This window comes from Neopelma chrysocephalum, unplaced genomic scaffold, assembly GCF_003984885.1.
Source record: "Neopelma chrysocephalum unplaced genomic scaffold, ASM398488v2 Primary Assembly neopelma1_97, whole genome shotgun sequence".
In the NCBI taxonomy this organism is placed as follows: Eukaryota; Metazoa; Chordata; class Aves; order Passeriformes; family Pipridae; genus Neopelma; species Neopelma chrysocephalum.
The window spans coordinates 5,489,172-5,561,260 of NW_020897760.1; the positions used below are offsets into that span (position 1 = coordinate 5,489,172).

At 39.8% G+C, this 72,089-nt stretch overlaps 1 protein-coding gene and 2 long non-coding RNA genes across 10 annotated transcripts; 1 reads left to right on the forward strand and 2 right to left on the reverse strand.

Moving 5' to 3' along the window:
* Nucleotides 1–10,423: 10,423 nt before the first annotated feature.
* Nucleotides 10,424–12,260, reverse strand: LOC113972911. Its single transcript, XR_003536066.1, has 2 exons — nucleotides 11,753–12,260; nucleotides 10,424–10,673 (listed from the first exon to the last, which is right to left on the reverse strand). It is a non-coding gene; the product is annotated as an uncharacterized LOC113972911 (long non-coding RNA).
* Nucleotides 12,261–12,358: 98 nt separating this feature from the next.
* On the forward strand, nucleotides 12,359–28,685 carry CDC7 (cell division cycle 7). Of its 8 annotated transcripts, XR_003536064.1 has the most exons (13): nucleotides 12,852–12,942; nucleotides 13,994–14,142; nucleotides 16,038–16,121; nucleotides 18,004–18,139; nucleotides 18,779–18,872; nucleotides 18,981–19,123; nucleotides 20,968–21,217; nucleotides 21,777–21,878; nucleotides 22,853–23,025; nucleotides 24,242–24,324; nucleotides 25,732–25,862; nucleotides 27,172–27,321; nucleotides 28,306–28,417. XR_003536064.1 is itself a non-coding variant. In XM_027694431.1 (12 exons), exons 2-12 carry the CDS (start codon nucleotides 14,049–14,051, stop codon nucleotides 28,680–28,682), a joined length of 1,686 nt encoding a protein of 561 aa, XP_027550232.1. In that variant the 5' UTR covers nucleotides 12,359–12,445; nucleotides 13,994–14,048; the 3' UTR covers nucleotides 28,683–28,685. The 8 variants fall into 8 exon arrangements, 7 of the variants coding, with proteins under 7 accessions (XP_027550232.1, XP_027550235.1, XP_027550233.1 ...); XM_027694431.1 differs by lacking the exons at nucleotides 12,852–12,942; nucleotides 25,732–25,862 and adding an exon at nucleotides 12,359–12,445 and having other exon boundaries at nucleotides 28,306–28,685; XM_027694434.1 differs by lacking the exons at nucleotides 12,852–12,942; nucleotides 25,732–25,862 and adding an exon at nucleotides 12,655–12,715 and having other exon boundaries at nucleotides 28,306–28,685.
* Nucleotides 18,268–28,377, reverse strand: LOC113972912. Its single transcript, XR_003536067.1, has 3 exons — nucleotides 28,285–28,377; nucleotides 20,489–20,599; nucleotides 18,268–18,384 (listed from the first exon to the last, which is right to left on the reverse strand). It is a non-coding gene; the product is annotated as an uncharacterized LOC113972912 (long non-coding RNA).
* Nucleotides 28,686–72,089: the final 43,404 nt, after the last annotated feature.

A 72,089-nucleotide genomic window follows, 5' to 3' on the forward strand; every position in this document is an offset into this window, starting at 1 on the left:
ATCAGTTAACACCAGAGAGATTTTTGCCCCTTTGCAATGCTCTACAGTTCTGAAGCACTAGCTGGAAATAGGACTTCAAGGCAGTGGAGGAGAGCATAAGATGACTTCAGGAGCTTTCTGTGATTCTATATCCATTGAATCATTAGTAGTTCTGAAACTCAAGAAAACTGGGTATTGTGTAAAATAGCTTGAGGGAACAGCTTCAGAACATTAAAATACAGTCCACAGGCAATTTTCTAAAAGAACTCTCCTTACTATAGTTCTGTCCTCCTTTTAAATATTTTAAGCTAGATGCCTTAAGTTATATATGTATTGCTATCCTTTCAGTATAAAATTTCTCTTTGACAGACGGCTTTGGTGTGAGGGCCCCAGCACTACTGCCTCCTGGGGGCTCCAAACCACTTCCCTCATCCCGCCAGGATCCCAGCACAGCTTCACCAGGGATGCCGCCGTGCCGGCACAGTACAGCTTGCTTTGTATGTATTGCTTTCTTCTTCTGCATGTGGGTATGGAACACTTTTCTTATGAACTGTGGTTCTTTGTTCTTGTGTTGGTGGCTCTTTGGACCAAAAGTGTGGTAGGTGCAGGGAAACACCAGACAATACCTCTGCTGCTCTGCACTAGTCAGTGAGCTGAGGGTTAATTAATGCTCTGTTGTATTGATGTACACAAGCAGTAAATAGTCCTCTCTAATGGTAATCTAAGATAAAGTATACACAAATAAGATTAGCTAAAACCTGGGGTTTTAGGGCAGGGAGTTGGTGGCTTTTAGATATTTACAATTTTTTAAATTTTTATTATAAACTGTAGAAGTTAGAGGCAAAGTTGCCTGTGGGTCATGAGTGGGGGCAAAGACTGGAACAAGACTTTATTGTGGGAGAAGTGGGCTTAGAAAGCTTGCTGCTTTTGTTTGTTTGAAAAATCACCTATAGGGATTTTTTTCCAAAGAAGACTGAAAGAGCTAGAGTTTAAAAAGCTAGAGTTCAAAAACATAAATACCTGTAGTTTCTTCTGGGTTTAGAATAGTAAAGCCTTGTGTGCATGCATACATGCAGATAAGTGGGCACAGTTTTACTTGTATCCAAAACCAGGTGTTAAATCAAAATAACTGTTCCCACATCAGTGACAACTTTCAAAATAATATAAATGCTACAAGTGTAAAAGATATGACAAGAAAGGTCTTTCAAACAAAATCAGTTTTCCTGCTTATTAATCCTGGGAGCTCATTCTCCTCTTCACCACTCCTTTTTACACCACTGATGCCAAAATATGGAAAACATGAATACTAACACTGTTAAAAAAAAAAAATCCTCATTTAAAAAAATTTAGGTTCAATGGGTAGAATGCACACAGAATTCAGTTTTAAAATGTGAATAAATTACTATTAATTACTGTTCAAGCAGTAGTGTACAATATTGTGCTTTCCTAAAATGGTATTTTAATTTGAAGAATTTAATCTTGCTAAAACAGAAGACAGATATTAAACAGGTGAATGTTTACTCATGGAAAATACACGAAACAAGAAATTCAGTAATATCTAAGACCATAATAGTAATAGCAGTGGAACAATGAAGTAACAATTGCCTAGAAACAGCATAAGAGAAAATATAGCCTTGTGCACTGATTTAAATAAAAGCCTGCATATATGTTGTTAGATCATATTGGAAGTGACATTGTGTTAAGAGGATTCAGCTATTGAAGTTGTACTGATGTAAGCTCAGGCAGGATTTGGCCATGCCTATCACATATATTATACATGTGCTGCTCACTCTCTTTTGCTTTTCTCTGTTCTGACCTGTTGGCTGTGATGCTGACTTCATTCTTGACCCTGGCTTTCTTCCACACCCCGTATCTCCTCTGGCTGCGCATTACTGCTCTCATTGCTTTAGCCATATATTTTTCTACCATAATTTCATCCTTACTGAAGTCTCCCATTAAGAAATCTGATTATTTCAAGCTATCATTGAAGTTGTTTGCTTTCCTAGTTTAAAATGCTTGTATTTTGACCTTAATGCTTCTCAGTATAAGCACCCTACAGAAACATTAAAATTAATCCACTTGCGGCCAATTTTAATGTAAAAATATGACCATTTTAATCTTCAGCTATCCCTACCAGCTCTTCATTGATTTCAGGATCTGTTAAAAAATGACTCTTCTTGTTTTCCTCCATGGATTTTCTCCAGAATACATCTTCATCTACAGGCTTGACTTTTCATTCCACCTCTCCTTAGGAAGTAACTTTCATCAGAGCTGTGTGGATGCCAAATGCTATCAAATAAAACTGTTACGGACAGCTTTGTTTGCATCGTATATATGCAAATATAGATAAAGTCAATAGAGGATAATGTTCCATTGGTCAGTGCTATGCAAGAGTGCTCTGGGATACAGACTATCTATGATACGAAATACACCTAACTGTGTCCAAAGGGTGTATTTTGGACAAAAATTAGGAAATTGAGTTTTCAGAGTTGAGAGGCAGTGGTTAGGACACAAAGCCTGTGGCTACAAGAATATTGAATATAATAGGGATCATGATGGCATAGCCTCTCATGCTTTCTTCTGGCATGAAAGGCAGTGTTTGTAGCAGAGGGGGGCATTACAGTTGCCTCGTTTCTTTTCCCTTACTCATAAATCTCTGAAGGAAGACACCCTGCTAAGTCGTATGCTTCCACAACAGCTTCATGGTCCTGGTAATTAGAACAAATATGAAGACTTTTCAGCTTTCCCCAGCAACTCCAAATGAGCACTGTAGTGTTCCTGTGAGGTTTTTCCCCCCGGTTTAGCACTGCTGTCACCATTCAGTTCTGTCCTTTGTTACAGTTTTACCAACATTGCTTATGAAACTGCTCCTGAGCTGCTTCTGCTATCTGAAAAAACCCAGCTTTTCTCAATCCTTCCATCCTGCTGCTTTTCCATTTGTTTTCAAACTTCCTATGATAATACCTCTTTCTGAGTGACTCCTTTCACTTTGCTACAAATTTCACTTAACAGAGAGACTAGAGAATACAAGAGATTTCTGACAGTGAGTAACACCTGAAAAATGCCATGGATTTGCACAAATGTCAGTTTACTTCCACATTTGTACCAAAACCAGGTACATTTCAACACCTCATGTTTGCTGAATACATGCACTAGTCACTAGGAAGCTGACAAATCCCACGGAAAAAGTATGAACAGCCACCATTGCATCCCTCATTCCCTTTTCAGGGATGCTACTAGGAAATCCATTTTCAGTGAGGCAAAAGAATGGAGTACCTCCCTGTGTTACTTGTGAATTAAATTAATTTTCAGTTGTCTTCTTTGCATTAGTTATTTTAGAAATACCTATTGGACAACAATATTTCTGTTTTCATGGATGATTTGGGCTTGCTGCTTTCTTGAACTGTGACATTACTTTTGATCCATTTAATTCATCATTTCCAAATTTGTAGCTATAATAGGAAGCAGTTCCCTACTAAGTTGGCATATCTCTGCAGCTGTACCATATGGTCCTATGGCTTGCATACCACAGAGTGAAGAACAAAAATAAAAATCAGAAGGTAGCCATCAGAAGTCTGCCCTGGAAAGCTCATGTGCAGCCAAACCCTCTACTTGGAGCATGCTCACACCAAATTACAGCACTAAAATATTTCCTCACAGAGGATATGAAAGGATCCACAAACTCCAAAAGTGGTCTTGTGTAGGAGGACTTTTGGAAAAAAACTAATGTCCTACATGACTCCCTGCAGAAAAAAACAAAACAGAAACACTACGGCAGAAAGCAGGCAACCAGATAATAGGTGAGGTGGTGTGATATAATTTTCTAGATGAGTTTCTATGCTTAGAGGAACATCAGAAGATTATGACACTTGAGGCCTCAAAAATGTTCATCTTTAAATGATTGTCCTACCTATTTCAGATGCAGCCATATGTGCCACTTGATCCTGTTCCTCACCTGTCTGGAGGGGGCTTGTCTGATACACCCAAACATGTAATTTGATAACAAGGAGAGCACAGCTCCCACTTATTTGCCAGAGGTCCCAGTAGACTAGAAACATGGCATGCCTTCCCATGCAGGGAGGAGGAGAAACAGAACAGCCTTCCCACACCATCACACCCCTGCCCTCCTTGTGCCCAAACCTGAGAAGGCTCTGCTGTATCCTGATGCAGAGCTGTGCCTGGGACATGGAGCTGAAGCCACAGTAAGCTTCAACATGTTCCTCTGTCAGCCCACAGCAGTTACCACCTTTTCCTGTCATTAGGAAAGTCTGCTCATTGTAGTTTTTCATATAATAACAATGAAGCTAGTTTTCATTTCATTACCTGTAGCTAAGAGTAATGAAAAAGGAAAAAAACCCAAACAAACAGAACAGACGATTCTCTTTAAAAATAAGTGAATCAGTCAAGTCACAGCAAACTACTCACAAGAGAATTCATCCTTGGAACTTAATACAGAACAAGTTCTGCAGTGCACCAATACACACTTAATATAATGCCTTTCCAAAGCATGTTATCCTCTCTTCTTAGTGAAAGAAAAAAAAATCCAAAGCAAAAAACCAAAAAAGGTTCTATATCCAAGTTCAGTACTATTATCCCTACAGTAGCTGGTACCTACTGCAGTAGCATTGGAGGCAGCTGATTTGGAGGTATGACTACTTTCAGTATAAGAGATTGCAAGAAATTAATTGTTTTACTCAGATTTTAATATTGTTATCCCAAGGAAAAACTGAAGTGGAAACAGGAGCAAGCTACAAGTATATCACAGTCCAGAGTGAGGAATTCTTCTGATTTACTGTTGGGCTGGGAGAACCTAAAAATTAGGTTACTTGGTTGCCCAGACTAAGATACATGGTGCCTGATTTAAATTTCTATACTTGCTTATTTTGGCCAAAGAACCTAAGAGTTTTAACCACGGACATACAGTTACATGCGAAGAGAGCTGCCAGGCTGGAAACATGTGGATCAAAACATTACCTGTCAGGAAGGCTTTCACGGAGTCTCTGCTATACATCTCTGCAATGGAGGAGAGAAGTAAAGGAAAACTGAGCTGAGTGCTGCATTTCTTCCTCAGTGAAATCCAGGTGTAATAATGGTCTTGACAGGGCATATCAAGGGCTGGTAGCTCTTGCAGTGCTTGGAGGGACCACCTGGGCAGGCAGGGTCTCACCAGCCGGGGCTCATCCTGCCCCCCATCCAGGAAGGTGAGCAGGGCAGGGAGGGGACAGTCCCCACACCCATCTGTCACCTCCCTAGGCACAGGGACAGCCCAGGATATCAGCCCACAATCAGGCAGGGCTGTAGGGAGCAAGAGACCAGCACTCTTACAGCATCACCAAAACCCAGGCTAATGACCCCAGGCTGGGCTGAAATAGGGTCCTTGGCAGGGTGGGGAGTGTCCCCAGGTGGGGCTGACCAGGCCCATCAGTACCCCCGGGGCTCTGGCAAGTCTGGATGTATGTAACCACTTCCAAAAAAAGGGGGGAAAACAATCATATTCTTATACTAGGTTTTCCTCCTTTTGCAGAGCTAGGACTAAAATTCCTATTCATTTCACTACTGAAAATTAGTATCTGTCCTCTACCAGGAGTGGAGAGAAAGAAACTGCTTATGGATTTTTGGATCAGTAACTTATCCTTTCCACTTGTGCCCACCATGTAACGTGCAGGAGACAACTCAAGCCTCCAGATTCAGCATTTACTGAATTCCATAGGTGAAACTATGTAATTGAAGAATACTATGTGCACATTTTCTGAACTCATGCGTACTTTTAATTCTAGTCTTACTAGAATATTGCAGACAGCCTACAACTTTACTTCCTAGATGATATACAAGCTGGGGTTTTGGGTTTTTTTTCGGTTTTCATCCATGGGAGTTTAAACATACCAAAATTACTGTGTACTTCAAGATTTTTTTTCTGCTCCTTCTTAGACTATTTTTTTGGTAAATAAAGCTTCATAAAATGTCCTAGGGGTTACAATTTAAATCTATTTTCAAAGAGATTTTTATTTTGCATATCAAATATCTGTAGACTTAAAAATTTGTTATTCTTGGCTACAATGCTGTCACAGATATCCCAGCAAAACAGATATTTATACTTGTTTTACTTTCTACTTTGACTCTGCTTATTGTGAATAATTGTGAATAATATTGTAACAGACAGCATATGCATACTGTTAGAGGAATAACAGCATTCCACTGTTGTCTGTAAGTTTTAGCTTGTATTCAACATGCAGAATATAAAAGAGTCTCAAGAAAATAAGTTTAATTTATCAACTTTTTTTTTCTAAATTAAACTCCAGAAAGGAAAGTTACAGTGTTACAGTATTGATTTGTCTTCAAAAATTAATGCAATGAGTACTTTAGGCAGAATGCTTTCAGGTCTTTCTCAATCTTATAACAATTAACGAAAGTAAAATGTGTGGTTATACAAACTAGCATGAAAAGTGGGTGTCTTTTGTAGGAATTTTGTAATTAAAAACACCTGATCATGTGTGACATGATTAAATTTTGCTCTGACCATCATTAGGTCCATAGTGACTAAGGCAATTTGAGAATTTTCAGAACGTCCCAACATAGTGGCTTGCAGACCCTTATTTTACATGAAAAAACTGGTTTAAGAACAGCCATCTTGATTGAGATGTTGAGAGATTTCCACAAGACATGCTCCATGATCTTCTTTCCAGAGAAACACTAAATTCAGTCCATGCCCAATCAGCAATGTCAAAATACAAGCCAGCAACTTTTCCTGCAAAACATCTTCACCTCTCTGCACAAACCCCCCAGCCTAGATGTACTCCTCTACCTTTCATTTACAGTAGTTTTACTGTGGTGATTTTCAGAGGTACTGTGTGTGAGATTAAAACTGTGCTTGGATTACAGCATACAGTAATAAATCCCTGTGGGCTGCTATGAAATGTTCAGTATGTATTTCATACCCAGACTTTTTCCCTTAAATTTTCATTGTTTTAAGTTACCTATAGGCACACAGGTGCTCTTGTGCAATAGCACTGGACATCTAATGACTGTTTCATACTTCAACTCCGTGGGGAGAATTCAGGGCCAGTATTTAAAAAAGTGACTAATTTAACAAAAATACAGGGACCTAACTTGGATAAAGCAATTTATATTTATTTCTTTTAGCCACTTTGATCTCTGTGGCTTGCTCTGATTTTGCTGAAGAAAATACCTGGCTCTCTGAAGCCCACCTGCTGCAAACATGAAGCAGCTGATGCTTTGTCTAAGCAGAGCATTGGGACATCCCTGTTCTGCCCAAATCCATCAGGAGGTTGCAGACCTGGCAGTCCCAAACCAGGGTTCAGCACTGGGGCTCAGCACCATAGGCAGCCTTCTTCACAGCACAGGTGGAACTGAGTTCACACAGGATTACTCTGACTATGATCTGTACCTGAAGGGAATATTAATTGCTGGTCACTTAAATGATGATTTAAAGGCCAGGCAGCTTCAGGCTGTAGATTGTACTGTCGCACATGCAGCTAACACTGAGTCTGCAGACTCTGCCCAGAGAAGGCACATCATTTTCCCTACCTGCTTCTCCCTGGCATTCCTTGTAGTCTTTCTTAGGCATCTTTTCTTTACTCAAAATTATTTCAGTGTGTATGATTAAAGAAAGTATTAAATTGCTCTGTTCTTTCATAGGCACTTCTTGGAACTTAGTAATGAGGATAGGTTTAGTCCATTTTCCAGCAATGCCTCTGCCAAGGAGAAATGCATAAAGAGTATTTCATCTGGATAACCCAATGTTTCCATTACAATCACATAACGTCTAATTATGTACTCCATAAATCTTCATATTTTGTTATGAAGCTCATAATAACAAAGTCTGATAAATAGATTCTCTCTCATGGCCACTACCAATTGAGTAGAAAAAATACTTATTTATGAAGCTTTATTAATAAAATCTGAATAATTCAAACAGCTTCTTCAGTGAAGAAACAGCAGTAGAGTATATTCTTATTTGCATATAAATGAAATGATGCTTTAGTGTCAGAGTGAAGAATTAAATAATATGAATTTTTACAGTGCAGTCCTGACAGCCTCATAAATATTATGGTCATAAGTTGCAGTTTCCTAAAAATCTCATTTTATCTTTTATTACAAAAATATGACCAAAGGGCCAAGTCCTGCTCATTTTACATGTGTGAGTATTTCCAATGACAACACAATTTTCCAGTAAGTGAGGTTACCAGATTCAGCCTTATGTCAGCTAGTGGAGCAGAAGCACAGTATAGTCTACATATCTATTAGGAGACTAGAATCTCGTATTTAACCATGAGAAAAACCTTGTGTGTTGGTGAAATATAACAAACAACAAAGAAAACTGTAGGTCTACATTCAAAGAGACAATATACAACACCAGGAAAGGAAAAGCACACAGCTAATGCACATAAGATGCCAGTTTTGCCAGTTATACATGTACCAGTTTGGCCAAGCCCAATATTCCTGTTAGGCTGTAAGTAATCACTAAAGCTGCAGCAAATATAAGAATACTTAAATTACTGTAAATGGATTTTTACTCCTGAGGAAAGCTCTGATTTTGTGTATTTTCTTCTAAAGGTTGAAAAAGAGCAGCTATAGAGAGAGCTGAGCTGGATGAAGTGCATTCTCCTAGAGGTCAAATAAAGGTGAAGGCCACGGGCACTACTTAAGAAACTTCTCTGAGATGTGCAGTCTCAGGAGCTGGGACAAGAAGTGTGTGCCCATCTCCCCATAACCTGTCAGTGGTATTTTTCTAGCCATAGTGCTGTGCAAGTAAGACAGGATAGTCAGATACAGATGAGGCATACATTAAAAGGAAAGCTAAACTTGGGGTGGTAGGAGGAAAAGAATTATTTATAGAGGTTTTGGAAAGTTTATAAATCATAGAAATTTATCTATAAAGTCTAAAGAAGAGAGACTATGGGAGTATATAATCTTATCTCCTGTAAATTACAGGCAAGTGTTATTTAACCATGAACTGAGCCTGCTGGACTTCAACACAGCATAGCCTGTGTTTGGCTAGCCTGCATTTTTCAGGGAGGCATTGAGTCTCAATTTGAAGACACTGAGAGCCGAGGAATCAACCACAGCCCTTGTTTATTCCAAGGATTATTTGTTATCAGTGGTACTGAACTAGGTACTGAACAGTACACTATTTTATTTTGCTTAATTCCAGCTGCTAGACATTACTCCTTCTTATTTAACTCTGGTAGGTTCAAGTGGCCCTCATATTCAATATTTTCCCTGTGCATATATGTATACATTGTTATCAACTCACCTTTCAATCTCTTTGGTTCAGTGAGTAGTTTAGGATTTTTAGTTCTTCAATTACATGGCATTTTCTCTGACTTCAGATCATTCCATAGCTCTTCTCTATACTCACTTCATTTTTTCCAGTATCCATCTTGCCATGTGAGTATCAGAACTGGCTCAACTACCATCATAACTTTGCACATACAGGTAAAAATTGTCACCATTAACAGCTGTGCTCTGTCTATAAGTCAAAGTTTGCACAAACCCTTTCTGCTACAGCAAACTCATCAGCTTACTCAGCTTGTCTTTTTTAAACTTTTCCATTGTGTAGGAGAGCCTACATTCCTTATTAGGTATATATTGATAGATTTTATTAAAACATACATTGTTTGAATGAGATCCAGTTTATAAAAGGTCAAGAATTCCTCTATCTTTGCCTGAAGTAATTTTTATATCTATTTTTAACTGCCTTTAAATAGGTTGTAGAGACTGCTGTATTGTGGTATGTTTTCTGACACCACAATAATTCTTGATATTTCAGATATAACTGATCAGAAAATGCTGGCAGACACAGTCACTGCCACATCCAAGAGCATTATTCTAGGGCTGTGCTCATTTGCATGTGAGAGCAAAGCTGGCAATCTCAGCTTTCCTGGTTAAGGAATGGAAATGGAAAATGAAAAACAAAAAAAAGGACCTTAGTCCCATGATTTTCAAATCAATCTCTTCATGTTAGTGCAAGACTCATGAGTCCTGAATGATTGAATTTGACAGGATTCCTAAAGGGCACAATAGCATGAAGAGATTTGTCTCAACCTAGTGCCAAAGAGAGCAAAATTTTGCCATAGAATCGTATTGCTAACAGAAAGAGTAATTAAAAGTTGGAAAGCATGTGTCATTCAGGCTAATGAAAACTGAATGGTACATTTAACAGTCTCTACTGTCATTAAAATTGAATTTTGTATATGTGTATATTTGTATATATATTTTTAATACTGCCATTAAATATACTTTTATTTGCTCATTTCTAAGTAGTTTCTGGTTTCCAATTTATGAAGAGATGTTCTTGGCATCAAGGGGATGTTAAGGATCTCCTACCTCTGTTTGTGCTGGATACTTTCATCAGTTACCTTCCTGGACCTTGCTTATCAGTTTTCAAGGTTGGAAGACAGTACAAACACACGGAGTCTTCTAGTTTAATTGACCTAGGAAGAGGTTAATAGATGTGCTCTAGTGTCAGCATGGATTCTTTTAGGCCTGTCAGCAGATACAAAAAGTTTGATTCAGCTGCAGATTCTGGCAGCAGTGGATGCAATCACACAGCAATGTTTGGATCCTTTCTTGGCAAGCTCCCAGAGGTGGGTTTTGGTGATGGCTTGTCAGCCATAAGGAATGTTCTGCATGGACCTGTATTGTCATTTGGCTTCTCATCCTTCATATCCAACCTAGAGATAAAGCCACAAGAGAAGACAATGCAGCGGTTAGGCTCGCAGAGCATTAGATGTTCTGCTTTGTTTGTCGTATTCTGTTGATGCAATTTCTTCTCTTTCCTTCTGAGAAGTTCCTACCACGGTGCATTGTTAGAACTGGAAGCTCTAAGTGTTAAATGATAAGGTAGAGCCTTCTTTGCCCCAAGAGTGAAGGAGTTTCTGCTAATCCAAGTCAAGAGGAAAGAAGGAGTGTCTCATGCTGTAGGAAAGGCACAGAAGTTGTGCAGAAGCAAATCAGAAGCTGTGTCTTTACCTATTCTGCATTAATTCAAAATAAAGCAAAAATAAGCTGGAGATATTTAAGCAAGTACTGAGGACATACAGTGGAAATGGTACACCTAATCTGTCACTCTCCCATGAAGATATACATGGAGATAGACATTGATGAAGTGACTTTTGAGAAGACATTCGTATGAGGAGAGTCATAGTCAATTTGACTGAACTTCCGCCTTAAACAGAGGAGAGGCAAGAAAGAACAGAATTTGGCCTACCTTATTTTGTCATTATCCCTCATTTAATTCATGTTTAGTATAATCTGCTTTTAAATACTGTCACCCTTGACTGAAATTATTGAGCTAGCATACTTAACTTTGCTTAATGTCAAAGTGCTGCCCTGGCTTATTAGAGCCCTAAACAGAAAGTGTAAATTAGAACAACTGTTGGGAAAAAAACTCCAGACATCAAACCTCACCGCTGAAAACCACCAAAGCAGCTCAGCAACTTGTTTCTGCACCCTCCTTTTAGACTGTATAATAGGAAATGCAAATTAGCAAAAGTGGTGGAACCTGTTTCTGCTTTTAACAATTTGTTAGCCTAAGCACAGCTTGTTATAATGTAAAGTCATTTCAGAATGTTGCCTTGGAAACTTTGTCAACCTCAGGTTTGGTCGTTATTTACTAAGGGCTGCAATTACAGATCCCTACCTGAAGTATGCAATAAACAAGAGTGTTTCAGTTCATATTCTAACAAACAAGAGATCTATGCATTAGCATGCACAAGGGAGCTACTGTTTAACAAGAGCAATGTTATTTTACCTTAAAAATTGATCAAAATGGATAAAAGACAAAAAGTGCTAATTCTTTTATTTACAGACAGGCAACTCCATTGGTTTTGGTAAAATCCAACTACTTCGAATATCAGCAGAACGTTATTCCACTAAATTTCCTACTCCTGCTCATTGCTGGTCAGTGGTTACAGCGCAGATCAGAGCCAAGATGCAAATTTAATTTGTGTTCAGTGCGATCCTTCTTCCTGTGTAATCAGGTAATAAGGCAAAGCTGCAAGCCAAGCTGTTCCCCCGTTATTACGGTGTGAGCGAGGCCGCTCCACGGCCTCTGGGCTATTTGACTGAACTCACAGCGGAGCTAATGAGGACAAGATCTTATTGGGGACAGTAATTATTTCGCAATAACCACAAGCAAAAAAGAAAATCTAAGGGCCGAAGACTGTTGCAGGGGGCACGAACACCCGTAAGACACTCCGACGGCGCCGGGCCCGGGGGGCGGCACCGGTGGCTCGCGCCGGGCCCCGCCCCCGCTTCGATCCCGCCGCGCCGCTGTGGGCGGGCCCATCCCCAGCACCCGGCCAATCGTAGCGCGTCTTTCCCCGCGCGGCGCTGCCATTGGCTGGGGCTGCGGCTTCCGCCGAGGGCCGGGATTGGCGGCGACGCGCGCGCGGCGAAAGGGCGGCAGCAGCAAAACGCCGGCGCGGCGCGCGCCAGTGTCCGCGTGAGTGTCCGCGACCGCGCGAGCCCCTCCCGCCCCGCGCGACCCCCCCCCCCCCCCCCCCCCCCCCCCCCCCGGGCCCGGGGCCGGCGCGGCCCCTCCGCGGGGATGGGGCCCGGCACGACCCGCCCTGACGCGGCCTCTTCGCCTGTGGGGGACCCGCTCCGCGCGTCCCCGCCCCTCCGCTGCCGGCCGGTCCCCGCGGAGGCCGTTCCCTTGCGGTGCTGCCGCAGCTGAAGGGCCCGTCCCGTATTCTCCCCTCTGCGGCCGCCCCTGAGTCCCGCGGCCGGTGGCGAACCCCGGGACGGGCGCTCGGGCCGCGGCCTCGCCGTCAGGGGCTATCCCGCAGAGCCGGTGACGAGCCCCGGGTGCTCCCCTTGGTCTGGCAGCGGTGACAGCACCGGTGCGAACTGAAGTGCTGGAGGCGGGACGGCTGTTGCCTGTCTTGGAACAGACGGATTTACTGTATCAATGTCTGTATTGCACTCTTTGTGCTGCCGGTGAGGCCCTGCTGTTACAGGTTTGGAAGAGGCTCATCTGCCTGCTCAACACTGGCAGAGGGAGTGTCTGTCTCTAAGAGACTAGAAACCTCTCTAATCTCATTCCAGTAGTTTCCAAGTCCCACTCTCCAGCAAAGCTCCGTCAAAAAAGGAGGCTATTGCTTGTCCCTGTTCTGTTACGCATGGATGACAGACTAAAGGTAGCTCGAATTCTTTGGGGACAACATGTATTTCCAGCTCATAGCTGAAAGAGATGAATCCTTTCATTGGAAGTTTTCCAGAATATGTTTCCCCCGTGTAGAAAAGTTCATCCAGAACTTTGAAGGTTTGACAAAGTAACAAGCACGGAAGATTTTTGAATGGAACTAATGTGGGGGAACTGTCAGAGGTGGTGCTTCCAGGCTCACTTATCACCCGTTATTCTGCCCTGGGGCTCCCTACCACTCTTTCACTCATGAAATAGAATTATCAGGGGGTTTTTGATTGTACAGTATTAATTGTAAATTTACTAATTTGCAGTTTTATGTAGTACTCCCAATATTTGGGAAGAAGCACTTCAAAATAAGCATGTTATTTTTTCTTGTTATGGTGGGAGGGCAACAAATAATTATGCCTTTTGTTGAGATTATCTAGGAGGGAGAGAAATCTCTTGTATTGAGAAGATATTTTTTTTCTCTTATAATTTCTTTCAGGTTTTCTGTCTTTCTACAGCTGTTGCAGTGTGCAATGCAGCTATTTCTGTGTGCATCAGTTCCTTGCCTTTCAAAGCAAACTTCAGGGAAAAGACAATGCTTTAATATGAATGAGGAAATGTGAAAGATGAAAGAAAATTACTTGTATCTAAGCTTATCCTGCAGTCTTTCTTCCCTTCACCCCTCTTCCCTTTTACTAGAGATAGAGTGGGTTTACTGATTTGATATTTCTCTGGGACAATGGGTGACACTTTGTTGTTTTAGGTAACACAGAGAAACTCCTCAGACTCCCTAAACCTCATCTCAGGGACTGAGTGCAGGGCCAGGAAGTGTCTTACCAGATATGCTTGCTCCCCCAGGTGTCCAGAAGTGGCCCTCGAAGTCTTGGATTTTTTACTTGAGATTTGTTTTGTGATGGAGACGATGTTGAAGTCTCACCGCGATGAACAGCACCCTCATCAGGCTGAAGACTTCCACAGGAAGCTTGAGCAGAACAGCAAGCTTTCAGGTATGTGCTGAAATAGGGATTGTTAACATTATGTTTTGTTGCTGGCATGCTGCTTCATCACTTCAGGAAGTTTCAATATAGATTATAAGTCTGTCTGTATATGGTCCTTGTGTATAAAGAATTAATGAATTGAAAACATTTGAGGTGGCTTTTGATTTTAAGTTTATTCCTGCTTTTTGTGTGTTACAATTTGTCACAATTTGCTAAACTTACTATTTATTTATTATAGAATATTTTATTATAAGAGGATACTAGAATTCAAAAAAGCTAGCCCTGGAGAATAAAACTCTCTGACCAGACAAGTGCACAAACCCAATACTTTGCCTTTTAACCTGTAATTGCCGGCCTTATCCTTCAATATCTTTAGATGTGATTATGTGCATAAAAACACTCCTCCTTCTTTGTAGAAGCTGAACTAAGAACATGTGTTCTGATAGTGGTTTTGCTGTTCATTTTTTGGTCTCTTTGTGTATTTACTTGAGACAATGCTTGCTCAGTAATCCCAGATGATCAGCCAGCTTATATATATAATGGCTACTGATTTTTCTAAAGTAGATAGTCCTCTGTCAGTCTCCTGCACATCCATGTTCAGAATTACATAGAGTGATGCTGAACAGTGTTTGTCTTGCTTGGCAAATACAGAAAATACTTTAAAATCTGCTCACAGAAAATGTTGGATGTTACTGTTATTATACACTGATGGTAAAATGACTGTATGTTCTCTATATCCAACTGCGTATTCGGGCCCTGAGAAGAGACTAGGTGATGTTTGTACTGCTGTCTATCAACAAGGACAGTCACTGACTTTTTCTAGCACTTCTCAGGATCTTTCACACGGGCAGCTGTGTTGAGTTCCTAAATGCTTCCTGTGCCTTGAGTAGGTGCTGCAGCCTGTCACCTCACTGGAAGTGCTCTGACAGCACTGAACTCTGTTCAGGGTGGAATCTGAATTCAATGTCAGACAAAACGGAGTATTTGGCAGATTCTATAGAAGTTGTTGAGGGACCTCTCCATGATTCTTAGTATATACCTTAGGACTGTTAGACTGGTGGCACAGAACAACCCAAAAACTGTCATTAATTCATTATTTATTTTTAGAATGAAAAATGTATACTTATTTTTCTATTTGATTGACTTTTCAAATACCAGTTTGTGCTTAGTTCTGTATAATAAAATATTCCTTACCCCTACTTCAGAGAAATTAGTCACAGCCTCTACTTACTTGATAGCTTCAAAAGAAGTGAATTCTTATGCAGGGTATAGAAAACACTTAAAGTACAAGAATTTGTAAACTGAATGGAAGACTACATGATTTTTTTGAAATAATACAGTACAGCATCCTTGTCGTGCCATCTAGTGATTGCAGCACAAAGTGCAGCAACTTAAATGCAGACCAAACATGGGGTTTGATGTTTACTATTTTAAGGAAGTGTGAAAGATTGCACTGTTTATCTTAAAAGTATATTAAAAATAATTCCTCTTCTGCATTTTTGATATGCATCTGATGGATATGCACCTGTGCTTACAGAAACAACTATTACAGTTTTGTCCTGTGTGAAATTGATATTGCAAATCTCATGTAAACATTTGGCAATGAGCTGTAGATGTTGTACTAATCAGAAGGCTTTTACCCTCTCAGGATCTCCTAGGTATCAGATGAGTAAAAAAAATTTTTTTAAATGCTGCAGCTTATAAGGGAGTGGGATGAATGACAATATCAAGTATGCAGATGGTAATGTCAGCAGGGATAAGATACCTTTGTGCTATTTTTTCCTCTGTATATGTGAATTCATAGTCCTGTGAACTGAAGTGTAATTTGTGATCTCAAATATACATCAGATATGGAATCAAGTAATAAAGTTCCTAACTTATTTTCCCTGTTCTTCCCACCACAGGAATAAAAAAAGATATTGAAAAACTTTATGAAGCAGTGCCACAGCTTGTAAATGTGTTCAAAATTAAGGAAAAAATTGGAGAAGGTAAATGTTTTATTTTAGCTTGCTTAGACTTAGATTTCTTTTGGCATTTCTAATTTAAAAAATAAAAATCTAAGATCTCAATATATGCAGTTTAAGCCAAATTCCTTTTTGACTTACTGCTTGGTCTCTGTAGGAATTCTAATAGCTGAGCACATAGGTGTGTTAATTAGGAACATTTTCAAGCTATTTTCTTGAAAATCTGATATGTTAAAGTCTTTTAAAACAACACTCCAATTTTGACAATTAAAAATTTTTGAAGTAGATTCAAGTAAGTAAGTCTTAACATTCCATTCTTTTTCTCCTTTACGTGAGAAATCTATTTATATGTAGGTGTGTTTTGACATATTTAACTGGTGTTCCCTAAGTTGGCTTTGTTTCCACTAAAACCCTGTGGGCAGAGGTGGAGGAGGAAACTGAAAGGTTGGAGCTGCTTTACTTAAAAAAATGAACAACTTTTTTATTTTTGATGACATACAGTATCAAGTTTTAGAATGCCTGTGTACAACTTGCCTTCAACAGACACTATTGCAGATACCCTCAATTAATGTCAGGCATGACTATAAATAGACTCTTAGGAACTTACTAGTGGGGGATTTCAGCACTTTATGGAGCTTTACCCATTCGATCTCTGAAATGTTCTGTAACACTCCACACTTTTAAAGCAAAAGATGAGAAGCTGGATTGTTTTGCATCCATTTTGTGATGGAACTCCCGTGACAGCAGGCTAAATGTATAAAAGTTTTTGTCTCAAAAAAACCCAAAACAATCAAAACCTCCCAGCTCCGTTCCCCACAGAAATACAAAATTTCAAAAATAATAAAAAAAAGGAGTTCTGCCTATCATAAAAAAGATATTATAATTAAAAAAATTTCTGGTTACGAATAGTACTCTGATTTTACTCTTGGGAGCAAACAATGCTTTTCAAAAACACCACTAGCAGTTTGGCAGCATTATGAGAAAACAAGCTTCAACTTAGGATTTCACTCTAGAGTCACTTTCATGTTAGCAGTTCTCACCACCAAAAATAATGTCTAAAGTCAGCTTGGTAACTCTTGTTGCTGTAATTAATTATATTGAAGGCATGGGTCTCTAGATTTTTGGTTTTTTTAGTGAGTGCAAAAAGTATTTCAGAGTTTTTGCTGGCCTTTTTATATATGTGTTTACTCAGACTCTTGAACTAGCACGATGCAGACACAATACTTAAAACGTAATTAAAAATAATTTATATTCTTTATTCATATGGAAGAACACTTCAACTTGTGTATTCAGATATCTCAGATCTGAATTAACCTCCTAAGAGGTATATTAGGATATCCTTAAAATTAAATGGATGGGTAAGTTTTTTGTGAAGCCTGAAAAATCCCTTTCTCAAATGAGTCTGTCACATTCTTTGTGCTAATGCTCTGGGAAAACAAACAATAGAGTCACACATCATGTGAGAAGCCTTACTTTATAGATAAGGTACAGAATTAAGAAAAAATGCAGCAATTTCAGAAGTGCTTTGAATAGGAAAGGCAGTGCCTTCCAGATTAGCATCATATAGTCCTGTTACATTGTAGAGAGAGGAGTTGGATGTCAGATGAAAGTAAGCTACCTAAACAAGAAAGCAAATCAAAGATAGGAAATTTACATTCAAAGAGCTCTGTGTCCCAGGCAAGTTAGACAGTGTTATATTTGCATTTTTACTGACATAAAAAACTTGTATACAAGATCACGGAATTCAGCAGTAGAAAAAAGGAACTGGATTTTTCTCTTTTAGAATCTGCTTTTGATGTAGTATCAAGTACACTGCAGGATTGTGAACAGTTACATCACTTCTGTAAAAAGCTGCATTGACCTAATTAAAAATGTTGAAGACAGTGTTTTTCTTCCTTGTTTACAGGTACTTTTAGTTCTGTTTACTTGGCCACAGCACAATTACAAACTGGATTAGAGGAAAAAATGGCTCTGAAACACTTGATTCCAACCAGCCACCCTCTGCGAATTGCTGCTGAACTTCAGTGCCTCACAGTAGCAGGGTACATAAACAAAAAAATTATGATTGTCATGACTAAACTGCTGAACACTGTCTCACTGTTCTGTATTTATTTATTTTAAATTTTGGCACTTCTCTTGCTTTTTTTTTAACCGCAGACATGTAAATTCTTTTTATCGAGAGCAAATAATAAATGGAGTGTCTTACCTGTAATGGATGCCCTTTTCTGCTAATCTCAGTTTGCAGAGGGTGCTCTGTTTTCCATCTGAGAAATTCCGTGATGTATCTCTGTGGTAACAAAAATTCCAGTTCTGAAATGCTTGGAAAAAAGAATCTCTTCATTAGAAAATGTGATTTTAGGAATGAATACTTGTTGCCAGAGTGTGCTGAATAACACCTTCTTAAAGTAGTTGGATCGTGAAGGTTAGGCCCTATACTTAATTACAGCGGTAACTATAAACCATGGCCCCACAAATAATCTGTGGTGCCCTCATTGCAAATTGCAGAACTCAAATGGAACATAGCAATGAGCAGCAACAGCACAACTACTGATTGCTGATAAGACTGCTGTCAAAATATAAGTTAGGATTATAAAAGAAAGCCTGACTGAATTTTTTAAGAAATAAAGGAAAATAAACATTCATCTTCTGGTCTTTATTCAGTAACATTACTTTTCTTCTAGGGGACAAGATAATGTTATGGGAGTTAAATATTGCTTTAGGAAAAATGATCATGTGGTTATTGTTATGCCATACCTGGAACATGAATCCTTCTTGGTGAGTCTATTTTAATGTGTAGTAAAACATTCAATTAAGAGCAGTTGCATAATTATTCTGTAATTATTCTATGATTCTATGAATTACAGTATCCAAATAATCTTTCAGGACATTCTGAATTCTCTTTCCTTCGAAGAAGTGAGGGAATACATGTTTAATCTGTTCAAAGCATTGAGGCGCATTCATCACTTTGGTATTGTTCACCGTGACGTCAAGCCCAGTAACTTCCTCTACAACAGGCAGCTAAAAAAGTAAGTCTGGCCATACTGTGATCTCATTTGGGGATGTGGGCCTTGGCAGAAGAGAGTCAATTAGGCTTTTAGGCTTCTTTCCTTCCAGCTGCATAACACGTGCTTAAGTAATAAAGCTAAAAAAGGTGCTTTTTTAAAATTTTAATACTTTTCTTTCAGTGTTTAGGGATTTAAGGAGGGAAGGATTTTTTTTTAACTTAAGATAATATCTGCTTCACAGAGTGACAAGTACCTGAAAAAATGAAGATTTTACTACTGAGTAAAAGTATTACATTTACAAATAAGAATGAGAAGAGTTATATCAGTATTTTTTTTAAAGAGAAAGCTAATTGTAAGATTGTGGTGCATAGAATGATACTTGTACATTTTTAATAGTGGATAGAGTAAAACTGTTACTGGTAAGATAGCTGTATTTGGGCGGTTTTCACCTTGCATTGAATTAATGTTTATAACTAGTATGGTTGACTTTTTTGCCTGCAAGTTACAATATTTAAAGACTGTAAAAAGTGAGGTACTGCCTTTTTGTGAAGAGCTGAAATGGACAGAATGCATCAGTGCTAGCAGTCCTAGAGCTGTATTTGTGAGTACCGTGCTTTGTACAGTTGGGACACTGATGTGCTGGAGCATCTCCAAAGCAAAGCTGGTGAAGGGTCTTGAGCACAAGTCTGATGAGGAGCAGCTGAGGGAGCTGGGGGTGTTTGGCCTGGAGAAAATGAGGCTCAGGGGAGACCATATCGCTCTCTACAACTACCTGAAAGGAAGTTCTATCAGAGTGCACGTCAGTCTCTTTTCCCAAGTAAAAAGGGATAAGACGATGGGAAATGGCCTCAAGTTGCACCAGGGAAGGTTTACACTGGATATTAGGAGAGATTTCTTCACCAAAAGGTTTATCAAACGTTGGAATGGGCTACCCAGGGAAGTGGTTGAGTCACTATCCCTGAAGCGATTGAAAAGACCTGTAGATGTAGTGCTGAGGGACATGGCTTTGTGGGACTTGGCAGTGCTGGGTTAACAGTTGGACTCAATTTTTAGAGGTCTTTTCCAGCCTAAATGTTTCTATGATTCTGAGTAGTGACAGTTTGTAGGGAAGATTTGATTGCATTTTGCCAAACCTGAAGCTTAAAAGTTTGAGAAATACTGTTTTCTTTTTTTTCTTTTAAATCTGTCAAAATGAATTTGTACTATCACTTTGTGACAGCATTTGTCACATTCCAGCATTTGTTTGAACCTTAATCTCTGCTTTGTGTGTGGAGGCCATGGAGTTGAGTTGGAATCCCAGGGACTGGTGGATTGTGTGTGTGCTGGTTGAAGCAAAAAATAATTCTTTTAAGGACAGATCTGAAGTGTGAACTAATGTAGTCTTACCTGTTTGAAGACTCAAATTTCAGTAGTATTTGCCAGAAGTCTGTCAAAAATTTCAGCATTGTTAGTCTTGTCTGTCTTCACTTCTACATTTGTCCTCTGCCCATGGGAATCCTGCAAGAGTGAAGTTACTTGTACTTGACTGTTGGTTGAAGGTTTGGAGCTGTAGGATTAAAACCCCAGAAATCAGTTGCTGGGAATATTTTTTTTAACACCATTGAAGAAAGTATGCACTTGAGAAGATTTTGGGACAAGAAACAATAAAGTAAGAGTGGTATAGGGTAAAAAACATTGAGGGGATAGGTTAAGATGGAACAATAGGAGACGAAGGAAGAAAACAGGACTGTGATGCTGGCAATAGTACAGATAAGCAACATATTGAACAAAATGTGAAAGAAAGATAAATAAGCAAGTAATGAATAGTAAATTGAAATGATGGATAGATACTTTGTGACTCCTGATTCTAAATTTGTGTCTTTCAGGTATGCCTTGGTAGATTTTGGCTTGGCACAAGGAACCCCTGATACGAAAATTGAACTTCTGAAAACTGCCCACTCTGATGACCAGCAGGAAAGTTGCTCGCAAAATAATCCCATTGTAGCCTTGGGAAATGGGGTTTCTGTCAGTAACACAGCACCTAAACAGATAGCTCAACAGTCAGCCTCAAAAGCAGCTGACAGAAAGTCCAGCTCACTTTCAAAACCACAGATTAAACAAGGAAGAGGAGGAAAGGTTCTCAGTCTATTTCATTAATATTGTTGTGTATGTTTAATGTGTTCCTTCATCCAACAGGGGGAGATGCGATACTTGCACAGAAGCCATGTGTGCACATCTTGCAGGGCCCCAGAGGGATGCACAGAGGCTACTCCTATGTAACTGGATTGGCTTCATCATTATCTGTTAAATATAATACAGTGCCAAAGGCTGTATGAAACCCTAGCATGGGTTACTGTTTAGACAGCCTTAAATCCTTTTTTAAGAGACATGTACAGTGAAACTCCTCCCCAAGCCAATAATTATTCACCTATATTTAGTTATTGCATAACAAATGCAGTACAGACTACACTCAGATTGTCTTGGGGCACTTCTGAGGTGTGATTCGTTTTGTCAGCATGTTTGCTGTTCTGTCTAGACCATGTTTTCTTCATCCACAGTAAACTGATGCCTGAAAATTACTTACATGCAGCTGTTCATGTTTTATGTCACTTCACACTTTTTTTTTTGAACTGTCAGTATCCAGCTGACTGTGTGTTAGATCGGATCCTTATTGTCCTTTTTGTTGGTATTGCAGGAGGACTCTGTGCACCATTCTGTCCAGCGCTCTGTCTTTGGAGAGAGGAATTTCAATGTCTATAGTTCCACATACCAGGAGAACTCAAGTACAAAAGTAAAAGTATGAATCATCAGTAGGATCAATCTGTTGCTTATTTGGAAAATTACAGAACTGGTGGTTCTTTAAGACTGGACACTTCTCCAGGATGCTGCGGAACTAAAAGTTTTTGAGCAGATTATTAAGTGTGCCTTTGCTAAAAGGCTTAAAGATTTTTTCATTTCTGTTTCAGTCCCTTTTGAAACTCTTAAACAACTAGTTACATAGCTGTCTCCCTAGCTGATCTTATTTGGATGCTGAATTAATCTTTTTTCCTATACCTGTATCTGTGTAACTGATCACAGAATCATAGAATATGCTGAGTTGGAAAGGACCTATCAGGATCATCGAGTCCAACTCCTTGTCCTGCACGGGACACCCTGAGAAACACATCACGTGTCTTGAGAGCATTGTCCAAACACTTCTTGAACTCAGACAGGCTTGATGCCATGACCACTTCCCTGGGGAGCCTGTTCCAGTGCTCAACCTCCCTCTACTTATCTTGTGCAACTTTTTTTTTCTTTTGCATATGAAGCTGGGGATAAAACTTGTAACTATTTTTTTGTCATTTGTCTTTAATATGACAAGGGGGAAACCCAACTAAATTAGAGGGTTTTGTCAACAGTGAGTATTTTATTGTAGAATTGGGGTTAGTGCCTGAGTGTTGCTGTGGCTTTTCATATTCTTTACTTCTTATTCTCGTATTGAGCCAAAAAGTTCTTGAAACATTATACTAACTTGAAAAATACTTGGCTTGCAGCTTCAGAATATCTAATATATATATTGGGTTTTAGTAAACGCTAAAAAATGTCTTCTGAAGGGGAAGGGGAGGAAATCAGAATATTTAGGAAGCTCCAGTGTCTGTTTTATAGATGTTGTGATACTGTTAAAAAAGATTTGGTGTCTTCTGTCCTAAAATTGCAGCTTCTTGCTCACGAGCAGTGGTTCAGTCTTAATATTTTAAATATGTCACTTTCTCTAAAATATCTACATTGCAGCTCATAAAACAAGCAAAGGTGATAGATGTTTCATCTAGGAAGTTAGTAACAAAGAAGAAGATTATTTTTACCAAAACTGTGAGCAATGGGGCAGCCAGGAAAGCTGCCGGTCCCTTAAACCTGCCCTGTGACTGTTATGCAACGGACAGAGTTTGCAGTGTTTGCCTTTCAAGGTAATTTGCTTTGATAATGTTGTAAAATTTGTAAAATTGTCCACTGATGTCAAACAAAGTCAGAAACTTAGATTTACTAGACAGTTAATTTAGTAGGTGAAAGATAGGATTTGATCTCTTAAACTCTTAAAACACTGAGTATGCTCTTTTTAAACAAGAGCGGTTCATGGAATTTGTGGGATAATTGGTTCACTGCTATCTGCAGCAAATGAGATCCTCTGTTAATGATTTTTTGTGGTTGTATTTAATTATTCACCTACATGTGTAGAAAATCGCTTGAGTTAATTACAACACTTAGAAAAGACAATACATCAATCTGTCATTAGTAGTTATCTTACAGGCCTAAATCATGCCAACAGTTGGGATTCTGGAAATGATGAAATGTAGAATAAAAAGCAAACATGACTATTCTGTATTAATTTGAAAAACTAATAGAATCACAGAATGGTTTGAGTTGGAAGGGACTTTAAAGATCATCCAGTTCCAACCCCCTGCCATGGGCAGGGACACTTTTCACTAGACCAGGCTGCTCAAAGCCCTATCCAGTCTGGCCTTGAACACTTCTAGGCAGGGGCATCCACAGCTTTTCTGAGCAACCTGTGCCAGTGTCTCCTGTTAGAGAATCTTAGTAGCTCAGTTCAACTCCATCCCTCTGCAGTCTCTGCGGTTAGTTTTGATTATGATATACTATTGCCTTTTATCCCCACATTATTTTTTAAATAATGATAATTTCACAGCTTTTAGTTAATGACAAGTAAATTCTTGTCAACACTCAGAAAGAGCTAACCTTAGTTTGCTCTGGACTAATACAAAGCCAGAGCATATACATTCAAGAATCTCATGCATTTTTTGCCTTTGGTGAATTAGTTTCAACATCAAAGTTTCCTATGAAAACAAGACTTTAACAAAAATTATGCTGCTCTTGGATGAAATTAAAAAAGGTCATTGTGAATTAAGTATGCAGTAAGTATTTCTCTGGTACTATCTTATGCTAGATAATATAATAAAAATATAATAGATAATATAATAAGACTATGGCCTTATGCAACATAATGTCATGCTAGATAAGGTGCTTCAAAGTTCTATAAAACTTGAATAAAGTAGGGTTAGGCTGTTTACACATCTTACATAAGTATATTCTAAAAATAATATTAAGCATTATTAGAACTTATTTATCAACATTTATATTCTAAATATGTCTACTTCTTATTACAAGGCCTCAACAAGTTGCCCCCAGGGCAGGAACACCTGGATTCAGAGCACCAGAAGTATTAACAAAGTGCCCCACTCAGACCACAGGTACTGCACAACAGACCAAAACAAATGCCTTTTCTCACCTTTTGATCCTTCTAATTTATGCATATTTTGTTGTCTTTTTTTTAATTGGAGGATTTTTTAACATGTGAAATTAATTTTTTCATCCCTTCTAACCCTTATCAAGCATTTCCTGATTTTAATTAAAAGTTTATTATTAGGAGGAAGAACAAGTCATGAATATTTTTCTTGTGTTTGAAACTCGAATATATCTTTATTCATTTGAGGGTTAGGGCCACATGCAGGAGTGGAATACAATATATTAAAAAAAAAAAAGCCATAATTTTTATCAAGTTTTTTGGCTTATTTATTCAAGAAAGATCTTGAATAAATCTTGGGGAAAGGACATACTGTAGACTTTTCTAGACAGATTGTCACATACTTTACTGTCATAGCAGGCGTAATTAATGGTAGAATTGCAAATGGGTTCTAGAAAGCATCATTTATTGATTTTTTTATCAGAATTTTTTCTTTTCACTAGTGCTTTAAATAGCTAGTCTGTAAAAATAGCATAATCTTACTAAAATTTTAATTTCTCAGTGTTAAAGTCTAGTTAACAAGATTCAGTAGTTTGGGTAAATATCAGGACACAGCAGAGGGATGGTTAATGCATTAGGTGTTGCAAGCAACATGGAAGAGGTTGTGCCTACCTAAGGATGGAGAGCCAATACAAGCAAAGTTATCCATTACACATTTGGTGTATGACTAGGAGTTTTGACTCATGAAAAAATACAAATGTCTTCAAAAGCTGGATTTAAAATTACAGGTTTTAGCCACTTTTTTTCTGAATACTTTTTGAGAAAGTTGACAATTTTCAGTAGTTAAAGTGTGTATACACACTCAAAATGGACTTAACAATACATTTGATCAGTTTATGCCTAGATAGTTTTCTGTTATTTGAAACAATGTCTGTGCTATGGGTATGACTGGGACTTCAGAGGTATGGCAGCTTGTTTGGAGTTCTTGTGCCTGTGCTGTAACAGCCAGCTTTATAGGCTACAAGCCATCCAGAAATCTAGGACAAGTTTAGACAATCCCTGAATCTGTCTAGACAGAATTTAGGCAGAAAGAAGACATACTTGGGAAATCTTGGACACATGCTGGTGTTAAACATGCTTTCAGACAGTTTTCTGTTCTCTAGGGTAATGGAGAGCAGGATTACAGAAAACAGGGGTAAATCTGGAAACTCTTGCATGTGGCACTGACATCCCTGAAAGGTCTGAGTGGTGCTGAGCTCCTGTAGTATGTCAACAAAGGCCTTAATTAGAACTGGGTAGACCAATACTAATATTTATGATATTATGTTTTATTTCAACTAACAAATATTCTTGGCCGCTTCCATCTGGGACTGCTGGAGTCACCTCCTTGTATTCCTGCCAATCTTATGTCTAGTTTTGGTCTCTGTGCTGAGACCAACTTACCAGGTGGATCCAGCTGACTCTATCCAGAGCTACCACCGCGCATCAGACCCAGGTTCACAGTGCAGGGAATACAACCTAAACTCCCAAGCTGATGCTACACAGGTCCATTACCCTTTCACTTGGTTTGTCCTGCTCCCCTTTCCTCACTAGTTAGATAACACTAGACAAAAGCATAGGAAAGAACCATGATTTTGATGTCATTCTACAGAATCTTGGAGTCTGTCAATGATCACAGGTCTACCAGAATTGTAGGGCCAGGATTTATTAACCATTCATATGTATAATGCCTATTAATTTCAGCAAGAGTAACATAATTAAACCTTTTCAAAGGTCTTGACCTTGATTGCTCCAGTTTACTAAAGCACATCCTCAGGGCGATGCACAAACCCTCAAACAGATAGTATCATCTTTTCAACAGTGATACAGTAATATTAAAACTTTTTACAGGAACTATGCAGAAGGTAGAAAACTTTTCTGCTGTGAATTGTGCCAAATGATTAACTTGGATTTTTATTTTTTAATAAAAGACGTAAAATCTAGTTTTGCAACTGAAGTCAACCTGATACTTTTTTTAAAAATCGAAGTCCTGTGCTGAGTGTTTCTAATTAAAACATCCAAATTAATTACTGCTTATTTTGCTACTTATTTTTTTGAAGAGGAGTAGGATGACTATGCCTTTATTTCCCAACTGTTAATTTTTCTCTTCAAAGTTTGAGAATCCTTCAAACTCTCTTCTTCACTAAACGTTGCCATCTCTCAAAATGTGCACCTTAGTGAGCCAAAAAAATTATGGCAGACAGGTATTCTTGTAACTTTCAGTACTAAAGTTTCCATCAGGCTTTGGCATCTATCCCCAGAGTACTCTCTGTACTCTTCATAACAAAGTGATGAATAACTTCTACCTATTAGATTTAAACTGCCTATATTGTCAAATGATTTCATATTAGAGAGCAAGTTCATGGTAAGATAAATTTCTTAGTGCTGCCTACAGCCTCATTCCCCCCAAAATTCAGATTCACATTCATTTGTGAATTGTTTCTTATTTATGACCTTTATATAAGATTTTCTTCATATGAAGTAAAGTTCAAGAAGTATCAAAACTAGGCATTTCATTTGACCCATCTCATCTCCCGGGGTAAAACAACTTTATACATTGTTTTGGTACATTTTAAGTTTATCAAGAAATACACACTCTCTGCATGAAAGTAGGAAATTATTCTTCATTCTAATTGTAGTAATTTCCACTCTTTGCTAAAGTATTATCTATGTGACTAAAGTCAAGAAGTGCTTCAGAACATAACTTTTGCTGATAGGAACTTTTCAGATCATAATTTCTTTTAAAAGAAGGTTGTGATTTTGTTTGTGATGAAATTGTGAGTTTAGTTATTACTAAATTTGCTTTCCTTTGCAGCAATTGACATGTGGTCTGCAGGAATCATATTCCTTTCTCTGCTCAGTGGACGGTATCCATTTTTCAAAGCAAGTGATGATTTAACTGCTTTGGCACAAATCATGACAGTCCGTGGATCCAGAGAAACCATTCAGGCTGCTAGAACTTTTGGTATGCAAACCTTAATTATGGGGAAAGGGGGAAAAATGTTATTTAATGGTGTGACTTACAATCTGATTTTTTTTTTTGTTTGTGTATATAAATATATTTTTAGGTTTTAGAGTCATTTTGGAAGTAAATGACACTTTTTGCATGTAAACCCCAAAAGTACTAGTCTATATTTACAGACTTCTAAGATGTTTTTGTACTTTCTGTCTTTTACAATGTGTATATGGGGTGCTTCATGCCATAGTTTTCCCAACCTGTCTACTGCCTTTCACTAAGTCAGGGCTACTTGAGGTGAAATATGCCAACTAAATGTTTTCTACTGGCATTTGGTTAGAATTCTTGAGACAGAGTTTCTATTCCTGCAAAATTTGTCCTGGAGGCTTAAGTCAATATGACTTAATATTTAGATGATGTAAACCTTGCTTTCCCCCCACGCCCCAAGAAGAACTAGTAACAACAAAAAACCAAAACCCAACAGCTGGCCTGTTTAAAAAACAGAAAATCACCTCCACAAAACACACAACAAACCAAAATAACCATTCCCCTAATTGCTTGCAGGCCAAATGCTGCAGCACTTGCTACCTGTACATGTAACTAACAGCATCAGTGTTCATTCTCCAGACAAAGGTGTAAAAATCAGGGTATCTAATTTTCTTCAGTTTTGTTAAAATGACAGTGAAATGCAAAAAGGTGGTGTACGGGGTAGCTGACAACCTGTCACTACATAACTTCATATAAACCAAACTGCTTTGTTCTGAGCAGAACTGAGGCTGTGACCCTTCTGAGTTGCTGGGACTATTGCTGTAACAGCATGGCTGGTATGGAGACCAGGGGGGTTGGTTTTGGTTCTTTGATAGGTTTGGGGTGGTTTTTTTTTCATTCTGGTTACACTTCGAGACATGAAATTTCTCTGAAACAAACTTGAAAGTTACAGCTGCATAGAAAGTATAATAAAATGTGGCTTACCTGTACAATTTTTTCCTCCAGGTAAATCAGTTGTGTGTACCCAGGTTGTCCCAACTCAAAACCTACGAACTCTCTGTGAAAAGCTGAGAGGAACAAACAGTGGCTGTAAGAGATCTCAGGGAGAAGTGCCCAATGGGTCTGAAAATGACTCAGCTTTGCCATTTGCAGTAGACAAACCATGTGCTCCTGAGACACTGGGAAAACAAATTCAACAACGAAAAAGCTTTCAGGAAGGTGATGGTGCTTTGGAAATGAAGGCAACTGACATGAAAGGATGGGATCAGGTTCCTGATGAAGCATATGACTTACTTGATAAGCTACTAGACTTAAACCCTGCAACAAGAGTAACTGCAAAGGAGGCTTTGTTGCATCCTTTTTTTAAAGACATAAGACTCTGAGAAGATCCCATATTCTGTTATTCCTTTCATGTGTTTTATGTGGAAATGAGATACTGAGGTAGTTTTACCTTGTTGCCCTCAACATTTACATTCATTGAAATAACATCACACTGTGCTCTGAACTACTGAAATTTTGTCTTGTACAGTTAGACTGCAAATGTCAGTTTAAGAAATACGTGCAGATGTAAAAGTTACATAAACATCACTAACATGGTCTTATCCTAAGACACTTCTGAGGGGTTATTGCCGTGCATACCTGTTCTCTGAGAAAGTTACCTTTGATCAAAAACAACAAAGAAAAAGAGTTTCATAAGCTCTGTGCTTAATTCTCGAGATATTCCCTTAAAATTTACAAATTTGCCCTAAGGTATGACTGAAATAAGAAAGTGCTTCAGAGACTTTTTTCCATACTTGCATATTTCTGCTTTGTTCCTGTTTAGTACATAGGGGACTGAAAATGGAACAAAGTGTGTTCGTTTTATTCAGACTATTTTCAGAGAACAGTATTACTTTGGAAGTGTTGCTAGAGGAGAGGCCAGGTGCTGGAGGTTATATCATCAAAAGAAAAGCATAACTTTTAAAACTACATTTTTTTCGTATCTGGCCTTTCCTACTTGGGCAGTAATAATAAATGCAGTACTCATTTTGCATAGCCCATATTCCTTAGTGCCACGGGTAACTGTCAGTATTCAATAGGTGCTGCATTCAAAATGTCTCATGTGACAGGCATAGGTTTGATTTCTGTTATGGAAACTGATTTTTAATAAAATATCTGTTCAATAAATGATTTGGTTTTATAACTTCAGAAGCTTGTCTACAGATGCTGTACAAAAATTAGCCAGGTAAGGTTTTCTGCGGGATGCTTCTGTTTGGGGAAAATCATGCACACTGGTTTCCTGCATGAATTCCTCGGTATAGAAGATGGTATTCAGATAGCTCTAGTGTGTATGACTGTTATAGTGGAAGTATCTTAATTATCAAGGAAGTCTTAACCACAGACTTAGGCGCTGCCTATTGTCTGGTCCTAAGTAGGAAAATCCACTGTAATAACCCTGTACATTCAGTGTGTGAAGTAAGCTACATTATGTTCAGCAGACGTTTTTCTAAACCCCTTGATAATTCTGGGGACTGAAATGTAATACAGTGTTTTTCCACGTACATGTCTTGAAATGCTAGTGGAGTTGTTGCTATAGGAGGTTACAGGCCATTCTGAGAAAAGATTGCTTCTTTGATACCTGTTGCATAACTGGTACGAACTGGTGGTTATAACAGTGCAAAGGTCCTGACCAGGGCTGGGGCTGAAGAGACACTATTTCAATATATTCAAAATCTTGAGCACATAGAAAGTGATGGTAATGTCGCTTCGTTCCTGGCATCAGCTGTTAGGGAAAAATATTTGCAGATGTCAGAATATTGATTGCAGAAAATCTTGAAACCCACAAGACCCTGGGGCCCAGGTCTTAGTAATTTTTGCTGTTTATATAATTTCAACACAGCACGTCACTGAGAAATTATTTATCTAAAGGAACTGTGGCCAAATTTGGCAAGCAGTGCTGTCTGCCAGTGTCTGCAGATGTATTGTTTCCTCCTACGTTCACTCGTGCTGTCTATGGTCTTATGAGAGCACTAGCTGACAGCAAGCGAAAATATGTCAACTATCCATTCTGAACTTTCTAAGCAACTCCAGCTCTTTAGGTTTTCCTGCTAACAGCCTTAAGCAGCTCCTTGCAACAGGCACTACAACAATTAACCACTGCGTAAATTTAATAGACAAAAAGGCAAAAGCATTGCTAATGATGTTTTTACCAAAACATTAAGGATAAATAAAATTTGTAAGGAACAATTCTAAGCTCGGTGTATTCCATAATGAGCTGGAAGAACACATTGGTATTACTTCTTCCAGATAGCTATTTAAAACATGGAGAATTTTTTTCCAGGGGAGGGATAAAGGAAAAGTGTGTTTGAACAAGCATATGCTTATGAAGTACTTTTTCTAGCACTCTACAAAAGAAGAAAGCCAGAAGTAAAATGTTAAATACAATGGGCTCTCACCGGAGGAAAAAAGAAAAAGAGGAAAAAATGAAGGAAAACAGCGAGAAAACACTAGAGGTGAGCAGTGGTTGCCACTGAGTTTTCTGCTTCTCTCACCTGTAGTTCTGAGAATCTCATAATCTTGTAGGTAAAAGCCAAGTACTAAGATTCCTTTAAAGTTCAGTTGCATGATTTGGGATGTTTCTAAACTGAATGTGAATCTCCTACCAGGAGAGCTACAATTAGAAAAAGATCTGCACAGAAATTACATTACTACAATAAATGTTCAGGAGTTGTGAGGCCACAGCTGGGTTACTGTTGAGTTTTGGACACCATGCTATGACAAGGATATTAACAAATTGGACAGAAACCAAAAACGGCAGCAAAAATCAGCATGGACTTGGAAAGATGAGGAGAAACTGATACATAGAATCCTGAGAACAGAGTGCTGGGAGCAAATATAAATACATCTGTGTATTTAGCATAGGGGAAACTAGCTTATTCTCAATACTAAGCTAGACTCAGTGAGGAAATTGAGGCATTTGTGAGTTTGTTACTTTCATCCTAGTTGAAAAGGATAATAAATACATATTTAGAACAAGAGCATAATAGAACAACAGCATTTTAAAGGAAATTAATACTTAATGGCTTAATGAATTCCTATTCTATAATGAAACAATGCAGCTCAAGTGTACGCTTATAGCAAGGACAGTTCTCTGAGACATTACTGAACAATTTTCTTACTGCACTATAGTTGTAAATGGTTTTTTGGTTGGATTGGTTTTTTTTATGGTTTTTTTTTAGAGCACATAGTAAATTATTCTACTAAGGTAGCCACAGCATGTTCACTTCAAATTTCTCTTATACGTTTTCCAGAAAACAGAACATGTCCCAGGCCAGTGACAGTACATATATGGTTCATACCCCTCTCTGCTGCTGTGTTGCTTGCTGGCCAGTTCAAGGGGTAGTAAATATTTAAATTGGCAGCCTGCACACAGTGGGTGGAAATTGGATAGTCCCTTTGATCATACCCTTACAAAGGCCAGCATATAGAGTTTTGTTACCCTGGTAACCAAAAATTTCTAGTACTGCTGAAGTGAGGGTCCAGTAAATCGGATATTTTGCATGAGGAAGTTACAGCATAACCCAGATAACCAAGGGTTTTAAAATTTGCCTCTTATATGGTTAAATCTGCCTCTCCCTGACTCAGCCCTTTTTGCTTTCATGTCCATTGACTCTGCAAGAATATTATCCCTATACAATGCTTTATTGTATCATGTTAAAAACTAACCACTATAAGCATTCCTGAGTATCCCCAGAGTATTGTTTATTCCATTTATGGAAAGACTTACATCTTCCTGTGGGTATATGGCAGGGAAGAGAATGGTTTTGTTACATCTTATTTGTGCTCTTGCGTTAAGTTCTTCCATAGTTTTCAGAGTAGTCAGATTTTAATCCAAACCCTAATTAAACCTTTGATTCAAAAATACTAGTACTAAGAAATGTTTTGCCTGGGGTATTTATTCGATCCATGTCTTCTATATGGGATAAACAAACTACTTGTAACAAATAATGCATAATTAACTTTACTTCTTAATGGAAGAGATAGGGACATAGCCTAACAATTGACATTTTAAAGGAAAATTAACATTTTATATGATTGATTTAATGAATACCATAGGTCATGTGTAGCAGCAGGCAGGCCATTGATAAAACCTCTCTTGTACTTTCCATTCCTGTTTCCTCTCATCACCTCCCCCAAAAAATCCTACCAGAGGATTAGATGCCTGCACTTTCTCTTGCTGCTTTTGTCTTTAACGATTGTTTTGCTTCTTTGAATGTTACTGTGCGTTATGTAAAAAACACCAATTATTTCCAAGTGTCCTGGGGTTCCTCTCTCAAGTCCTGCTTCTGTTCTACTGTCTGTTTACTTGTTTCAAAGATTTCAATTTCCTTATCAAAAACCTCTCACTTGGACTTGGCAGCGTAGGTAAGAAATTCTAGAGTTCTCTGTAGCATTTCATTTTTCTTGTGTGTAGTCTTGTCTTACCTGATCTGGGAATACCAATTTCAAATGAAAGAGAAAGCCTAACTTCTGCTGCAATTTCTACTATGTGAGTACACACCTGTCTGGAGGAAAGTGCTGAAGTGAGACAGTAACATGGATCTCAGAGGACAAAAATGCTACTGCCAGCTTTTTTTCTTGCTTCTATAAGCAAAGCCACATCTTTTTCCTCCGCCAGATTTGTATTGAGCTATAAAATTTGTTTCAAAGTTGCTTTCAAAACTCCCCAGGAAGTTATTCTGCCTTCTGTTTGCCAGCCCACTCTCATAGGCTGCCTCAGCTACTTGTGGGGCTCCTTCCACATCCCAAAAGTGAGGGACTTAGGATAGCTGACTTACTGCAGGGGAGTACAGGACACATAGAATCAGAATACGCTGAGCTGGAAGGCACCCATTACAATCATCAAGGCCAGCTCCTGGCCTTGCACAGGACACCCCAAGAATCACACCATGTGCCTGAGAGTGTTGTTCAAATGTTTCTTGAACTCAGACATATTGAGGATCTTTTTGTTCTTTCAGTACTTTTAATGGATTGAACTATGGTAGTTTACCATGGACAATTCACCATGACACACAATTGTCCCCCACACAACTACAGCCGAGCAGTTACTGCCTGCTGGGATCCTTCACATGTGCAATCTGCCATATGTTTCCCATTGCAGGTCTGCTTGCAACTAGCTCTATAACTCTGTAACTTGAGTCACATTCATTACAGTTGGTTCGTGAAAAAGCAGGGTTTAGTTTGAGTTTAGAGGTATTTACCCCAGTTGTCTTTGTATAAATCACAGTATTCTGAAACAGTTTCTCACAGGCAGCCCATGCTGAGAGGCGAGAAAGGTCTGAGTTACCTCTTGATAGCTATTCTCTTGATTTGCTAAAAATCAATGATTTTATTAATTTGATGCATTATGACTTACATATGGTAAATCTTCTAACAGCCAGCAAAACAAGGACTGCAAATTCCCTGGTAAATCACCTTGGACATGGATGCAAATATACTGGACCAATGGTGGTCCAGAACTGCATTCCCTGGCCTTTTTTCAGAGCTTGTAAATGGAGACTTAATCTAAGGCTTTTACTTGAAACATTTCCATAGGGATTCATCACCTACAAATTTTATACAGCACATAAAACTGATTAATCAAAACCTAATGTTTTCAGCCCTTTTGGAACCTAATGAATATGGCAGGACATTACTGTGCCACTTGAGATGATTGCTGTTGGACTACCCAGCTCCTGCCCTCACACCACCTTTAGGACTACATACCGATCCTTGGAGATGAGACCATAATCTGGACATGCTTCACTCTGCCTGTGGCCTGTCAGTAAAATTTGAGGCAAAAATTTATAATTACCAAACCAATTGTTTTTCAAGTGCTGATGGACCATAATCACAGTTTGTGAGATGCTATTGTTTTGTTCTGTCATGTACTAATTATTCAGGAGAAGCCATAACATCATGCTTACAACTTATTGGTTTTAACCTTGTAATATTTGTATATCAGGAGCATGAAATGCTGAGACATGCCACACATTTAAATTGTAACTACAACATCTATATGTCAGTTTTAAGTGCCTCAGTACATGCTAAGCTTTGGCATGCAAACGTGAAAATTAGATTTACCACAGAATTTTCAAATATTAATGTCACTCATCCCCTATTGCTGGTATAAGTCTAAGTGAAATGCTAATTTGCAACATTCTAAGAAGACTCAGAATATCCAGGAGAGAAATTCAGTACTGTAATTCAGCCAAGTGCATGTTGCCTGGTTAATCCCAGCAGGTCTATTTTGTATCTTCCAGTGCAACAAACTGCTTGTGAATTTAATGGAAGTTATGAGAAAGGCTTAAATAGGAGGTCAAAAGAAAAATTCAGGTAGCACAAGAAATACACCTGCCATCATTACAGATGCTGGGAGAGGAGTGCTTACCCCTCAGAGCACAGGACAACTCTTAGCAGCATTGTCTTGTCATGGCTTTGTGGCCTCAACTGGGTATGCACATGTGTTTCAAAAGTTGCTGTTTGGTGCCGAGGCTGGGGTGAGTCAGCTCTAGATGATTGTTCTCATTCCCTTAGCTTTATGCACCTGGATGACAGGCACCCCATGCCCATCACTTTGTGGAAATCTAAGGAAGGGATGAAGTAAAGTAGGGATGTAGTGCTAAGCTACCTCTGCTAGTTTCAGTGTTTGGGGCAGGGGCAAGTCAGTCCCCAAACCACTGCAGCTGGCACAGCTTAGAAAGCATCCCATATGACTGAGCAAGGGAGCTGTGGATGCAGAGGAGGAACTCTGCTGGTAGCAGGCTCTCAAGGTGGTGGTTATCAGGAGGGCAGCCCTTCTAGAGCACCCTTCAGTCCAGCAAAAGACCTCATTCTTCAGCAGCTAACACTGGGTAACAGTGAATAGGGGAACATCAGACTGGTGTCTTGTCACTGGTGGGATTCCACAGAGCTCTATCTTGGGCCCTGTGCTCTTCAACAGCTTCATAAACGACTTGGAGGTAGGACTGGAAGGAATACTAAGCATGTTTGCAGGTAACACAAAACTCAGAGAAGCTGTTGACTCCCTGAAAGGAGTCAAAGGTCTCTCTGCAGAGAGACCTCAACAAATTAGAGGACTGGGCAATCATCAACCATATGAAGTTCAACAAGGGAAAGTGCCAGATTCTGCACCTGGGATGGGGCAACTCTGGATGTTCATATAGACTGGGGAACAAGACACTGGAAAGGAATCTGGGGATCCTGGTCTTTGGCAAGATGAATATGAGTCAGCAGTGCCCTGGCAGCCAGGAGGGCCAACCGTGTCCTGGGCAGCATCAGGCAAAGCATCACCAGCTGAGCAAGGGAGGGGATTGTCCCGTTCTGCTCTTCTCTGGGGCAGCCTCATCTTGAGTCCTGTGTGCAGTTTTGGATATTAGAAAGAGATTCTTCACTCAGAGGGTGGTTGGGCACTGGAACAGGCTCTCCAGGAAAGTGGTCACAGCACCAAGTCTTACAGAGTTCAAGTGTTTGGACAATGCTGATGGGCACATGGTGTGACTCTCAGGGGTGGTCCTGTGCAGGGTTAAGAGTTGGACTTGATGATCTGTGTGGGTCCCTTCCAACTCAGCATATTCTGTGATTCTGTGAAACAATCAGCTCCCCAGACCCAGCGAACATAGCAGTGCCATGCAGGGGTGTACCCTCACACCTGGGGCCATGCGGGGTTTAGGGCAGGAGCTGCAGGTGAGGAAGCAGCAGCAGGGGAGTGCCCTGGTGGGGTGTCCCCCTGTCCACCTTCCCTCCTGCAGGAGCAGCTGTCCACCTCCCTGACACCATCAGGACCTGCATACAAAACAAGCTGCAACCCTCCCTTTCTCTTCCCACTAATCTTCTCCAGTTTATAAAACTGACAAACAGAGAGTAATTGATGGTTTATAAAGATATGCAGCTTATTTATCAGGAGGAATGGAGCTGGATATAGCAGCACAGGATTTTTGCCTTATCAAAACAGATGAAGAACTAAAAGATGGATGCTACCAGATACCACAATAAATTCCAATTCCCATCAAACAAACTGTAATCAAGTCATTAACATCCTCCTACTCAGATGGAGGGAGATCTTCCTGTTGGTCCGTTAACAGAAACATACCATTTGGTGTCAAGCCTTATTTCCCTCAGTTCAGAATTAAGTCTTTCTAACAGCAAGAAGCAAAAGGTGTTTCCCCACCCACCCCTTTCTTTTGACTTCTACATTCTTCTTCCCTAAAATGGGTTTATCAAATTTATAACATGTAATTAAGTATACCAGACCTAAACACAGAAGAGATCTTTAAGAACTTTTTCAAGCTTGCTGGTGACCAAAGAGTCAGAAGAGGCCTCCGAGCTGAGTTTATTTGGGTGGGTCAAAGCAACATTTTCCACTGTCTGGGGGATCTGAGCTCAACTGAAAGGCTTCATCAGACTAGAGCTGTTTTTCCAGTAGCTTTTCAGATATAACATGGCAAGAATACCATGGCAAGAATGTAATTTCTTCCAAGCATTTTCAGCCACAGTTTTTCTCAAAAGATTCTCTTTGACCCTGTTGTCATTAGAGCTAGGACAACTGAGATTTTAATTCACAACTTTATAATAAGTATATAGAATATATGCACACAGACCACTCCAGCTAATAATCAGTATGAATACAGAAAACGTCTGGACAGGCAAAAAGCAGAGGAAAATAGATGAAAGAGAAATATATAGGAGGAGCAGCAACAAAATGAAGTGGGAATGGAATTCAATCCAAAAGGAATTTGTTTTCAGAGCTTGTGATAGTAAAGGAATAAGCCCACTGCAAGTTTTCACAGCCAGAGTCCCTCAGATAATTGCACAAATACTGATCAGTCCACGCACTGAAGTATTACTGAACACACCACACCAGCCGAGAGGGAAATCCAAACACTAAGCATTTGGTAGGCTGGTTGTACACTGGGGCAGGCATGCACCTGGCAGCTCTGCAGTCCCCATCCCTTGATTCTCCAGACTGGATACTTACATGAACAAGCTACAGCTCTATTTTAGGCTGGCATGCCCAAGGTCCCCCCCCTCTGCAAAGCCAGAATATGGAGAGAAAGAAAAGGAAGGGAGAAACCTGGGGACTGCATGCCTATGTCTTGCCCCACCATGCAAAGGCAGGCTGAATCTAGGGAACAAAATCCATCCTCCTTAAAAAGTGCTTTCTAAGCATAACCTTGTGAAGTAAAGCTCTTGGAATAACGATTAAAAACAAACCCACTCCCCTTAGCAGCTCATGTCAAAGAAGCTTAAGCACATGCCTAAAGTTAACCAGATGTTTAGGTTTCTGCTCGTGGGGCCTGTGCTGACTCTGCAGGATTGCTGGTTTACAGAACTGACTCACAGCAACCCCAGGCCCTTAATTCTGCTGGTACCTCTGCTCTGCTGATATGTGCTCATTGGTATGCACAGGCTGCAAACACTAACTCAGATGCCAGATTTCTGTAACATACACAAAGCCATAAAAGTACTTCTCAAACTCCATGAATCTAATTGATTCAAATAAAGTACATAAACTTCTTGAAAATTAAATATAGATATATTTTTGTGATATGCAGGTACAAAGTGTTTTCATAACATTATTATTGACCCAAATATCCTAAAATACCACATTAAAGCAATAATGGCCAAGGACAAAAATGCAAGAGAAGGTGAAAAACATAGATATTATTACAAGACACCCTTTTCAACCAATGACATGTTTAAAAAGTGTCATATTCACAATGTCTGTAAATTAATATGTGTGTTAAAAATACTTGAGGTTAATCTCTAAACTATTTTTCAGAACTCTTTGCCCTTTTCTAGCCTAAAATGTCAGGTTCTTCCAAATGGATGTTATCTGCTTTAGAGACACACTCTGCTGTGGAGGGAAGCTCTAGTTGCCAAGCATTTGGCAAGACAGATTTGCAATTAGGTACTTCCCTCTACCCTGGGGAACCTGGACTATAAAAAGAGAGCAGGAGACAGACCCAGATTTAACTAAAAGAACTGCACCCACTCCAAATGCTGCATGCCAAGTTTCAAAATACTCTGACTTGCAATAAAGCTTTAAAGATAAGTTTCCAGCAGCCATCTCAACAGCCTGCTTAATGCACACGCGTTTGCTGGGATTTCATACAGAAATGTAGTTCGTAGTGAGACCCAGGTGAAACTTTTGCCGGAATTAGGACATATATAAAGAATATGCTCATGCATTGCTATAAAACTCAGTCCATCAACTACAGTTGGCAAACAATGCATATAGGAGACAAAGGTGGTTGTGAAACAGATTGCAAGATGTGCTGGTTAAAATTCCATGTGAGAGGTACAGTCAGTGAATATATGAGTGTATTCCTGCAAAAGATTGTTGACTACAAATACAAACTGGTACATAGACACTTCTCCGGTGCTCCAGCAACTGACTTGCTAATCAAGCTATACTGAAAATACCTCTTTCTTACAATTGTCTTTTTCAAAATGCTGCAGGTGTACAAGTCATTTGAGAGGAAGAGATAAGAAGGTCACAAGGTGTTCAAGTCTTGCTGCAATTAAAAAAAAAGGTTTTTTTAGTCCTTTCTAGTTTATGAAGCACACAATGAAGAAGCAAGTTAAATGATCCATTTAAAAGGAATCTATGGAAGGAAGCCTAAGCCTCTCTCAAAGGTTAAATGAATTTACTCCCTTTACATATGAGATTTGCAGTGATAACAAGGAGATTCTTCCTTTTCTACCTGGTTGCATTTGCTGAAACAGACTAGTTCCCCAAAAACTTCAGCTACACAGATCATCCATCATGGGGATGAATGCACACATGCAAGTGCAAGCAATCTGAATGTAGGAATGTAACTAATGCAATACTGCAATATGGAGCATTTAAGTGTACTAGAAATAATTTTCATTTGTAGTTTTTTAAAAATCTCAACCAAAAAAAAGTATAAAAAATAAATTTTACATTACATTGTTTATAAAATTCCTTCTATTCAATACTCTACACATGACTTTAAAATCAGATCTAAAAATGATCAACAGCCTATGTAAGTGTTGGCTGTACCTGCCTGGTTAGGCCAGCAAAAAGGACCAAAGCTCTGCTTGGATTTTCAAACAAATTCCATTGCCTCTGTACAAAGAAAGGACACAATGAAGCACAAGATAAGAGACAGGACGTCTGGAGCAGAAAGGATTACAATTCTTTATACAATTGCTGGATTTCTAGTAGCACAGAATCTGAGTCTTTTCCAAATCTGCTTTTTCCATTAGCTTTCATAGTAATAAACAATGCTAGAGGTAAGATAGTTCTTCTTTTCATCCCTAGAGAGCCACAGTTTTGAAGAGATTGCTCAGATGGGGTACTGCTCGAGGCACCAGAATACTCCAGTATCAGGTTAACAATCCTTTCAGAGGAACCAGAGAATTTACCCCCAAAAGATACTGGCTGTACCTTATGGCTTTCTAAATTTCATATATGTTATTTTAGTCTAGTTTCATAATTATAAAACTGTAATACAAAAAAAGTTTACAAAGTGTCTTGCTTAGGGTATTGTTGATGATAGAAGTACGCAATTTCAAAAAAAACCCCAAATTTAATTCATCTTTAAAGAATGTACTATCCTAACAACTATCATCTCCAAGTAAACCAAAGAACTACTGGGAACCACAGCAATGTGAAATTCATTCTTCTCTGAAATACACAGGAACTGTTTATTTCTTCATGTGCTCAGACATGATCTGGATTTTCATTTAGTTTTTACTGCAGCACAGTGAATGAGAGCTATAGCATCCTGGTAAGTAAATCATGGCCCAATTCCCCTCCATCTTTTTTTGTATTTTGATTCTAATTCTAGAGGACGAGCACACTCTTTTCCCTCCCCACTCCTAATTCTAGTTAATCTTTAGAAGGAGTAGAAATCAGGTGAAAAGATTTGCTGATATTTAGCAATATTTTACTACATATTCCTTTGAAAAGAAAGGTTTGCTTTTACAGAGTATTTGACCATTTCCAGCCAGGTGAAGCTCAGTCACTGTTGTGCTGCAGGTCCTGGGTCAGGTAGGGCTGGTCTGCCTATGAACCACGTGGACATTGGCAGGTAAACATAGAGTTACTAAGGCTCAGGTGGGCTCTGCCAGGGGAGGTCTTGCCTTCTGGGGCAGAGCCATTTTGGTCCAGCTAGGATGAGGGAAGGAGGAAAAGGAACATGCACACACCACCAGGTTTGAGTACAGCACTGCCTGCTCCTCAGCACCCCTGCTGCCCTCCACTGCAGCAGGGGCGAAAGCAGGATCCTCCTCTGTTTCACTTGCTTGCTAGGCTTTTTTTTTCCTTTACTTTTCCTTTTCTTTTTTTTTCCTAAGTTGTTAATACCAGAAAATGTAGGCAGAAACTCTTTTTGCATTCTAGAAGATTAGATCAAAATTTTCCCAACCACCTTACCAGTCAGAGATCAAGCATCTCCCAAATTTGACCCCTGCTATGGAGCAAAACCAAAAGTTTCCTCCTTGTATCATCTATCTTCTTTTCTTGGGGAAACTGAGGCAGGCATCTTGCTTAGAAGATCTTTTGACTCAAGTCTAACATATCTGCACAATAACTGTTGAGCCCTGAAGGGCTCCAAATATCACCACAGGCTACAAAATACTTCTCATCAAACATCAGCAAGGTTCAGACTTGCAGCAAGAACCCCGAAGCCTGGTAACATCATAGAAAGAACACTGAAGAAACTGTCACCCCTGCTCTGGTCCCCACAACAACAGGAAATTTGTTAAACAAAAGCCTGAGCTCATCCCAAGAAGCAATCAATGCTCCCAGTACACAGGAAAAAGATATGACCTGGAAAAAGAGGTCAGGAAACACGCTGGCAACCATCTTGGTTTGAGTACACACACAACCAGAGACCTTGAGAAGTTTTGTTACCCCTTGAGATGCATGAATGGCACAGGATGAAGCTGACTTCCATCAGCTTCTGTAGTTGCTGACACGCAGGAGAGTTCAGCAGCCGCACTGCTGCAGAGTTGGTAGGTACTGCCCTGTGCCAGCTGTCCGGGACCTCCTGGCATGAGCATCAGCTGCAATTCAGCACCAAGGAAATGCCCACTGAAGGCCAGTGAAGAGCAGCATGAGCAGGGCTGCTCCACGAAGGAGCCAGAGGCTGAGGTGACAGTGGTGTACACAGCCCCCTCATCAACCAGAGCAATCTTGCCATGTGCAACCAGGACAGGGAGAGCCGGGTGCAGGTACATCAGCAGTCTCTGATAAAGCAGTAGAGATATAAACTAGGCCCAGGGTCTATGCAGAGGGTCCAGTCAGTAGCAAAAGGAGACGGAGCTGGAGACAAGGCCACAGCACAGACCCAAGATGCATCTAGGAGGCAGGACCAAGGCTCGAGACAGACACACTGACAAATCTTGAGCTGAAGCACAGCCCCAGGGGAGGCCACTGCATTTGGGGTCCCAACTCAGTGGTTTCAACCTTAGCTGCTCGTCTTCTTGCAGGAGGGAGTTACTATTGTAACTCTATTGCTTTTATGATCAAATTTCCAAAAAGAAAAACAGCTGCCTCAATACTTCTGTCTCTCTCTTAAAAGAACAGTTTTTAAGCCAGCTGTTAGGGTAATTTAAGCTCATGCTGTCACATAAATTGACCATGCAATTTTTGAGGTTTACTTCATTTATACCTTTTAAAACCAGCCTCAGGGACTTCAGAGTTGCTGCTCAAGCAAGTATTTCATTGCTTTAACTTAGTATTGAAAACATATTACTGTCATCTCTCCATTTCCATTTGTGCCTTTCATACAAGCTGCTTCCTGCCACATCACACTCATTCATTTCTGGTTTTCTGTATAAAAAAAGTCACAGCCCCGGCATGCGCCTGTTACGTAACCCCCTGCTAACAGGCTCGGGAATTCAGGATTCCGAACAGCCACAGATGAGTGAGCAGACTTGGCAAGCTCAGATTTTACTTCCTGTGAAACTGGAATGCAGAGCAGCTTGCTGGGCTTTGGAGTTTGTACAATAATTACTCCACTAAAGAGTTAGTCTGGAAAAGGAAAATAAGGGAGGCGTTGAAACAAGCCTCCTGCTGGGTCTGCAGAGGGGGACTCAGCTGAAATCACGTATTTTAAAGTAGATCAGTGCACCATATTGCATCTATGAGTAAGTGGTCACTGTTGTCAAATCGCCTGTGAGTCACTGGGCTGCAGCAGAACGTACAAGATCAGGACTCCAAATGAATGTGACTCAGAAGAGTCAACTTCTTCTACCTCCTATCCCAGCTACACCATGCTCCAAATATTTCCAAGCTGCTAATTTCTAATCAGATGGCTGCTCTGAGCAATGAAAGGGGAATGGGTTTAATTTCGAGAGCACTGGCTCTACAGAGAACTGCCTTGCTCTCAAGCTCTGGCACCAAGCACCCCAAGTGTTTCCAAACATCTGGAGGTGTTCCTGCAGGACAGACTGCCAAGCCCTAGAGCCCTGGGTTAGAACAGGCCCACTGACCCTGGCAAGATACCTGCTCTCTCTGAACACTCAGGAGCACTGTGGAAATGGAGTGCATTAAGCAACAAGAGACTCCGTAGAGGATCCAACATGCTAAATTCAGAAATGTCAAATATTTGCAAATCTCCTGCCCCTGACGAAATTGGGCTGAACTGCTGCACCAAGCCATGAACAGCCACGTTTCTCGGTGGAAATGCAGAAACACATGTCCACTCCTCCACTCCAAGACATATGGTTCACTTTTTGCGTGAAAGCTGGAGTATAACAGTGATAATAAGTTTCACACTGGCTACTTACGGCAGTGTTATCTCCACCCTTGGGGACTCTGGAAGGGGTAGGTGGATAGCTGGATAGTTTTGAGCAAATTTTAAAAGCAAAGTTGCAAGTTCTTGTAAGTTTAGTTAGTATAGGAGGCAGAACAGAAATGTTCAACCCATACAAATATTCCTGCAAAGGGGGTTCTTACAGTGTTCATGGCAGAATCCACACACCTGCTGTTCCCAGGAGACCAGACCTTCCAAATCTCACTTGTCTTTGAATTTCATCCCACCTCATACCCAAGCAAGTGCCTCAGTTACCACCAGTGTTGCCTGTCACAAACTGTTACGTAGTAAGCGTGCATTGGTGGCCCTCCTCATTTCTGCCTCTTCCAGCAGAGATAACTTTCCCTAAGAGCTACAGCACAGAACAGCTCTTCATAATTGAAGTGCTCGTAGCAGGATCAAGGTATGATCATTTCACAATCTGAGGGTTTCACCACTCTGTGTCATCCAGCAGGTTACTGGTAAACGTGTCATCTCTGTTCAGTGCTGACGATGGGTGCATGATGAACAATAAACATCCTTGAATCCCCCTGCTTTTTCAAGGAGTTATCCATTTGCTGTAAGCAAACTGCAACACACTGACCCTTGTGGCTTGCATCTGCTTCTCTCCCGCTTCCCTAAAACTTGGCACAGGAGTCACCACCTTGGACTCTGACTGAGCTCCTCCCCACTACTCCCCACATATTCTGTTAATGTAAAAAGACCCTAAAAAATAGCTAGATCTGTTGGATGTGCTAAAGTTTGATAGATAAGTTTTTTCTTTGTATTTTAAAAAAATGTTGCTTTTGTAAGGGACACTAGTGACTTCAACAATAATCGCTAGAATACAGGGGTTTATGAATTTTTTTCTTCCTGATTTAGGAATGTAAATACGTCACCATTTAAGAACAAGATCTAACAACAGTTAAACAGTTCTTTTTCCCCTAAAGATAATGAGATTGCTCACATGAGACCATTTTGAAGCATAGCAGATTTTCAAAAACATTTCTTCTGGCCTAAAGTATTTAGAATAAGATCTCCAAATTTTCCAACTACACAGCTGTTATATGTCTGGCTTTTAACCCAAACCTGTTCGTATCATACTAAGATTCCCAGTGAATAGTTGCAAAACCTCAAGGCTGATTTTCCTTAGCATTGACAGTTTATCCCTTAATCAAGGTATTGTTGTAATGGATCACTTCAGTTACATTTCCTTAATTTCCTTTGAGGATGCATTCTATCAAATATATATTTGATACTCCCTAGTCCAAAACCTGGAAGTGAGAAGTTTTGGCCAATGTCTCAGCAGGAAGTTTTTCTTTCAGGAGAAAAAATCCTGATTTATCAAAAAGTCTTGATACGGAAGAGTTTCATTTGCATGAGTTTAATTGATTATTATAATCATCATCATTCAAAAAATTTAAATTCTAAATGAAAATATTTATATCTGCTCACAGAGAAAAATCAAAGAGGGAGACTTTTAGTTCTCTAGACCTTTTCTTGCTCTTCTGAAGCTGGAACAAAATAGATTTTTTTTAAAGTCTATTTATTTCTTTGAGCTATCAATGAATAGGAGAAAAAAACCCCAAACTCCCTCAGTACCCTGCTTCCATCTGCACACAGGCTAAATCAAATTTTTCAACAACCTACTGACTGGGTGGAGGTAGGGGGAAATACTTGGACATACTGATTGTTCCTGACAACAGTTGCCCTGAAGGAAAGTGATGTCATATTATGATGAGAATTGTGGGTGTTCTTGTATAGGGAAAACCCACAAAAATCTAATATTTGTTCAGTACTTGGTTTTTCTAGATCTAAATCAAATAACAACAACAATGATTTAGATATAAAAACTAGAATCAGGGCTTGTAAGGTTTTAAATATCTTTACTTCATTGGGCACTGAGGCAGACACAGAACAAGATTTTATTCTTAATTTAACTTCACCAATCATTTAAAGTCAGGTTTTAAAGGATAGTATATTTGACCATGCTTTCATAAAAACAAAAGAAAAACATCCAGGCTGTAGAAAAAATGTGCTGATGTACTCAGACCAGACTAGAAGCTCCACAGATTAGACATCTCCTTTCTTAGTGTAATTAAAACTGTTTTGATCTACATTAAACAAGATACGAATATATATCAGGGATCCCATTTTGCCCATTTCTACATGTCAGCAGTTACCATGGGAGGAATTGTGCCTATTTCCCCATTCCTCTCATGGTGACTCAGCTACTTGAACCCATCCATGGCATGTATGTAACACAAGCACATTCAGCATGGAAGCCTCATCTCTCCAAAGGTGTCACATACAACCAGAAGATTTCAGAGATGCAAAAAGCCAGGACCATTGTCCAAACTCTGCAACACACTGTCTCGTCACCAGGCTCAGGCCACTGAGTTCAGTCCATGTTTCCTGGGCTGGGTACGGCCTCCCATGTGCAAGCCACCTCCTCTTGGATAATAAAGATGAGTCATAAAGATTTTCTAAATATAAACCTTTCTTTGTACAAGACATTCAGGATTTGGACATGTCAGAGCACGTAGTGATCCAGCCATCACAGAACAGTATTGCCTGACCGTACATTTTCTATCAGAAGTACAAAGCAACAACAATCTTTCAGCTATAAGATCCTGGCTTTGTGGGGCAACACCAACTCCAACATTGACTCACTTGTGCCTTCTGCTGCTGCTGCTATTCATGTATTTCTGAATTATGAAACCATGCACAGTTATACAAGTTTCCTTTGCAATTTCTGTGTGACATATAAGGCAATAGCCTCCTGGCAAGCTGGCATGACTAATCTCTTAATTTCTTTACTCTCAGACTCTTCACGGAATAGACTTGACTGAGCTGTTTGTAGTCTCCAATAGCAGTTCAAGTAGTTTCAAGTTAGAGCTTAAATAAAGTAGGAATTGAAGGGTAATCTCTATGTCCTAGGGAGAAATGCCATGGATCCTTATGAAGAGAATACAACACATAGCTCTTAGTGAGTTTCTTCAAATCACTTGTAGGATTACTTGAAAAAATGAAATACATGGTACATGCAATAGTTGGTTTCACTCCTTTTACCTTCTAGATTGTGACAGTAACCTACAGATTTCAAACTCTTGAGATGCAATGCCTGAAGGATGCAGCAAAATTACCTTTCCTTCAGAAACATTCTTGGTTTAAGAGGATCCCTCCTGCAGAGGAACATCCTCCCATTCTCTCACACTGGCACAGCTGCTTTTTTGACCTCACTGCAAAGTGAACACCAAAACAATGCAGCACCCCACTGTTTTAGAAACTCTGGTGTGTCACTTAGAGTGGCAGATCACCACACAACTGCAAAGGGATAGTGAACTATAAGGAGAGCATGTGCAGATGAAGGGACTAGGGTGTGGGAGAGCCATGAGTTTTTTGTAATAGGCCTTGCTAGAAGAGCAAATGTATCAAGCTATAATTTCAAGTTCATTTAACCCAAATTCATGGATAACACACAGCCATTGAAAAGGACACATCAAAATCCCACCTGTGCACATATAGAGGACATGTACTACCACAGCTCTACAGTCCTGTTTGTAATTTTTAAAAATAAAAATTATCTCTTCTGCTATGCTCAAGAATTTGGAAATCATATTTTGCTGGAAGTTTTTCTTTTGCTGGTACTGTAACTGCAGCTGTGTTGGTGCTGAAGTCTGAATTTCAGATTATAAATAGCTGATTAACAGTTCAACTTTTGGATGAAATAACAACATTACCAAGGTGGTTTAAAAACAGCTCACTGCCATCCAACCTCACTTTTGAAAGGATAGCAAAGCAGTTTTGCCTACATTATTAGGCAAGGAATTCCACATAAAAGTAAACTTGCAAGCAGCATTTCCTCCATTGTAGGGCACTAGGATGCCTGGAGTTGCTCAGCTTTTCCTGTTTGTTTCAGAATTTCCCATTTCTGTACTTCCCCAGTATCTATGATTTCTAGCAATTAAAAAAAAAACAAACACAAAAAGAAAACGAGTGCTGTCTCAATTCCAAAGACAGAACATAGGTTTTAGCATGCTACTCTGGTGTGTTTCTGCAATTTTTTCTCAAAACATACGGCGTGCCCATAAAATCTTTGCACTTGTGTCAGAGGGACACTGGGTACAGAGCACCAATAGAACACAGAAACTGATGCTGTCCAGGCAGTTTATTTATACCAAATATTCTAGAATTTGCCTCATCAAATAGTATTCACTGTAACAAATCTAGATGAAAGTCATTTGGCTGATGCTATTCTTCCCACTATTCCATTCAAGTCAGCAGATGAGCATTGTCTCTTGAGAATTTCTTGGCTTTGCAAAAATTCTGACATTATTGTCTGGTGCTTAGAGTGTTACAATCAAATGACTCCCAGCTGTTTATTCCCCCATCTAACACGTTCTTTCACTCAACACACCCTTCAGTTAAACAACTGATACACTTCTCCTTGCATTACCTAGTAGGCCTTGCTTTTTCATTTGGTCTCCTGCAGTAAGGAAGTTTTAGCAGTTGTACTCTTTGTACATCTATCTCTTGCTTATCCCTACACAAAATCACTTTTGACTTTTTCTACAAAATCTGCTGAAGGGTTGAAGCCTCTAAGATTTGTTAATAGTTGGCCCACAGATAGAAGAAACACCCAAATCTGTTGCCCACAAGAGGACCATCTGTAGTATGTATGTATACAAGTACAGCACAAACCAACAAGAAATCCACCCGCAGACACACTAGGAAAACTGTGAGTAGAAAGCCTGAAGCATGGTATTAGCACCCAGCTGGACTTCCACACACACAACCTCAACTTTTTGAGAGTACTCACAGGTGTAAGGCACATTCATGCTTTAAAATCTCCCAGAGTAGAGCCATATAGTACATTGCACTGGCAAACACCCAAACCCTTGAAACACATTAATAGAACTGCAAAATCTTTCTGTTTGCTTTCTTTTCTGTTGTCTATTTTCAGGTTTGGAGGGTTTTTTGCCCTAATTTTTCAAGTATTCCAGCTTTGCTATTATAGCTTGTCTCTCTTTTTTCTTACTGAAAAAGACATCTCACTTTGCCATTATATTTCACAAGGCTTTAGCACTGGAATTGCCTTTCATGTAAACAGTGTCACCAGTTAAAGATTGCCATTTAACCATGATTGATTATTCTGCAGATGTTTGCACAGGAAAGATCCTGCATGATCTGCATGATCAGAGTATTTTCTGTGTTAACCAGTAAACTGCTAACACTTTGAATTTTCTCTCATTGAATAGTTTAAAAAGTAGAATGCATTTCATTCACAGAATTATCTATTCCCATCTTGTTACATTGTTTGTTTAAACTCTATTGCTTTCTTCTGTATTCCTCCATAAATGGCATGGTTTACAATAGAAAATACTCAAACTGCCTTTATCTTTTATTCTCCAATCCGTTGCATTACTTAGTTCTATTTCCAGTTAACACAAGCCTGTTGTAGACAGCAACACTGACTGTTGCTATGGTTTTGTACTTCTTATGCTTTCTTTCCATTTCTACTGGTCCTTTTTCAGTTCTTTGACATGTTTTTAGTTACTTCATCTAAGGTTAATCTCTTTATTGACTCGCTTAGGTATCATTTGGACTCAAATCATCTGATCACATATCTGGAATACTTCCAGACTTTTGAAACAATATTACAGGATATTATGCTTAGAGTTAGATGGCAGTCTAGCACTTAGCTTCATTTCAGCTTTGTTTTCCTTTTGAGTGATTGCAAGGAATGAAGAATACTCCACATTTTTATGGCTGTATCAATGGTATTGGTCTTCAACTGAAATAAGGTTATATCCTACTACTCCTTATGATGTGCAGACAGGCAGAAGCTCAGGATGAAGCCTCTGTAAAATAGAGTGAGCAGCCCCCATTTTATTTCTTGGTTCTAGCTTCTGGTGTCTTGCAGCTGGGACTCCAGTTGCTTTTCTCGCCTGGAGAACACCAGGCTCAATCCTTTTTTGGATTCCGTCACTTCCAGTAGTTCCAGCAATTACTATGGAATGCTGTGTTGAAACCACTTTAGAGTAGGTCATTTTCACACCAAGAGAGTAATGAATGTCTCTATACTTGTGATCAGTGCCTCAGTACAATATGCACCTATTTCCTATAGAGGCTTTGAGCAAGGTTGGACAAAAAGAGGAAAATCAAAAGTAGAAGTTGATAGTGTTGATAAATCTTATTCCCACCAGAGCCAAATAAATGATCCACATAAATGCTCACCATCACAATCACAGATTTCATAATTAGAACACTAAAAATAGCAGCAAAACTTACATGGACATAATATTTTCAAATCTACATCCAGACAGTTCAGCCTTCAAGATTTCAGGACAAATTGCTTTTCATATACAGACTGGCTGAAAATATTGCTGAGCCTTTGTTTTAATCTCTCTCCAACACAACCCAACCTTTTTCACATGATATTTGCTGTCCTAAGTGTCACCCCATTCAACTAAGATAGACCGTGGCCTTACAGTTGCCAAGACTTGAGATATACCAGATAGAGGATAACCAAGAAGATGATTCGGTTAACCCGGTGAACAATCATTGCCTAATCTGTCCAACAGGGATACCTCCTGATCCATCCATTCATACTAGGTAATGTTTACCCCTTTCCCACCCCATCCCATTTGTAATTACACTGCATATGGAGCGTTAACATCTATGGCCCTGAAACTTAATCAAATAATTCTGCTCTTTCCCACATATTAAGAAGTGTCCAACTTGTATTTTCACTTCATAAAGTGCTTAAATTTCCTTATGCTGGACTTCTACATTATGAGAGAGCAATTTGTATTTTCTAACTCCTTGCTGGGTTTTTTTTTAAGGAATGTTGTGAATCACACACAACAGTACTGAGCAAGATACAAATACGGGCATTCCTGTTTCCACAAGATCAGGGAGACTGAAAATGTGCACATTTGCTTTCAATATTCATGTTACATTATCTTATGTATATTTTTAATATTACCTTTAGAAAAATTCTATCTTATCTGTTCTGAACACATCCTGTTCTGCAAAATACAAGCACGCACAAAGAACATGTTTGGGCAAAAGAGTACAAACTTTCTCTTCCAGAACATTCTCCCTCCTCCCTGCATAGCTAAGTACTTTCTTATCAGGGATTTAGAAGTTGCTGATTACAGAACAGCAACAAAATATCTAGTCAAATCCCACAAATGGCAACAACTTTTTTGATTAAATATTTATTTAGTAGTAAAGTTCTTGTATGGAGTCTTTAAAGCATATCTCATAATTTACTAAGAAGTATGCTTTTTATCAGATTTTTATAGGGAAAATCTACTTTGCCAGGAAAAAAAAGTTCCTTTTCACTAGTGAAAAATCACAATGGAAATCCTGCTATTAAAACCCCCCTCATAAACACTATCAAAGAATCATACCAAATAAGGTTTGTAAGGATCTTTTATTTAAATAACTAACAAACTATTTATACTTTTACAAGAGTCTGTCCTATTTTAGTAAATATTTGGCAAAGTTATTTGATTAAGAGAGCAACCTGACCCTCATTTAACATGGTTATTTGCCATAACTTAATCTTCCATCATTTTGGTTTAACTAGACAAGTAATTTTTTGATATCTTTAGGTTAAATAATACTTTTCATAGCTTGGTTAAAACTAGATTTCACAAGATAATTGACCAGTCATGTTTGAAAAAACTTTTTTACAGACACCTTAAGGCTGAAATCATTCTCAGCAACTTGTCATCAAGTGCTATATGGAGAACTGCATGTTCATTTCTTGTTAGATCACTAGATGTATCTTTAATTCCCAAACCAAGCTTTGCTTTAGAGGCTGTTTTTTTGATCACTGAAAGCTTCTTAGCAGCTGTGACTTCTGTTCTCTGCTCAGACATTGAAGAGCACCTTGTCTCTATGCCACATTACCTAACGTCGTGTCTCAAAGCAACTTGTACATCAAAATCAAAGGACAGCTTGGCACTAGTTTTGCAGAGGAGCAAGGCAATGAGGCACCATCTTACATCCTACAATTGTCTCTATGCTGTCTTCTGAGATTTACCAGTCAGGAGTACATGTACTCCTCACACAGCAGCATTTACAGGTCAACTCCAGCTCCTACCACACAGCACCATTTTGCTCTTTGATATTAGGCATGGCCCCAGTGCACCACTCTAGCCACTAGCACATTTAGCTTGACTTTTCTGAAGGAATTTTAAATAGATTTCTGTAGAGCACTTCTCTTTGTAAAAATGGAAACTCAATTACTCTCAGTTACATATATTTGTGTTACATACAGCACACAAACATATTGGTTTCAGTGATAATACTGGATGCACAAGAAATGCAGGATTAGGTTTACAATTGAATTTTGGATAGCTTATAACATCAGGTACCTTTAAATAAATAAAGCTGGTAATAAACATAAAGCTCTACACATAGAGCACATCTAGAAGAACTTGGTCGGAGACTACTGAACTCCAACAAGGGCCTAAGTCCATCATTTCAGTCCATCAGCTGAAATGTATTTTACTGTACTTCATGCTAGTAAGGTACTAATGTGGCTTCTATTTCAAGTGGACAATGGCAACTACACTACAAAATAATTCCATAAATCCATGCTAGACTAATGATCAATTCACATTACAAATACAGTGCAGTCAAGAAACTCCGCTATAACACAGTCCACACAGACAAGTTTTAGCCTTATCAAAACCCTGTTGTGATGGAATGGAGCTGTTCTGCAAAAATTTTTGAATACTCAGTGTTAACACAGTTACTGGGATGATTATTTCACAACTAGATGAGGGAAGGGCAGGGTATGGTATTTGCAGAAAACACTTGATTGGCAGTAAGAGGCAATTACAGCCGATGGTCCATGCATATTGGAGTTTAAAAGAATTAGAGTAGCTAGAAATGGACTTTCTCAAAGGAAGAAACAAACTAAGGAGCATTTGGAAAGAAGTACAAGAAGCAGACTGACACATGACTGTGTCTGGATGCCTATAAAAGTTGGGTCTGCCACGCTAGACATAGACTTCAAATAACTAATAATGTATGTAGACTTCAATAACCAGCCATGTCCATATTCCAAGCACTTTCCTCCTCCTGATGAACTGAACTACCTGGTTTTAGGAAGCCCATTACAACTTTCAGAAAGAGATACTATATTTTCAGGACTCATTCAAGTTGCAGCAATCAGGCTCTTGTCAGTATTATCATTTCATCTCCAGGGAGGTAAAGGGACAAGGCCTTAGAAGCTGCACTCAGTAATTAAGTAGCATGTGTGGCATTTCATGGTTTTTGTGGACACATTCTAATCAGATCAGAATACAGCTACAGCCTCAGAGCATGCTAGGCCCTCAGGAGATCTAGGCTGTTTTGAACAGCAATATTTTCTATGAATTCCATTCCACACAATCTTCATAATTACAACCAGCAACAGAACAACTTTTCATTCACTGTTTTTGACGAAGCCTGATGCTTAAACCTGTGGAGAACTGTGCTTCTGATTCTCCTGCCAAATGTGGGAGCTGCACAGACTGTAGTTTGGGCAGTGGTTTTCTACTTTCCTCACACTGACCTAAGTGCAGGCTGCTGTCAGAAGAGCCAATTTGCATTCTCCTTTACCAATGGCAGCAACCGTGCAACCAAGTGCAACCACAAGATAAATCAGGGAGATGATCTGACTGAAACTTAACTCTTCCTCCCTTTCCTTCTGTCCCAAATGTTTAGTTTTCACTTGTGCGTGTGCCTCTGGTCTGGTTTGTCCAACAATCATGTACATGAACACCAGTTCTGGTACAAAAGCAAGAAATATCACAAGGGAGGTTTTCCCCAGTTGGAGCAGCTGAGTCTTTCATCTGATGAAAGCATCACTGTTGCCACGACCCAAGCTCCACAGGAACTGATCCAGAGACCGTGCTGTTGTCTGCAATCAATGACTTACAAGATGTGAGGAAAGAGGATATTATTTAGACTAGGAAATCTTACCAATGCTCTTATTAGAAGAGGTAGTTTCTTTAGAGTAATCCTGTTTCTCCCTTGTGGGGAAGACGCAATGTGTAGAAGCATATACTTGTTTAGCTGTGGAGATCTACCTCACCAGGTAGATTAAAATGCCCATTTTATCACACTGAAAGCTCCCAAAATGGGAGGTAAGACATCAAATATGAAATTCTCCTCAAACTCTGAGCTGGGCTAATCCAGAGGGTATAAGCTCTGTAAAAGTCTCTGTGAGAAGAAAAGAAAGTTGGTTTTGATAACACTTCTCTCCAGTAATGTAGACTAATAAGATGGAGAAAGGAAATTCAAAACCATAATGGAGATTAGCCATCTCCACTGAGTAGGCTGTTTGTCTCTTGTTGCTTGTGTCTAACAAACCCCTTTTGTAGTTTCAGTTCTTTCTGGATACCCTGATAACTGCTGTCAAGAGGACTGTTTGGACATTACTCCAAAGTGTTGTTGCCATCTGTAAATATTTGTACATATTGTCAGAGCTCTGAAAGTGTAAATTTCTGACAACCAAAATAAATCAAGCCATTTAAGTAAAAAGACTTAAAAGTCAACTATAACAGCTGAAGAAAACATGAACTCTAACCCTCTCCCAGCAGCGGCTTGAAAGGAAAATGTGCTTGTTTCTGAAAATGAGCTTGTCATTAATGCAGTGAAGTTTTCCACTCCAGCACAGAAAAAGCATGCAAAGAGGTTTTAAAGAGACTAAATTGTCAGTGGGTATCTTCAGCACTTGGGAGAAAGGTCTTATAAAATCAGCAGCATGTGGGAGGAAAACGAGTCTGGAGCAAGGGGATATCAGAGCTAACAAGCAAGAAAGGAGCTCACATCCTGCTAAGAAAAATCAGGGCTGCTGCTTCTCAGCCAGAAATAAAGCACCAGGCCAGTTGCTTTACCTTTCTTGGCCACAAAATAAAAAATATCACTCTACTTTGCACTACAGTAAAAGTAGTATTCATTTTAGAAAGTTTATAATTTTTTAAATTATAAAAGAATCTTAAACTACCTATAGACAACCAAGACAAGAATTTTCCTGATAATTGGACCAAATTTTAACATTAATTATATTTTTGTACACACATATGCAATCAAACTAACATGTGAAAACACTGAAAGACTTACTGCATTTTGTAGTACTTTCCACCATTCCTGGTGAAGCACAAATTTAATAAGAATTTTAAGTTTACTGACAAAATGGTCATACTTTAGAGCTAGTCAGGAATAGATAAACCCTATGCCACAAGTAGTAACATCCACTGTCTAACATTAAGAGGAGTTACAAATCTTTATTGCCCAGAGAGGTGACTTCAGCTTCAGAACACTAGAGAGCAAGTTTATAAAGCACTTGTAATCCATTTGCTAATATACCTGTTCTCTCCAAATCCAGAGGTTCAGAGATACCTGTTTTCTTTTAATGTGCAGAACTTCATCCACATGGGCTTTTTGGCATTGGGCTTTTTTTTTGTGTGTGTGTGTGGTTTTACTTTGCTTTTGCTTGGTGGGGTTGTATGTTTGTTTGTTGGGCTTTTTTGTTTGGTTGTGGCTGGGTTTTTTGTTGTTGGGTTCTGGTGAGTTTTGATTTTATTTTTATGTTTTTTAAAAGGATTGCATTGTATTATTGCTCTTACAAGGAAGGCATTATAGATTCTAAAAACTCATGAACTTTGCTGCACAGTTTTAGCACCTTCTACTGCATATTATTTATGTCCATCCACAGGTGAACAGGACAGATGTGATGTATTACCCGATGCAGTGCCCACTAAGGTTAGCTGGAACATTTCCACTGACTTTAGAGAGCTTTGCACAAGACTATTAGAAGAGGCTTTCAATGAGAGAAATGCTGCACTCAGTTCTCATTGGCAATGTTAAGCTATGAACCCGTTAACATTTTGGATATCTCGGTGCAGCTAAGGAGTCCAGAAAACACACAGTCCCATGGATCATACCCCTGCATTCAGAGCTTGAGTCTACTTTTGAAAATAAATTTACTTCCCCTTAAAACAAAGGCAAAAAATGTCCCTTTTTTATTATTTTTCCTCGATGCAGTCTGATAGTGTCATACTGTCAAACACTCTCTTTCCCAAGAAACAATTTTTTTTTCCAAAAATCAATTTAAGCAAACATCAAATTCCCCAAGACAGTTGCCTTGCATGCACAACAGTCTCTGCCTACCCCACAGAGCTTTAGTCTGGGGTAGCAGTGGAACTCCTGACTGCTCTGTTTAAAACTCACTGTAGCCTTTCTGGGTATACAGCCTCCATACTTAACATGCATGCATGTCTCATTTATAAAAAAGTTTCAATTAACAACCCAGACAAAAGCCATGCCTATAAATAAAGATACAATAAAACCACACAGAAGAATACTGAATAAAGAAGGGAACAGTAACAAGCAAAAGGAACCAGCTTTTCAAGCTCCATAGGGAATGGAGAGCATTCTGCAACTATCAGATTCAAGCCATTGATAATTCTCTCTTTTCCTGTTAACTTCAAATTAAACTTCTAGCACGAATCACTATCCAGAACATATGCATCAGATCCACATGACTATTTACACAAAGCTCACGCTTTCCTGCAAGCTCCACATCTTTGCGTCTATTGTGCACAACTCCTCCTGTCAGCTGCACTCCTGAGACCAGGCAGCATCAAGCTGCCTTGTTAAGAGCCATTCCCAGTGCAACTAAGCTAATTGCAATGAAGTGCTGACAGAGTGCCTTCACATATGAGGGAAACGTGCTGTGGTAAGAGTGAAAGAGAAGGAATGTCAGGGTGGAAGGTGACTCAACAGCTTGTGCATTCCCAGGCCTCACTTCAGTTAGAATGTTTTTGCTTAAACAGGCTCCTCTGAGATACCGTGGAGTTTATATTTTTCATGGTTTTTTTTATTTTCAAGCCAAAATTATGGGATACAACTGGAGGCACCCATGCAGTACTCTGGGCACGTATCCACAGAAATAAGAATTACAGCATGAACATATCCACCTCAACACACACCCTCCAAGAGGTTTTTCAAAGAAGGGAGAAGATGGCCTTTGCGGGTCACTGAGGGAGCTAACATGTCCAGCATCTGGCAAGCTCTTGGAGCAGCACATTCCCAAAGACAGTATGAGAAGGTGCCCCCAGATACTCCCTCCTGCTTACCAGGGGGAACTCCTGCTCCAACACCTCTGCTGACCTCTAGGGAGGCAGCACTTTCTCTGCTGTGTTGTCCCAAGCCATTTAAGTTTTTTTAACATAAAATTCAAGTTAACTATATAGAACAATCTGTAATCGTGAGTTATTATAATTGCCTATTCAATCACAGTATAAATTGCAAAAAGTATATATTATAAAAATTCCACATAGAGATTCCCAAGACTGCAAGAGCTGGTCGAGCAGTGGCTTAAGATGCACTTCCAGGGAAGCTCTGTCCTGGCAAGCAGGTTGCACCCTCCTGTGGCTTGCCTGGTTTTCCAAATCACAGAACTATTGCTTCCCTAGATCCTTCTATCCTGAAAATCTGATTTATTGTATTCAGTAAAAAATTACTTTGCTCTTGAGACTTAAAAGGGCTGTGTGTTTTCTTTGGGAGTAATATGTATCCCACAGCATTTTCTGTCTTGTCTTTCCTAATGTATCATCATCCTCATCCTTATCTTTATTAATCTAATCCTGCATTTCTAAAGGAAACCTGAAATGTGAAAGTTTGTGCCTTCACTCCATTTGATCTGTTGTTTGTATGTTCTCCTTCAGTTTTTCCATCTACAGCACTTATTTTAGCACTCAGCATTTCAAGGAAGCCAGGAAAGATTATAGTTCCTGGTATCTGGAAAAAAAGTCTTCAGACAAATGCTGGTAGTCTGCTCAGTCTCAGCTTTCTCTCCATTGGCACCTGCAGCCAGGGGGGCACCCTGCACCATCACCCAGCTGGTGCATCACACATCAGGCCTAGGGATTTGAAAATTGTTTATTTCATTCCTCCCCAGGAATAACCCAGGTAGCTTCTTTCACAACCAAATGCTTATAACTGATGGGATCTTAATTCTAATAAGTTTTATCGAAGAGCAAAGAGACAGGTCTGCTGTCACACTGTCCCTACATGCGGCACTGGTGCAGCACGGCTGGTCTGCGAGTTTTCTTGTGTGAAGTAATCATCTAATAAAGGTCAGAAATCTGGTAATGACTAAAATATGTACAATAAATATTACAATCTTTCCTAAGCACTTAAGAAGCCTTGTTGTCTGCTGATGTACTTGATAGGGTTTGGCTAATGGCAGCTTTTATCAGCAGAAGGTGCCTACAGTGTTTTCCCCAGCATTGAATAAGGCAAACTTTTGTGAATCATGCATGAGAGAAAAACACACATTTAAAGATCGAGTACCTTTTAAAAAAAAGTATCACCTAAATAGGAATTGGTCCTCATAAGCACAAAGTCGATCATTGCCAACAAAAATCTTCCACAAAAGACAATGTGAGGAGATGACAGCAGCCTTCTCGTACCTACGAGACACCATAAAACTACATTTGAGCTAAATAAAGTAGCTAAATAAATTTAATAGTTCTGTATTTCAGAGAAACAGACACCAGAAGCCACCAACCAGGATATAGGCTGATAGATGGCAAGGCTTGGGCTATTTGAGTCTGAATAATTTGGCTTCAGCAGTTCCCTCAGAGACGGAACATTATCGTGGGGCCAGAGCACTGGTTGCAGCTGTGGGAGCCCAGCCCCCAGCCTGGCCCGTGGTACGCGGAGCTGGGGGCTGGGACCTGGGCACAGCACTTGCTGGAAGGCAGGCTTGGATGTCTGAGCAAGGAAACGGCATTATGCTCATTTCCAGTGCTTGAGGAAAGAGGACATTGTGTACTTTTTTGTGTGTGTGTGTATGTGAATAGAACAAGTTGCATTTCTGCCAAGGAAACACACACTCCTGCCAGCGTCTCCTAACAGAGCAAGCACTGACTGGTCTCCTGGGCAGAGACAAGAGTGAACAAGAGGAGTCTTGGCACCCCCTTCCTCCTCCCCAGTGAGTGACATTCATGAACATGATTATCCTAATCAGTTCTTGTTTTTGCCGAAAGTAGGGAAAAAACCCTAGGTGCTCGAATCAACTGAGCACATCAAGTGTAGAGGCTAATAAAGCCCTTTATTGCAAACTGAAGTCAGATTTCAGTCTGAGTGGTTAATGTGCTTTGGTCAGCTATTTGTTTTTCTCTTAAATTTGTTCCTGACCGCTTCACTTGCGGTGAGGTATTTGTGTCTTTTTATTACTTTTATTATTTATACGAGACATAAACCAAACACACTTTCCATCCTAACTAGCAAAACAGTCCAGTGGTCTGTTTCTCTTACACAGAAACAGCCTGGAGACCTGACAGCTATCTTTCCTCTCCTCATGTTAGCCCTAAAACAGGCAAGACTTTCTCTAAGGCCAACTGTCCCAATCCATCATCGCAGACTATCAGCAAGCTCATACCACCATAGTGACATTATCAAATACCAGTTTCTGTCTAACTTGTGCTGCTTTCCAACATCACTAATGGTTCAACATCCTCAGTAACACCAGAGGTTAAGAACAACTAACAGTCTGCCAATCAATTTTTGTACAAGGCTTTATTCACTTAATTAGGATATAAATCAGCAAAGACACAAAATAGTGACTGTCATAAACAGAGTTAATGTATTATTGTGTGCTATCCTGGCGCTTTTTGACAAACAGAAAACCCTCAGAGCAGAAATGTTGCCCAGCTTTACTTTCTGCTATATAGTGAGGCAGGGTTGTATGGAATGACAGACTGATTCAGAATTTGTTTACAGTCCATGTTGGAAATTGTAATTTTATCACCACTTTTCGGTTTTGTGCTGGGGAGCTATTTAATAAAACCCTTAGATTTCATTAAAGAGAATAACTTGTTTGTAGCTGTCCTTGCAGCTTTGGTTAATTCTATAGTAACTGCTGTGCAGGTCAGAGACCAGAAATCCATGCGAAGTTTAAGCCAGCCAACATGGATAACAGTAACTTCTCTTTCCCAGCATACACTTTGACATGGGTTTCAGAACCCACTAGAGAAGCAGGGGAAGTACCTAGAGCAGCTTGTTCTCTCTGAGCTTCTGTTGTGAACCCTGTACCACAAAGCTTCAGCAACCCTGAGTACCAGCTTAAACCCAGCTTAATCACAAGATTTTTAACAGATGTGACTGGAAGGCTGAAATATAGCATTAACTGCATGCCATACCCAACAGGGCATGGGAGTTGAAAGCAAAAGGGTGTTGTGGCAAGAAACTAAAATTTAAATAAAGACAAAAAAATCCAGCAGGAAGATCAGAAGAGAAATGCAGGTGAACATATGGGGAAATAAGCCTGATTAAGAGTAGGAATACCTGAGAGAAGCAGCTAGGAACAAAGAAATGAGAGGCAATTGATGCTGTCTTATTGATGACGTGACAAATGCTCACTACACATTTAAACAAAAGAACCTGTCTTCCCCAGTTAGCTGGGTTAATTAATTTCCAGTTCTTGGTGCTGGTTTTGGCTGGTTTTGGCTAATTTACCAATGGAGAAAATGACAATTCTTCCCTGGAGCTGCAGCAGAGTGCATTTTGAATTTCCCCAAGCCACCAGTTTCCTTTTTTCTTAAAATAAAGCCTTCCACCTAAACACAGGCAGAGGAGGAGATGGAGGCTGGAACATGTACAGACTATAGCAAGCCCTCATATGCACAAGTGTTCACACCAAAGGAGATGGGTAGAGTACTGTACAACATACTTAAGGATCCTCAGACCTCTGACCTCTTTATTTGTCAAGGTAAGTTACATCACCATTGGGGATGGTATTCAGGCAATGCTGCTTTAGGCAATACCATGCTGCCACACACCTGTGCTTACATTCAAACACACCACCAGATGAAGGAGAAGATTCTTAAACTATCAGCTAATAATACTAATAGTATGATAAATCCAGTGCTGGGCACAGTTGCTGAACAAAGTACATCTGTTTATAACAGTTGCTATCTCAGGGACACTACAAAGAGAAGTGGCTGTAAATGACCTTCTGTATCTTAATTAATCTTAGTTGGTTAGTCCAGGCCAGGTTAGTGTGGTCTGCTGGTCCTTGAGTTAATAGTGGCCGGACTGTTGAATACACCCTTCTCATATTTACATTAGCACAGTAGAGGTCTAAAAATCCCAGTATGTAACCTTGATTTTTTAAATCAATGTGCATAAAAATCTTGCAAATTCCAATTAGATTATAAAATGCAAACCCTACAATATAAATTACAAAACAGACCCCTGAGAACAAATTCAACAGCTTCAGAATCAATATTCCGCAGAGTGTTAATTGTGGCAACAAACTGTGTTGAAATTCTTGTGTCCCTGATGGGTTTCCAGCTTTCATTTTCAGATGTAAACAGTCAAGGAAATCATGCTTGAGTTCCTTCTTTCCCTAGAGAAAGGGATATGTAAAGCTTTCCAAAGCTTTGTCAATTCCTTTGGCACCTCCTAGTTGAGATCTTCCCTTGCCAAAGAATGAGTATTTTACCTTGTGACATTTCTCAAAAATGTGACACAATGTACTAGACATTTGTTCAGCCTTACATTTGTTAGTGCATTTCCATGGGCTTGACAGCAATTCTGTCCCCAGCTGAGTGGATTGGGTTAGTAACCATTTATTCTAGGCTACATTTAAAATGGAGTTGTTGAACACAGAACCACAGTCCTGAAATATTACAGTTTTTCAACCTTGTGAAACTGTGACCTTGGAGAAAGGACATGGGTTCAGGCCATAACTAGGACTAATGTTCTGGTTTTGGTCAGTGTTTACTTGGGCTTTGTCTCTCTGTTAACCCTAAACCCAAGTATAATACTAGGCATGGACTGAACCTTTTTCCACATTCAACAGTCATTTCCTAAACTGTCAAGTCCTCATGCAGCCCACCCCTTTGTTTGGTGACCACTTTTTGCCTCTACACCACCTGGACCCCTTGGCTTTCTCCCCTTTTTACCCTAACCGTAACTCTGGGATACATCCCCTAAGATCACTGGAGCTCTTTCAAGAACTGATTCTTACTGCTTTTTCACTTTGATAATTAGCCTTGTCAAACCCAAGCTAGTCCTGAGCTGTGAGCGTGTAATCCTTGCTAATCTTAGCGCAGCTCCACCAACTCAGGGAGTTGATTATCCTGGCCCTGAATATAGGCTATATTTCCTGGAAAGGAGATGAGAAATCAGAATATTCATTTGCTCACAAAGATAGACCAGATTGCAGCCTGCTAGCATTGCAAGCTGTAAGCACTGTGCTGTTGTAAAATATATTTGTGGCCATTTTCTTGTCTTAGTATTAGTATTTTATGAAGTTAAAGCACAAAAATTAACATTGTACTACTTGAATCCGTTAACTGATTCTGTCTCTCAGCCCTCATTTTAGACCTTTGGAGTATGGCTGCAGAGAATAAACAGACCAGGAATGCTATGCTGCTTGCCGGAATCCTAAAATAGGAAAGTTGGTGAGATGCTGTTTCTGTATGACATCAGACTACTTGCAGAAGGAAAGGGAACAAACAAAACAGTTAATGCTGTCAACAACTGCAGACCTGTAAATGCTAAAATGACTAAGGCAGGTGGCAAAAACCTCTTGAAGAAAAACTACAGCAAACTTCTCACTCCGAAAGTAGTAATACAGATCAGTTGGCACAAAGAGTATATTGTAAGTTGAGGAGTAGTCGTCAAGATTCCTTGGGGATTAGATGTATTTTGCAACAAACAACACCTGCAAGAGCACTACAGAGCCAAGGGATATAGTGGGTAGAACAGGAAAGGGATAATGATGGAAATGTTTCTAGCCAAGCTCACCCCTTTCAGGAAACATTACAATACCACATACCAAAGAGCCTGGGTTGTTTTTCTTGCTTTATCATTTGATTTTCCATATGGTTTAATAATTAGCCACCTTAGTTCATGGTACCATTTCACTTCTTTAGGAAACCTGTCTTATAAAATGTTTCCTCAAAGCAGTTTGTAAGCAGAGAACAGAAACTTCATAACACTGGCTTTGTGTGTACAGCAGCAACAGAATTAACCCGATTCCCAGAGTTCTGCCATAAAACGGTGTCGCTCAGGTCTGCTTAGCTGGCAAGATAGTATGGAAATAGTGGCCAAGACGGCATGGTTGAACTGACCTCTTGAAACTCCATCAGCATAAAAAGGTTAGTTGGTACAAACAGAGCATAGGGTGCAAAAAAACTCCCAAACATCTATTGCCTCAACAAGCCAGTTGCCATTAGAGCAGATGCAGTACCTAGGTTACTTGCTACTGAACAACAGAAGTATTTAGTGAGCTCAGGTCATTGCACAACACTGTCTGAAAAGAAAGGGAGGAATTAGTTTTTCCAGACTTGGAGCTGTATCAGAGACAGCTCAGATGCATTCACAGCTGGTTCTTATTGGACCCAGCATTGACGTGAGTGAGCACCAAGCAGCAAGTGACCTAGTGTGTCTTTGTCGGTGGAACTTAAAGCAGACCAGGACACCACAGTCATATAAAAAGTACCTCAGACACAGTTACAGACTGGCCTTTAAAAAGGCCCCAAAACAAGCAAAACTGAAAAACCCCCAACATACAGATTTAGTCATCTTAAAAGGTTAAGCAGCAAAAAATAAACGTAGCAATGGCAAATATTGGCTGTGCTTCCTAATTGATATCCACAGCTAAATCTGATTTCACCTCAGACTTTCTGCCAGCACTGTGTACCAATTCCCCTGGTTTTTATTAAAACCGAGATCATGTTGTAAATTAACCAAGTTTATGCTGCACTTGAATCACTCTTTGCCACTGTCCTCCTTTTTCCAAACATGATGACATTACACTGCCTTTGCAGGCCTGTGCCAAAACTAACAAACCTTAGGTACTTCCTAAGCATTTTCATATGCATAAGTATTTTCAATCCTGCTCTTTTTAGAAACATGAAAAAGTTTACTAAATCAATACATTCTAATACAGTTCCAGAGTTGCAAAATGAAAGAAATGTAGTTGTTATAGCGGAAGTTATCTGCATTTGCCTGCATTAATTTCTCTCCTCTATTTACCTTTTCTCTTGAAACCTCATTTTCAATGACCAGAGTTGCTTAGATAAACAACTAAGCACATCCAAAAGAAACAACAGCAAAAGTCAAAGAAAATTCTTAGGTCAGCAACATTTTAAAATGTCATTATTTCAAACCAGGATTTTGCACAAGCTAACATTTCTTAGATCTCAGCTTTAGTAACATATTTGTTCAGAGTTGCATTTTTTCCTCACCGCAATAGCAATGTACTGAATTTCCTATATATTGCCTTTGTTAAAAAACCAGCTTATGTTTATGCCTTAAAATTTAAAAAAAGGACATCACCAGTCCACCCTTTCACCGTTTGAGGTGGATGAGAAACCATCTGCATAGGAACCCACCCCATACTAATGAATCTACAGCAAAACTCTGGTAACTCAAGCCTGCATTTATTGGAATTGCTTCAGCTGCTGGACGGCACAGCAGGGTCAGCACCAGCTGCGCTGCATCCTGTCGGGGCTGTCCTCCTGCTCCTGCCTTTCTCCGCCTGAGCAACGACCCCGGGAAGCTCGGCCCCGGTCACTGCTCAGGCACTAGGGCACAGCACTGTTCCTCTGTGACACTCCCAGGGAATCCCTGGGAGCTTTGGGAGCAGGAAAATACAGATTTATGCATTAATACAATTAGTATGAAACTACAGGAAAATGTAACCACGCCTAAGCCCAAGCAGCTGGGCTCAGCTCTGAGAAGGCAGAATATCCCAGTCTTGCCTTTAGCTCCTAGCTATGAGGGGCAAGAGCCGAGGCACTGCTCGGTGCTGCGAACCCGGTCTGCTCCCTCCATCTGAGCTGTCGCACAGGGAGACCCTGCTACTTTTGGTCTCCTAGACTTTTGCTTCTATGCAAAATCCTTTGGTACTACCTTGGTGCCCAAGGGAAGGAAGAGTAGCCTTAACTTGCCCCAGGAACTGGCTTGGCCCCCTCCCCAGCCAGGAGAGACACCACCACCACCAAGAGTAGGATCAACATCATTGGGAAATTTTCAATTTTAATTGCAAGTTAAATGAAAGTGGACAGAAAATTGAGCCATTGCCTAAGCTCCTAATCCACAAAAATCAGCTTTTGCACATACTTCGGAGGAGATATCCTAACATGTGAATTTATTAAGGATTTTAAAGCTGATAGTTCATTTTGCTTAACACACACATTTTTCTCCAGATCAGTTTGCCCTCAATATGGAGCCGTTCCTCTCTCCCTACTAGCAAAGAGGCATATATTTTTTCTTGAGTCTTAAGTGAAAATAAAGGAATGCAGGGCTTATCTAACATTCTGTTTACTCTTATATATCACCATTGTGTAAGATCTGTAAATATTTTCCATGTGTTAGCTAAAGCAATCCTTCCATTTCAGCGTCTGCAAGATCTATCCACACAGCCTTTGAAATTAGCCTTAATAAATTATTTCTGACAAAAGTAAAATAAACACAGTTCAAGGACTCCTCCTACTCCCCACTATTTGCTGTAGCTTTATTCTCACATGCAAAATCACCATAGAGTTCATATTCACTGCAAGTCTGCAATTTTAGGTTCAAAGGCCACATTTCAAAAGTAAAAATCGAGCACATTCACTTTTTTAGGCTGCCTTACCTTTGCTTGCCAGGCTCAAAGTGGGCTCCAACACCGAAGGTGGCTGATTCCTTCCCTCTGCATCCCGTACCAGGAAACAGTCCTCAGGGAACAGCCCCACTTGGGCCACACAATCCACACACCTGGAGCCTGGTGGCAGGTGTAGGCATTTGACCCACTGATGTTCATCTAACAAACTCTCCCACTGGGCTGGGGAAATGGTAACAGAAGGCACATAAGAGAAATCCCATTTAAATAATTAAAAACCAAAACACTACTTTTGGCACCGAAACCTCAAGTCAGTCAACGAACTGATCAGATAAGGAAGGAGAAACATAAAACAGTTTAATGCAATCCTATTGCTCAAAGCCACCATTCAAATGAAGTGGTCTCCCTCGCTAGAGTCCTATCTCCATGGACAGGTTGCTGCACTAGGTGAATTTTTCTGGGCAAGAGGTTGATTACTGTCATGGTCAAAAGTTAAAGTAGATTTATGAACATAAAATTCTCTGTAAACAGATACTTGAGCAGAACCATAAATGTCAGTGCATACTTAATATGGGAGAGTTAACTTGAGCAAAAAAAACATGAACCATACTCTTGTGCCTGTTGATTTATCTAACTAAATGAATTTCTGTAAGGATAATATCTGGATGACTACACTGTAGGAAAGTATTTATACAACCCCAAACAATCATAAATTGCAATATACTGGAAGTTTGGATTTTAATTAACGGTCCTTTTACCCTCCACCTCTCCTTCCTTTGTTATTTACTCATGTCCCTTGTAGTTCTTATTCCAAGCTGGCTGCTCAGATGGGAAAATGTCTTCCTCTGCAAGAAACATCATAATTAGACTGAGAATAGGATGAGGGTTTTCTATGAAAAGTTGAAACAAGAATCCCGCAGAGAGTTTACTAAAGAAAACTCAAAGCTTTCTACAAGGATACAGCCAACTTCTCCTGTTTCTCTTTCACCCTTCAGCACCCAAGCAACGAGTGAGTCACCTCCATAACGCACCCATCATACAATAATTACATCACACAAAGTAGATGTCTCAAAAATTTTTTTCCAAGAAATCTCCAAAACCGTTTGAGCTGCCCCTTACCACTTCTTCCAGTTTCTCATCCTATTTTCAGAGCAGTCATCATGGATAAAACACACACCCCCAGCAAAACTATTGCCCGTGGCTTTTTCACTATTAAGTATACTTGTTTATTTGACTGTGCTTGTCTCCAGTCTGAATGCAGTGCACAGTAGGAAAAATTAAAAATGGAGAAGACAGTCTATAGAAGGAACCCCTTTTGTGGGTTAGACATGTCAGGCTAGAGATGGAGGAAGATATCCCAGAGCAGGAGAAATATAGTTGCTGCAGGATGCTCCAGCCTGTTAGGGTAGCAGGAGATGGTGGGCACGAGTCCAATAGATTGCAAGGAGTCAGGATACCCCTCATTCCTAGCAAGACAAGAGCACTGCAGTGCAAAGGTTCACAGAAGGAAAGGCAGACTTTGCAGCCAAACTTCAGACTTCCTGCAAAGGCTGGGCAAAGAAAACAGTGGTACAAAAAAGGAAAACTTTTTTTATTCAAATTACAGAGTAGACAGAGGTTAGATCTGACTGAGGTATCCCAGCTCCCAACCTGGTGGTCAGCCTCAGAATGGGAGCTGAGAAGAGCAGTACTGAGCCTCAGCCATACCAGAGATGCTGGCCATAGTCACACAGGTTTCTAAAGAGGAGAATACTTTTGTACTGAATGTCTCACTGAACTGTGTGATTCACCCAGCTGTGGCAAAAAATTCATCCTTCCAGCACGAGGAACTTTAAAATAAACTGGCCACAGTTAAGTGGGGGATCCAGTGCATTTCAACATCTTTTAATCATCAATGATGATTATTAGACTAATTCTTTGACCTACAAATCAACTTTATTAAGTCGGGATATTTTCTACCTCCATCATTCTGCAGAACATTCTTCTATGTAAGAGTGAAAAGTTAATTAAAAAATACAGGGCATGGCATCATTGCTTAGAGCAAAAGTTTTCTCAGAACATGAAGTCAACAAAACATGGTTGCTTCAAGTTTACCCAAGAAAATGGTATTTCTTCACCATATGAATCCTTTCATGGTGCCTCCTGTTCCTGGGAGTGTTTAGTTTACAGCCTGGCATTTAACACTTGTGCAGATTCACTCTCCCACAAATTCTGTGTGCTGTGACAAAGATACTGTGCTGTAAACACACTGGATGAGAACTGGAAGCAGAAATAAGGAAGAACAGCCTCTTATATCCTACATACTATCCTTTAATGTAACTTATGGATTTACAAATGAGCAGTATTTAAAAAAAGTTGGCTTTGGCAATAGGGATTGTGCCTATAAAATAACAGCTCTTGAGTTCCACTTCTTCGTGGATGTACCTGCTGTTGGGGATAAAATTGCTTCATTTATTTCCAATTCATGGTGTTATTTGCAATAGGAAACAGTAAATGAGTATTTCACTGTTTTGCCTTTGCAGATAGCATGGTGAAAAGAAATTACTGAGAGGAACAAGAAATATGTACTTCAAAATTTTAGGGAAATTTTCTTGATGTAATGCTTAAAAAATATAGTGAAGGACTACTTTTTTTCTTTTTTTGCACCTGGCAAAATGTGTCTTACAGCAAGAAAAGTTAGAAAACACTTTGAGCACAGTCTTTTAACCTTTCACATTTTACTGCAGGTTGCTGAAGTAGTTAAAGTAAAACAGAGACCTTCCCCCCGGAACGTCAGCTCTCAGACATGCATCATCTTTACAGTGCTAATGTGAATAAGAAAGCCCCGTATGAAAAAAAAGTGAGGCAGAGAAAAATTCAATGCCTTGGCAGGGTTACTGGCAGAGCTGGGCTCTCCACTGTGCTGTGCCCCACAGAGTGGTTTCATCACTCCCTGGGAACCACAGGGTTACTTTCCTTGAATGGCATTTTGGCCAGAGAACGTCATTCTTCAGAACTGATGCCTAAATGAAACAGAGCAGATAAGAGGTGCCCCCAAATGCCTTAAAGTAGATTGTATAAATTTCAAACAATATATTATTACATCCCAAATCCCCTGGATTTAGACCTATCAAGATCTGCTCTGAGTTTCCTCCGTCTGGGTACCAGAACCTGATTCACTCAGGTGATAATCAGGAATTGTGTCACAGAAACTAGCACTAATTCTCTGCTATAAAATCTGCATCAAACCTGCAGATGTCTCAGACAAGGTGGCCTAAACAGATATTTTCTGTGTCTAATTTACAATGTCTGAACCTTTAATTATAAAGGTAATTCCACTGTATTGCAGCACCTGAAGTATGCAGAAATAACAAAAACTTACAAGAAATAGGTTGCTAAAACCTATTTGTCACTATCAGGATTTAAAAAGAAAGGAAATAATCACAAGCTGCTTTTATTGCAAAATGAACTCTGACTGTGAGAGGAGGAAGATACATAAACAGACATCAACAGTAAAGAGCCCGTTGTTCATCGGATCTGCAGGAGAGGGTTTTAGGTGGGAAATTCCCACTAAGGCTTCAATAATTTATACACAAAACTCCATGTGCCTTGATTGGAAAACAGACTTGCAGTGTTAGATATCAGTGACATTCTAGCAGGTAATAAGGTTTCAGCTCTGTGGCATTTGCCTGTTTGCACTGGCCTGATAGGAACATCAAAGGAAAACCACTGCCATGGAGAACTGTTTTTCTTAAATAGCATCACCAGTGAATGGTTCTTATTACTGTGTTATGGAGGGTAAAACCTGATGCTTTTGCAAGATTTATATGATAGCTTTGATCAACCAATCGTCCTCATGAGAAAAGAAATGGGCAACCCTTCCATGAGAGTGTTTTTACTATCCCAATGACATCCACATGAAGTTATCAAGTATTTTGTAAGAATAAAACAAAGATTTGAAATTTCCTCAACAGGCTGCCAGTACCTATTTGAATTCACAGCCAGAGGCATAGAGTTGTGTGATATAATTCAGTAAATCTGCTTAAAATAGGCTTAATTTTGGTACTAAAATCTTAAGGAAAATAAAGCAAAGTTTTAGGGAGAATGCAAGCTTGGTCAAGTCTGAATCACATGTTAGAAGCCTTTAGTCAGGGGTCACATAGTGTGCATTTCAATGGCAGTCAGTCCTAGGGAAGGTGAGAAGTTCACAGAACATCCCTGAAATATCTTAGTCCTTGACAATGAATCAGAATATGTTGAAGGCACAGCTCATGACACATGATGAGCTGTTTCCTTAAATTTGGTGACTGATAAAAGAACAACTCTACTTCCTTTAAAAAATATTTTAGCACTGTGCAACAGCTTCACACGTCTGTATTCACAGAACTGAACAGTCATTTCTTCCCACAAACTTAAGATCTTTCCCAAAGGGTTTAACACAACAAATATATTTAGCCCATACAGGTTTTTTTCCCCCCTACCTACTACTTGTCTAAGAGCAGTGTGTGATTTTACTATTTTAGTTGCTATTCCAAGGCATTTGATGAGCCCTGAATGCAAGTTGCAGTCTGTGTGGTTTTTGCAGGCTGCTTTCTGGAAATACTTCTTTAATACTGAAGAACTCAAAACCACATGCTAGTTCTTTGTCTCCAGTGAGGCGACCTAACTTACAAACTCACTTCCAAAAGACAAAGGCAAAAGTGTCAAGCTAGAGATGTGTTTGCTTTGTCCAAGTGGAAGAGTGGAAATGTGAATGGACAGCAGTCAATGCAGGAATGGCAATGAACTCAAGGGAAAAAGAGGAAGAAACCTTCCTGAAAACTTGGATCAATGAAACAGTTTTTAAGCCTCCCTGGTGAGTGGGCTTCATCACATGCAGTGCTAACTAGACCAGTCCTGGTCAGAGCATGGACACACTTTAAAGTAATTGCCAGTTAAAAACATCTGGGAACAGGCAATGTGAATAGGGTGTATAAGGGGTGGGATAGTTACAGCTGATTCATGTATGACTAATGTTTTCCTTGGAGGCCTAACCGAGTGTTGCTGAGAAGAGGGACACAAGAGCAGCAGTGGCCCATTGCTGGCTGTCCTTGTCAGGAACGAGCCCATTGGCAGCCTGGAAGCCATTGAGCTTCACAAATTCCGAAGTGGCACAGGGAAACATAGCCCAGTGCTCCACACACTGGCAGCATTTCTCTCCATTTAGAAGAGTGACATTGCCCACAACCATACCATGAGTCAGGACATCCCAAGTGCTGTCCTCTGTGTGCTGTGCCAGACAGAGCCTGTGGGCTTTGCTGTAGAGCATCTCTGACTAATTAACACATTGTTTGTATGTTTGCATGTTTGCACGTGTGCTGCACAGAACACTTGTTTCAACCTTCTCTGGGGTTTTTATAATAAAACCTACCCAAGTCATTGAAGCCAGAATCACTCCAGTGCCTTGCTACCTGGCACACTCTGCTCAAAACACATGCGTTTTTAAAAAATGAGCACAGCATTTTGCACTGGCTGGTCTGAAAGGTAAGCCTTCTCGACTTAAATGCATAAAGCAGGACCAGCATTGCAGTTGTTGGAATTTCAGCTGCAAATAAGAGCTTTTAATGCTGATTAGAGTCGAAGAAGAGGGCTTTACAGCTGCACAGCAAAATTCAGATGTTTGGAGAAAATGGGTAATGTGCTGAACTAACATTGCAAGAAGTATGTATGACATGAGAGACTAGGGAATAGGTCCTGTTTTCAATAAAAGTCTAAAGAAGGAGGGAAGAGCTGGGGTTCAAGGAATCATCTTTGGATCTGAAGCACACTGGCCGCTGTCAAAACTGTCTGCTTGCCAGATTATATTTCTCTTATTTGGTGCTAAAAAACAGCTTACACACTTGAGAGATGCTTTGCTGGTGTAAACAGAGAGAATTTGACTGAAGTTGAAGGAGCAGGTTTATATCAGCAAATGCCTCCAGTTTTACACACATTGATTTCTTTCAATGCTGTTAAAAATCTTTTTAAAGGTTTGTAAGCAGGAAGCAACACTTGAGTTCTCCTACCTAGAGATAGAAGCTGCACACTTGCATGGCAGTGACCCTGATCTCCTTTAGTCTCCTTCCATGTAACTGTTACCTTCACTGATTGTGTCAAAATAAACTTATATCATTGTATTTCTACACTGGCTTAACCAGCACATATAAGCTCTGAGAATTATGAGTTCATTCACATTCAAGTACTTGACTTTTGTAAGAACTGTTCCCCAGTGTGAGGAATGCTGTCTACAGAAGATGTACAAATGGATTCATCCCTGCTCACTGCAGGTGCTCAGTCAGGAATAGAACAAAGGCAAAATTAACCGTACCCAACACCTTGCCAGAGCTAGATTTCTGAAGTTCCCAGTGTAACTGTGGCCTCCTGGGTAAGTGATCCCATGATGCAGGTGATGGGCACAACCCAAGTGGGAGAAATTACTCTGTCCACAGAGCAGATCATCCTGTTCTTTCTGTGGCCCACTGGGACAGCAGCTGGCCCAGGCAAGACCTCTTGGTTTATGATGGACCCTTGTTGTCTAGCATGTACTAAAATATGAGTCAGTTCAGGGACACACATTTGAGGGAAGTCACAGAAAAATTAACTAAGCACTGCCAGTAAAAACATGGGTATATTTACTCCGGCTTTGTAATGGTACAAAGCATGTCAGCTTGATACATGCTTTCCAGTATAATCATCCCTCAACTCTCCCCGGACAAAGCCAGCACACTCATGCTACAACACTCATAATCACAGCATTGATCCAACTTTCTCTGTCAACCAACTTGACAATAACCTCATCATGGATTTCTTCCTTTTTCCATCTTTAATTATCAACATCATCTCCCCACATCATCAGACTCATGGCACTGCCAGCTTAGTCTATGTAAATTAAAGTAACAGCCTCACCTTCCTTGTATAGGTGTTTGTCATCCTGTACCTGCTCCTGCCTCTCTCTCTTGACCATCTTCCACACCACCAGCACCCTTTGTCAGCTTGCATGTGATTCTTCTGCCCTGGGTATTGGAGCTGCCTGATGAGCTCTTTCTGGGGCTCTAAGAGAGGGTTTGAAACATTCTGTCAGAAGACTGGGATCCAAAACCCCACCTTTGGGTCTCTTTCCTCTTAAAGTGAGGGTAGCTCTGTTTGTGACCAGAGTCCCAGATGGCGCAGGTGCCTCCTGCAGCAGAGATGCCGTACAGAGCTATCTGGAGACCTGGAGGGTGCAGGGCCCCTCATCGCTCCCCACATGGCAGGTCAGTGAGACGGTAATTTAACTATTAAGCTAAAAACGTGAGCCACCTCCCTCCCCACAAAAACCCACATGCATCTTTCACCAGCAGTGATATTTAACTTTGTCCAAAAAGGGT

Coding starts and splice junctions, on each gene's coding strand:
- CDC7 (XM_027694430.1), top strand. CDS start 12,914: ATGTCTGTATTGCACTCTTTGTGCTGCCG. Junction 14,143..16,037: donor GCAGAACAGCAAGCTTTCAG/GTATGTGCTGAA, acceptor TTCCCACCACAG/GAATAAAAAAAGATATTGAA. Junction 18,873..18,980: donor TGGAACATGAATCCTTCTTG/GTGAGTCTATTT, acceptor ATAATCTTTCAG/GACATTCTGAATTCTCTTTC.